Source organism: Medicago truncatula, chromosome 6, assembly GCF_003473485.1.
Source record: "Medicago truncatula cultivar Jemalong A17 chromosome 6, MtrunA17r5.0-ANR, whole genome shotgun sequence".
Lineage (NCBI taxonomy): Eukaryota > Viridiplantae > Streptophyta > Magnoliopsida > Fabales > Fabaceae > Medicago > Medicago truncatula.
The window spans coordinates 3,647,678-3,708,625 of NC_053047.1; the positions used below are offsets into that span (position 1 = coordinate 3,647,678).

General features: G+C 31.6%; 5 protein-coding genes and 1 long non-coding RNA gene across 9 annotated transcripts; 3 read left to right on the forward strand and 3 right to left on the reverse strand.

Annotated features, from left to right (window-relative positions):
* Nucleotides 1-18,330: 18,330 nt before the first annotated feature.
* On the forward strand, nucleotides 18,331-21,804 carry LOC11417485 (gibberellin-regulated protein 4). The gene is made up of 4 exons (XM_003618450.3): nucleotides 18,331-18,617; nucleotides 18,750-18,794; nucleotides 19,281-19,314; nucleotides 21,425-21,804. The coding sequence occupies exons 1-4, from the start codon at nucleotides 18,555-18,557 to the stop codon at nucleotides 21,604-21,606; spliced, it is 324 nt and encodes a 107-aa protein (XP_003618498.1). The 5' UTR covers nucleotides 18,331-18,554; the 3' UTR covers nucleotides 21,607-21,804.
* A 5,762-nt stretch (nucleotides 21,805-27,566) lies between these two features.
* On the forward strand, nucleotides 27,567-34,525 carry LOC11427675 (granule-bound starch synthase 2, chloroplastic/amyloplastic). Its single transcript, XM_003618452.4, has 8 exons — nucleotides 27,567-28,080; nucleotides 29,994-30,561; nucleotides 30,796-30,860; nucleotides 30,993-31,070; nucleotides 31,173-31,283; nucleotides 31,744-31,788; nucleotides 31,873-32,046; nucleotides 33,165-34,525. Exons 1-8 carry the CDS (start codon nucleotides 27,802-27,804, stop codon nucleotides 34,119-34,121), a joined length of 2,277 nt encoding a protein of 758 aa, XP_003618500.2. The 5' UTR covers nucleotides 27,567-27,801; the 3' UTR covers nucleotides 34,122-34,525.
* Nucleotides 34,526-42,002: 7,477 nt separating this feature from the next.
* Nucleotides 42,003-43,380, reverse strand: LOC11417486 (uncharacterized protein At5g19025). Its single transcript, XM_003618453.4, has one exon. The coding sequence runs from the start codon at nucleotides 42,976-42,978 to the stop codon at nucleotides 42,265-42,267; it is 714 nt and encodes a 237-aa protein (XP_003618501.3). The 5' UTR covers nucleotides 42,979-43,380; the 3' UTR covers nucleotides 42,003-42,264.
* Nucleotides 43,381-47,091: 3,711 nt separating this feature from the next.
* On the reverse strand, nucleotides 47,092-56,038 carry LOC112422855 (nuclear intron maturase 3, mitochondrial). Of its 4 annotated transcripts, XM_039835029.1 has the most exons (9): nucleotides 55,784-56,038; nucleotides 55,571-55,627; nucleotides 54,042-54,622; nucleotides 50,535-52,863; nucleotides 49,871-49,945; nucleotides 49,618-49,760; nucleotides 49,298-49,348; nucleotides 47,843-48,002; nucleotides 47,092-47,523 (listed from the first exon to the last, which is right to left on the reverse strand). In XM_039835029.1, the coding sequence occupies exon 4, from the start codon at nucleotides 52,786-52,788 to the stop codon at nucleotides 50,551-50,553; it is 2,238 nt and encodes a 745-aa protein (XP_039690963.1). In that variant the 5' UTR covers nucleotides 52,789-52,863; nucleotides 54,042-54,622; nucleotides 55,571-55,627; nucleotides 55,784-56,038; the 3' UTR covers nucleotides 47,092-47,523; nucleotides 47,843-48,002; nucleotides 49,298-49,348; nucleotides 49,618-49,760; nucleotides 49,871-49,945; nucleotides 50,535-50,550. The 4 variants fall into 4 exon arrangements, with proteins under 4 accessions (XP_039690963.1, XP_039690965.1, XP_039690964.1 ...); XM_039835031.1 differs by lacking the exons at nucleotides 55,571-55,627; nucleotides 55,784-56,038 and adding an exon at nucleotides 54,997-55,504; XM_039835030.1 differs by lacking the exons at nucleotides 55,571-55,627; nucleotides 55,784-56,038 and adding an exon at nucleotides 54,951-55,504.
* On the reverse strand, nucleotides 47,799-50,228 carry LOC112422675 (uncharacterized). The gene is made up of 5 exons (XM_024786011.2): nucleotides 50,212-50,228; nucleotides 49,871-50,040; nucleotides 49,618-49,760; nucleotides 49,298-49,348; nucleotides 47,799-48,002 (listed from the first exon to the last, which is right to left on the reverse strand). The coding sequence occupies exons 1-5, from the start codon at nucleotides 50,226-50,228 to the stop codon at nucleotides 47,799-47,801; spliced, it is 585 nt and encodes a 194-aa protein (XP_024641779.2).
* Nucleotides 54,508-55,157, forward strand: LOC112422856 (uncharacterized). Its single transcript, XR_005646626.1, has 2 exons — nucleotides 54,508-54,629; nucleotides 54,770-55,157. It is a non-coding gene; the product is annotated as an uncharacterized lncRNA (long non-coding RNA).
* Nucleotides 56,039-60,948: the final 4,910 nt, after the last annotated feature.

Consider the following 60,948-nt stretch of genomic DNA (forward strand, 5'->3'; position numbering starts at 1 on the left):
TTAATGTATTGTACAATTATGTAAGATATGAAAGTTTAATTATGATATAACTGATGTGCTATTGATATAATGATATCATCCTGTTATGTGACTTGATTATGCTGCTGCTGTTATTTAACTAAGTGCATAATGTATATGTGTATGATGAAATGATGATGTTTAGCTCCAAATTATTGGATGCATATTGATATGTTGATTACGGTGATTTGTTCATAAGAGTCCATGCATAGCATTTCATTGAGCTTAGTCCTCACCACGATTATTAGGAGCTTTGTCCTCCGCACGATTTATCGGAGCTTTGTCCTCCGCACGATTAAAGTATATTAATACTTATGATGACGATTGGTACCACATGCATATAAGGAGTCTAAGAGCATTGTCGCATTGTCATGTCTATAATGCTATGTTGTTGATGACGATTGAATATGTGAATACGTGATACCTGTTTATTGAATACGCAGAGTTATTTAAGAATGATTATGATGTTAATGTTAATTATGATTTCGAATTGCTTGATTAACACTATTTTGTTATGAAATCTCACCCCTTCTGCTTGAAAATGTTGCCCTTCGTATGAGTAACTTGCAGGTGATCGTGCTTAGTGTGCAGTTTCCGTCGTGAGTGGTCTTGCCTTCACTGTGTCGTCTAGGTCGCTCTGATACGTAACGGGATGGGGTTATTTGCATGCTTCATTCTCTTACGTGACTATCATGTTTATGTTTTATGATGTTTTGTGAAATTGAATTAACTCATTTGAGATATTTCGATGGGGCCTACGTGCCAAAATGATTTATGGATTACGAACTAATTTTCGCTGCAACGTTTGAAATATTTGTTAAAGTTAAATTGTTATTTAACTAATTTTGGATTATGTCTTGTATGTGATATCCCGTTTATGCTGAAATACTCTGATAAATGTTTAGAAATTTTTATATTGGGAAAACGGGGTGTTACATTGACCGCCAACACAGTAACACAATCCAAGTGCCAACATACCGGTACCTGAGTGGAGGCAGACATGAAGCCTTGACATTTGCAGATCTCAACAAACCTGAAACATCAGACAATCAAAGAGTTCGTACCACCAAACATAACAGTTGTCAAACAACGCGTAAGAACTCATATTGTGGGATGAGTCCAATACGTTAGTAGCATGTAAGTATGTTAGGTTTTTGTAAACGTGAACACATGCAAGTATGTTATGTATGAACATGGTAGAATGCATGGACATCAAAAAATTGTAGAACATGAGTTCGCCTAAGCATGGAATATATGATATCATATGTGGACCGATGGATAATTTGATAAGTGTACCAAATCACATGAGTAATAAAGTGATAAGTAAAAATCTTCTTCACATTGATTGTTGTTTTCTACACAACAGTTGAAATATACTAAAATATACATAGTTTGTCTCCGTGAGCTTAACTCAGTTTGTAGAGACAAATGCATATTATATGCAAGGGGTGGGGTTCGAACCCCAGACACCCCACTTCTCCACATTTAAAATGTGAGAGCTCCAGCCACTAGGCTACCTGACCAAGGAAAAAAAAAACAATAAATGGGTGGTGTGCGTAAGAGTTGTTTGCAAAGAAAATAAAAGAGAAATTAATTCTAATGAAAATGATTAAGGTTCCTAATTGAATAATAATTTGAGGTTTATGTTCACATTTAACAAAGTAGACATATCTTAGTTTTGAATAATGGTCTTGTTTACCTAATATAGAACTCTAATCTTAAAAAAAACTCATGTCATCAAAAGCTTGGAAGAATGTTAAACTATGTCATACTAATTAATTCCCTATCTCTAGGAAAATTACCTTAGCAAATAATATATCTAGATTATGTCACGTGGTCCATTTTAAAACTCATTTTTTCGTCTTTCAATATGTGCGGGGATCGTGATTGCATTCATGGGGTGCATTGGAGAATGGCTATTTTCCTCATTTCCTTCATTATTTATGTGCTTTTCGCCTTTGATTTGTGTTTGGGACAAAAATTTCCCATGTCGTCTAGACTGCAAATCTTCATTTTCCTTTGTCTTCATGCTATCGTAACTTTTATGAAGTGCATTTCGATCGAATCAATCCACTAACCTATAGAATTGACTGGTTAGAAAATTAAAAGACAAACAATGACTTTACAAAACATTACAAACTCCTTATCAAAATCATGAGTAACTCACTCTAATTCCTCTAAACAAATCCTAAAATAAATGATAAAAAAGTCGATAAAACACTAAAACATTAAATTATGAGGAGTCATCACGTACAAGACTTATGAGTTATGATAACTCTACATATACATAGACACATTCTTGCAATTAGACATATAACATGGTAAGCATGAGACATTCTTCTATGGTTACAAGCCTAAAAGAATAGTGTTAGGGCACATACATAAAGATATTTTTCTAATAATAAAAAAAATGGATAATAAGATATTTAATACTTTAAAAAAAATCTTTTTATATGTGTGTACCTAAACACTTTTCATTTATGTTTATGATCATAGTAGAATCTTCGGCTAATCAGATAAACACATAGAAACATCCAGGGATCTATAGAGTGCATAGCTAGGCATCTACATGTCATGTTACGTACCGAGGTTAGGTATGTCGTTTAGAAGTATATGAGATATGTCGTTTAGAAGTATATGAGAAAAACACATAACATATTAACATGACATCTAGATGCAAAACATAAAGGACTGATCCTACACTAGCATGTTATTATGCTATTTTGGTGTAATGTAATAGTCATTTTTGTCCCTAAATAAGCAACGAGTAGTAGAAGAATTCCTCAAAGTATCAAATTTCAAAATAGTCTTTAATAACACACTTTAAAAATTAAAATGGTCCTTGACGTTAAAATGTTTCGTTAATATTGTCATATTAGTTCCTCAATATATTTATTTAATGTTATATCAGTCCTTATAAATACTTATTTACTTAATTTTTTTTTTTGGAGAAAATTATTTACTTAGGGTGTGTTTGGTTTGGAAGAGAAGTTGTGAAGAGAGAAAGAGGTGAGAGAGAGTATGGGAAGAGAGAAATATGAAAGAAATAAAGTAGATTTGATGTATTGTTTGATATAAGAGAGATATAAGAGAAATTGAAAAGAGAGAAGTTGGATGATTTTATGAGTTGACAAAAATGTCCCTATCTAAAAAATCATATTTGTACCCATTTTTTTAAAACAAAGTCAAAAAGTTGTTTCTTAATTGATTTTAAATTTTCTATTAAAATTAAAATAATTACTTAAATTACCATCTAATTATGTTACGTGTTTGTGACAATGTTTTTTAAAAGGATATTTTGAGGGAAAGATATTTGGCATGTTTTTCTTAGCAGTTTATTCATCGTCACATAAATACTACAATATACTATTATTTTTCATCAAAAATTGTACTTGTGCGTAAAACAAAATTACCATTATTGTGTTAGTCTTATTTAAACTTTTTGTTGCAATTCATACTTTTATTTTTTCTTTCTCAGAGACGATTTTCATATACCAGTGGCTTAATTATGTTGTTAATTTACAAAAAGTGGACAAATGGTATACATGGAAATACAACAAAATAGCAGCCATCCATCCCATTTCTTCCCACAAGAGAGAAGATTGCAAAAAGCAGTGGGATCCGCAATATTTGGATCTCTCTCTCCTATTTCTTTGCACACCAAACAAGAGAAATACAACATCTCTCTTCAACTTCTCTCTTTGCTAACTCTCTCTTCACAATTTCTTTCCAACCAAACAAAGTGTAAATGTTATATAAGTCCCTATATGAAAATAGTTATTGCGAGCGTTAATGGATTATTTTAGTGTCAGAGACTATTTTGACTGACGGAATGCATAATCAATGACTATTTTAGAATTTCAATACATTCAAAAATTATTATAACTATTCGTTACACATTCAGAAACAAAATTGACTATTACTCATTTTGGTTTAAAAAAAAAATGCAATTTTGCCAATAAAATATTTATATGTTTTTATTTTGCTGGCATGGCTAGCAATTTTCATTTCCTGGATTTTCTTCCAAGGCGTGGATGTTAAGTTTAAGAGTTGTGATATTTGTACAACCATATCTAACAATTTTAATGACAACTTTTATTTACTCTCTTCCTATTCGTTCAAAATAATAGAGAGAGAAAAATGAAGAGAGAAATTAAGAATATAATGTGAGTATGAGAGAGAAAGGTGCTAAAAAGTTGTCAAAAAATAGATATATATATATATATATATCATTTCTCTAAGTTTAGAGACTAACTTATCAATCATTTTGTGTTTATTCAAAAACATCAATCATTTTGTATTTCAAAAACTCAATCATTTTGTGAAGAATATTTATTGTGAGATATCATTTTGTATCTCCGTTGAACTTTTTTGCGTCGACGGCAAAACAATGTCTAATTAATTTGTTAATATTTTGATCATAAAATTACTGAAATAAATATTTTTTTATGGATAGAAATAAATAATGATATTTCCCTTAAACCTTTTTTATACTTCAATATTGTTTTGATTTAATCATTTTTTTTTATCTTTTTGTGTTAAGAATCGCACATCGGATTGGTAATGATCTGACAATGTGTTTAAAAGTGCGGGCAAATCTCACCTCAAAAGTCGGTTTTATAAGGAAAAGTTGGACCCCAAATTTCAACAAGGTATCAGAGCTTGTCGAATTCAAGGACCACCTACCGATTCTCACACCAAGCCCAAAGAGTGATGGGCGTGAGAGGATGTATTGGAAAAAATCCAAGTGCACATCGGAAAGATAAGACTTTTGATAGGAGTTTATATAGAGGAGGCAATCCTCACCTTACAAACCGGTTTTGTGGGATTGTGTTAGGTCTAACCACATTTCCAAAGACCTACATCAGATAGGTGATGACCTGACAATGTGTTTATAAGTTGAGGCAATCCTCACATCAAAAGCCGATTTTGTAAGGTTGTGTTAGGCACAACCACAATTTCTAAGATGATACGAGAGCCTCTCCAAGACACATTGGACCACCTGGTATCAAGTTTCCGCTATCATGTATTTATAAGTGAGAGTAATCTTCACATCAAAATCTAGTTTTGTAAGGATGAGTTAGGCCACAAATTTCAACATCTTAAACTATAACTTTAGTAGAAATTATAAATAAAAAACAGTAGATGCAACATAAGAATTTATTTATACAACAAAGAAATTATAAATCAAAGGCAGAAAAACTAAATAGATTCAACAAAAATGATCATCAACTTTACATAACGCTCATCCAAATATAACCAACACACAATATCTTAACAAAAAAATCTAGCTATCACAAATAGATTCAACAAACAATTATAATATATAGAAGTAGTGAACAAAAACCATTGTAATATTAGCCAACAAAGTAATATTTGTCAGGAAATTTCCAATACAACAACAATGCAAACAGGATCAAACAAAGTTTTTATAGAACAAAACAATCACATTCATACAAGTTCAACAATAACTTTCCAACAAAGCAGCAAAAAACAATATAACAAAGTAAAGAACTAAATTTTGAGAGAGTGATAAGTTTATTTAGTTAACAAAATTAATTTTTAACTCAAGTTTAACTCATTTACTTCATGAACTAAATTTAATAAATTAATTATCGAGCTGAGTCTCAAATTATGTTTAAGTTGACTCGATTCCTTACCAATATGAGGTGTAGTTAAAACGTTTAATGATTAAGACTTGATCGAGTGTTCCATATCCACTCCCATTATAATACTAAAAATAGTAAGATTTGTTTAAAAAAACTTTATGTTCCATATTTAGATATTTTTTGTAGATTGAAATACTAGAAATACACTTTATTTAATTCTAATAGAAAGAGTAAGTTTCAAGTAACAACAACATGTACCATTTTTTCAACAAAAGTTTGATCTTAATTTCTTGCAGCCCTACCAGGATTTAGTGGGTAGGATAATCTGAATCTCAATGCAAAAAAACGATAATTTTCAATCCACTTCATAGTGTACATGACCCAGTGATCACACGAAAGAGAAAGGACTATCTATTGTTTGGGTGATGGACCTGGTTGTTGTTATGCCTCTTTCTCTACAAATTTTATGTTTCTTTGTGGAAAAAAAAATTGACATATTTCATTATTTCAAAATATTATTTGATAAAGTTTGATAATAATTAGATTTATTTAATATTGTTAGAGCTTTAGATAATAACTTAACAATCATAATTAGAATTAGAAGTTGAAGTTATTTCTGGCATGGTTTGGTTTTGTACTAGTTTCAATTTCACTATGTTAATCGTAACTGGCTAACAGAGTATGATAGTAATATTCTTTATATCAAAGATTAATTACACATAAATAAAAGATAAGTAGATAATAAGCTGTGCTGTTAGGTCTTTGTGAATGGTAAAATCAATCCTTGCAAACACAACATTCATGGATTTATGAGACATGACATTGTTGTGCATGATTCTTTAAACTCTATGTAGAAGATCAAGAGTCTTTGGTGCTAAGAAGTCAAAAGTGTCAAAAACAGATGATATAAAAACATGTTAATTGTGAGAACACGTTTTCTCATGTTTAACCATTTTGTTTGACACAACTTTTATGATTGTATGTCTTATCGTAAAAGTTCCGACTTGACATAAGTGGTGAAACCCCGATCAAGTCCGCATATGCATGATGATCGATAATTTGATCGTCGAGAAATGAGGTTAGGGGTTCATATATGCGTTAACATTTTAATATACTTTGCATGACTATGAACATGTTTGAATTGACTTATTTAAATATATCTATTGAACAAGCTATTTAAGATCGTTTAGGAGAACTTATAAAAATAACTTATAACATTATTACTGATATAGGATCTCAATAGCCTATACCCTTCTGAAACTAACAGTATGAAAACTAAAGAGTAAAACGTGTATCAATTTACTCTATTATGCATTATTACTGATTTAGGATCTAACAATAATTCTAAAGGAAGCAATTTTCATTTCAATAAATGAAAAATTAACCCATTTTGGTTGGGCTAGTGGTATTGACTTGAGATCTGGGAGTATGCTTCTCGTCGAGGTCTCAAGTTCGATTCTCTCCAGTGTCAATTTAGGTGGGCTGATTTAGCTTCTTAAATAAAAATGAAAAATTGCAATTTGAATCAAGGGTGAGTAAAGTGGGGGGTAATTGAAAGGTATGAGTAGTCCTAGATTTGGTGTCCCATTAGTTCAAATTAAGTGGTCCATAAACAGGTAGATTGGGCTCTAGAACATAATCAACAGTAAATATCCTTAGCCTATTATTTATGGGATCTGACATATACACCTACTAGTACCATTCAATTATACAAGTTATAGAAAGATGGATTTAAGATCCTCCCAAAATGATAATTGTTATCCAAAATTCACAGATATATACCATTGGAAATGAATGGTTAGGGTTCAAAGTCTATATCAAAAGTGTATCAATCAACAAAGCTAGTGCATACTAACTTCTAATGTTTTAGTTTTATTTCAAGATTAAAGATTTTTAATTTATCACAAACTGTTCTGATTAGCTATCATTTACTGTTTTTAAGGGCATTATTCAATTATAGATAGATATACTATCTCATTATTGTATATTAGAATGAATACTAGGGTTAACCAGCATTGGGTTGGTTTATGTGGCAAGTAGCCTAGATCCTTAGTGAGAAGAACATATTGGAGTTTTAGGAGGGACCATCTTGGGATGCTAAATAGGGTTGATACTCTCACTACATTGGTTGAACCAATGATTAGTCTCATAGTCGGGAGAACGTACTCAAGCGCGTGGGTTAGACATGTGTACGAATAAGGATAAGAGATTTGGACAACTTTAAATAAGTAACGAAATGTTAGAACTTTGATTCTTGTGTATAGAGAAACCTACTTAAAAAGAAGAATTTATTTTGTGTGCCCGACAAATTTTCGATGGAGATTAGTTGCTACTAGATAGATGGCTGTATATATTTCATACATATAGCATAGTTTGAAAATTAATCATTTACGTTGATTATATATTTATAAGACAAGTGTATTTATTAAAATAATACATAGATATTCTAAAATTTATATAAAAGAGAATGAAAAAGAAATTAACTATACACTAGTTAATACTAAATTGATGTATTTGGTTCAAAATATATCAAGTACAGTTTGTGGGGGTGTGGGTAATATCTGGTTATTTTTTTCATTGTTGTTTTATGTGTGCTAGGTATTGGTACAAGTGGTTCGGCCCTTTTTTTTTTTTTTTTTTTTGTCTTATGTATTTTTTTTTAAGGACTATTATTTCTTTCATTCTATGACCTTCTCCCGTGCGCTGTAATTTTTTCAAAAATGTCCTTGTACATTCCTGATTGTAAAATTCAGATTCATGTTTATTATTTCGAATTTTATAATTCGGACAATTCTTATGTATAATCAGCCATCAGACTCTTTCACATTTTAACAATTTTGAGTTTTGCTTTTAAAAACAACAAAAAAACTAAGTAAAAAATGCTTAAAACCTGTCAAATAAAATCATAAAAATAGCACCAAAAAATTCTAAAAATTAAATAAAACTAATACAAATTTTTTCTGAGAATATAAAAAATTAAGCAAAATGAAAAATGGGTCTAAACAGTGGAATTTTGGATTTTGAGGGGCGGAGTCCCGTAAGAAGTCTCTTCTAGGGGAGCCATGGTCCTTGAATTTTTTCTGATTTTTTGGGGATGTTTCGGAGCAATCCGATCAAGTAGTCTGAAAACCCGATTTTTGACTAAGAACATGTAACAATGACCCAAAAACAGAAGGATGAGAGTTAGAAAAATTAATATTGTCCCTAAAATGACTATCCATGTTACAGACATGTTTAGAATTTGTGATGATACAGTTCGGATTATATAATCCGAACTGTTTTACCTTGAAAAATTGTGTTTAGGAGGTTTCCAGATTATATAATCCGGAAACATCATGTAACGCGCCCTAATTTTTGAAGTTTCCGGATTACAAAATTCGGAAAAGCCCATTACTCATTTTTTCACCCTTTAACAAAAGAAAACACCATTCAAGATTATAAAATCCGGAAACTCAAGGGCATTTTTGGAAAAAAAAAATAGAGCGCGCGAGGAAACCCAAAGGGTGGGAAAAGTAATAGTCTTTTTTAAGGAAGGAATTGTCTTATGGGAAAAGTAATAGTCTTTTTTAAGGAAGGAATTGTCTTATGTATCCTACTAGCTAGATTCCTTAAAATAATGTTTGATTTTGTTTTGAGAATTTCTTTTTTCATCTTATCCATTTCTCACCTTATTCATTTTGGTTGACTATTTGATCTAACGAGAAAGTCATTGTGTAAATAGGAACAAAAAATATTAGAGTGAAGGCATACAAATATTTTTGTCCTTTTCAATTATACTTTTTTTTTTCTTACTTTGTACAAATCATTCATCATCATGATTTCTAAGGACAAATTCTCTAACACTCTATTAAACTCTCTCTCAACTAAATTTTATGGATTGATTTGATAGTGTAGACTTAAGATTAGGAGTGTGTTCTTTTCTAGATCTCATTCCTATAATTGAATCCTCCATGTACCAACAATTCTTTTGTTGGATCGTTCTAATTGGACAACCTTAATGGAAGGCGAAAATTGGTTCTTCGGATTAATAGGTTTTTGGGTCGGATACAGAACTTTAAAAAAATTAATGCATTCATCAACATACCTTTGTCTATGATAATTTTCTCACAATATTAAATAATTAATGTAAAGATGTGAATCAATAGTGTTTTATGTGAAAAGATTTTCAATGAAACAATAATATAGAATTGAAATAATACTTTAAGATTTTCAACTTAAAGATATACATAACTATATATTAAAATAAAATAAAATAACCCTTTAAGCTATGTTTGGATGGTGAGAGGAAAGAAAGTAAAAGGAAAGAATGATTATGGAATGAAAGTGAATAGAAAGTAAAAGGAAAGTAAGATGATTTTTAAGTTGTTGGGAATAAGTGAAAAAAGTGAAAGGAAAGAAAGATATATATTTAACAAATGACATAAATATCCTCATATAAAAATGGTAATTTACATGCATATCAACATGTAGAAATATATGTTTATTTAATAAAATTAAATATAAAATTAGTTACTTTGAAGAATAACTATGACGGCACGTAAATTGCATAAGACATGTTTGTCATTTTCAGAAAAATAATGGTGTATATATTAGAAAAAATAACATGGAACTATACATGATAAAATGAGGGCTATATTGTCTTTTTGGGCTAAAAATTTGTCCACTCCCACTTTCTGCACAAGTTTGCGCGGAAAGAATATTTTTGTAGGGCCCATGTATCAGTTTCTTTTCATTGTTCCAAACCAGCGAAACTCTTTCTTTCTCTCAACTTTCCCACCCCCTTCACTTTCTTTCCTTAGAAACAAACATCCCGTTAGAGTTTCTTAGTGTCGATTGTCAATTCAACACACTTATTTTATTTTGTTTGAACGTGTTGTTTTCTGTAATACACATTGTTTATCTATTTTCAACCGTTTTTTAGCATTTAGTCACTTTTTTATGTTTTTAACACGTTTTCACTTTTTTCTTATCTATACTTCTTACAAAGCAGAAGTGCAAAATTTCACTGTTCTGTCAACTACCAGCCAAATACGCTCTTCTCCTTATTTTGCTTGTCTTTTCAATGGTTATCTTAAGAAGAAAAAATAAAGGCAGAGCAGGTGCCAGTGCAGTGCTGCAGATGCGAGTGCAATGGTGCAGGAGCCAGTGGTGCAGTGCAGTGCAACGCAGGGTCTTTCTTTCTCTCCAAGGCTCTTTCTCTCTCTCACGCTCCAAGGCCCTTTCTCTTCCCACAAGTAGTATTTAAAGGCAAGAGCCTTTCCTTGCCATCACATTTTGCAAGCAAATCTATGCTTCTTTTTACTTCATGTTGTGCTGTATTATGCATATGCATTTTCATACTCTACAATTGATGATGCAGGTCTAATATTATGATACAACTAACAACTTATCTCATTGGTATGCACTCTTTTTTTATTCTTCTTTACCGTATAAATACAAGTACATGAACATCTTTATGTCATTCTCCATTATGCAACGTTTTGCCTCTTCTATGTCTCCAACCATAGGTTTCCACAGCCAACTCTAGGAATTCTTGAAGGAGGAACCACGCCAGCAGTAAGCAGCATGAAGGCAAGTCAAAAGAACACAATAATTAGAATATTTCACCAAGTTAGTGTGGGGAAGAAAAATTGAATTTTAGTTCACAAAACTCATGGTGAGATTGTTTACTACTGCCAACTGCATATTTAACATCTTTTTAATAATTTCACATATTCATGGGTATTTATCAAATTTCAGGGATACATCTTTTCATGGTGCTCATAAAATTTCTATTATCCTCTTCATTTTTTCAGTTGGAATCCCTTAATATGAAATCAAATCATGCTTAGGGAAACAACATGGTGGTTTGATTTTTCGCTCATGCATATGAAAAAAAATTGGTTGGACGTGGAGAATTTACATTGTGTCTCTTATAAGTTTGTCGACGAAGATTCACTGTTAAGCACCGGTGTGAACTTATAAGGTAATTAAAAAACTACCTTAATTAATGATTTGGTCCCTTAAGTTATTTTTTTTATTACATTTTGGTCCCATAATTTATTAGCATTACGTGTTGGTCCCTTAACTTTTAATTCGTTAGCCAATTAAATCCTATTTGTGAACTTTTGTCAAAAAAATGTTACTCCGACCGTCTCACAATATTAGTCGTTTAAGGTTTGTGCACGATTATTAATGAAATGATTAATTGTGTTGATTTCAATTATAAAATTTGTAGTATTTACAAAAACACTCTTATTAATTGTAGTTAGTGGAATAGTTAAGTTGAATGAAATTCAGTAAATAAGAGTATAATAGTGGGGGGGAAAAATAAATGATGCATTGGCATTGTAAATTGACAATTATTTTGAGAAAAAGAAAAAATGATAAAGAGACAATAATTGTGAGACGGAGGGAGTAATATTCATCATCAATCCAGAAATTCATTGCATTCATCATTAAATCCAGAATATTTATCATCTTCCTTCATGATACGTGTTAAAACCTATTTGATATCTCCAAGCATATACGAATTATAATCTTGGCTTAAATAGGTTACCAATCCCTGCAAATATAAGTCATTAAGTTTTCGTCCCTGAAGTTATTAATTTTTCTAAACTGCCATTGCAAATACAAAAAACCTTTTATTTTTGTGGAGTTGTAATACGTGCAATTTCCCTTTTTTGTTTCTCTTTGAAACTGCGAAGCAGGTTGAAAAATATTTGATATTCAAAATGTGTGGTATTGAATTGAGTGATTTTGTTTGCGTTGATAAACCTAAATTGTTTTTTTTTTCTTTCAAAAGATTCATATTTCATTGGAGTTTTCGTTCATCCGTGGTTGTTGATATGTAGTGGTTGTTTTTCGTTCGTCATGTGTAAAAATTGATTATTATTTTTTCTGCAATATTGTTTGGTTAATTGATGAACATCTCAATTAATTGTGACCCCGTAGCATCGACACGGATATCTCGATTGGAATAACTATTCATATTGCAACGCAATATTGATATTGATTAGTTGATTGAAAAACATCACAATTAATCATATCTCCGTGCAAGGGCACGGGTAAAACACTAGTTATATTTACATCCCTACTATCGAAATGCATTATCACATGTTCAAATTAACAAGTCGTCCCCGGAGTGGTGTTTTCAGCATTTCCTGAATAAACCACACACCCTTGCTTTTCTTGTTATTTGATTGTGGTGTTTAATACTTTCAATATTTTAGAAATTTCAATAAAATAAAACAATTCAACACACTTATATTAATTTATTTTAATAACTCTGTGTCATTCTTGCTCATAGCAACAATATACTCTAATTAACATTGTCGGAAGGATTATAACTTTACTTGTAGATTTGATGCTTCAATGGTCACAAATAATGATCCAACAAAAGGTATGTGGGAGATGTTATACCTAACAAATATATACCACCGAGTTCTCTATATGTGATCATTGAACAAGTCAAGTTATAAGTCATGCGATCATGGTCATCAAGGCACACTTGAGGGATATTGTAACTTTGAACAATACTTACGCAAAAACATTAAAACAAAGGCTAAAGTGCACTTTTCCCCCTCTAACTTTCAAAAACTTGCAATTTTGACCCCCTAAGTACCAAAACCATAATTTAGACCCCTTAAGATTTAGCCCCATTGCAACTTTGGTCCTTTTGACCAATTTTGACCTAGTCAACGCTGATATGGCATGCCACATGTGTATTTTTTAATTTTCTTTTTTTTTAAAAGCCACATAATCATTTATTAAATTAAAAAAATTGAAAAATTTAAAAAAAAAATCAGAAATTGAAGAATTTTTTTTAAATCAGAATTTTTTTTTTAATTTTCTTTTCTACTTTTTTTTAAAAGCCACATAATCATTTATTAAATTAAAAAAATAAAAAAAATAAAAATCAGAAATTGAAGAATTTTTTTTAATTTTCTTTTCTACTTTTTTTTAATTTCTGATTTTTTAAAAGCCACATAATCATTTATTAAATTAAAAAAATTAAAAAAGAAATTGAAAAATTAAAAAAAAAATCAGAAATTGAAGAATTTTTTTTAATTTTCTTTTCTATTTTTTTATTTCTGATAATTAGATAAATGAAAAAAGAAATTGAAAAATTAAAAATCATAAATTAAAAAAAAATAGAAAAGAAAATTAAAAAAGTTCTTCAATTTCTGATTTTTTTTTATTTTTCAATTTCTTTTTTCATTTTTCTAATTTAATAAATGATTATGTGGCTTTTAAAAAAAAGAAAATTAAAAAATCAGAAATTAAAAAAAATAGAAAAGAAAAGTAAAAAAAATTCTTCAATTTTTGATTTTTTTTAAAAATTCTGATTTTTTTTTTAATTTAATAAATGATTATGTGGCTTTTAAAAAAAAAAAAATTTAAAAAATACACATGTGGCATGCCAAATCAGCGTTGACTTGGTCAAAATTGGTCAAAAGGACCAAAGTTGCAATGGGGCTAAATTGTGGTTTTGGTACTTAGAGGGTCAAAATTGCAAGTTTTTGAAAGTTAGGGAGGGAAAAGTGCACTTTAGCCTAAAACAAATTAAATTAAACATTATTAATTAAAATGCTTTGGTTTAAAGGACTTTCCAAAGTATTGGAAAGAAAAAAAAATTCATATATAATGTAGAATTCAAACACTAAAATCAAATAAGAGAAAAACAAGAATATGAATGTTGTTCTAAAAATGTTGGAACGATTTTTGAGTTGCGAGACCCATGAATACCCCAAAACCAAGAAGTTTTGAAATTGAGTGCAGTGAGAGTTTTTAATACATCACAGTTGTTAAAAATGTGTCGTACAAGGATAAATTCATTATTCTCAAAAACATGCTCAGACATTTTAATAGTAGAGTTGTAAATAAAATAAGAAAAATAGAAAGTGCGTATAAAGAATAGAAAAGTGGAGAAATAGTAAAAATGATTGAAAACAGATTAAAATGCTTGAGCGTGTTTTTGGAAAAAAAAATGCATATAATGAAAACAGATTAAAACAGACAACTAAATGCATTTATTCCTTCCAAACTTAATCACAATTAATACTATTAATTTATCTTAAAATATGAAAAAGTATTTATCACGAAGTTTAAATGTGAGAGCATGTAACACCCGTCTAAATTTGTCGAATTTCAACATTTAATATTGGTTTTTACTAGCAATTCCGGTGTTAAATATTGTTATGTATTGCATTTACATCTGCCTCTACACATTTAACACTGGTGTTAAATCGATTTACTATACTGATTATAAAACCATATTTAAATGTCTTATTTAAAATACAAGTTGTTGTAACATTGGCAAAAAAAATTAAATGTTCAAAAAACCTGATGTAATATCCTCTTCTTGTGTCATACACATCTATACACAAAGGAGAGATCCCAAAGAGAAGGTGTTCATCTTACACCATTCGTTTAAAAACAATTACCTATAATCAATTTCAATAATGATAACCAGACACACAAATAACAAGCCACAAATACGACATCGTATTTACTGTTCACTTATACAATCATTTTTTTAATTTTTTTTCTTCTTCTCTCAAACAGCACTACATCTCTCCTCCTTTGCTATTAATCTCTCCTCCTGCAACTCTCCCTCTCTCTCACCGGTGACTGTTGTCTCGTCGGCGATCGCTCTCTTGATCTCACCGGCGACCATTCTCCCTCTCCCTCTCGTTGTGCTCTCGCAATGATCTAAATGGCGAAGAAGAAAAGATTTGAACGTGTTGTTCTCCAGGTTTGAAATGCATTGTACATCGACGACGACAGTGGCGAGAAGTGGTGGTGACTGATGATGACGACGGTGGTTATGTGAACAGAGGATCCGGTGGTGAGAAGGACAGTGGTGTTGTTGGATGCTCAGACAGACACTAAGAGAGAGAAGAACAATCAATTAAAAAATGCCCCTCATTTTCAGTTGGAATTTCTATTATGCCATTAGTTTTTTAAGGAAATTACACAATTACCCTTGATGTCGTATTTGTGTCTGTATTTTTGTGTTCATTTATCATTTCTCAATCAATTTTAAAAATTTTATTTTATAAGATATCTATTCTCCTTAGTAAGTACATTTCGAATGAATTTTTATTTATTTATTTTTTTGACAAAATGATTTTTTTATTTTTTATGTTTATGATTTTTTGATATGTTATGTTGAAGTAAAGAATAAAATTTTCAAAATTTATTTCTTGTGTTTGGCAAAAGTGGTTCCTTACTTCTATTTATATGGTGGAGAATCCAAAGCTAAGTTGTTCTTTGTAGAAAATGACAATGTATTGGTTGATTTTAAATATTTGTTGTATAAGTGAGTTTGAGAACGGTCAAATTATACAACTTGTATTTTTTTTTTTTTTTGAAGGGAACTTGTATCTTGGTGACTCAAGAATTAAAAAATATCACATCTAAAATTAAACCATTTAAAATTTCCTTTTTTGATTAATATTTTTTTATCAGTGAGTTTTAGAACTACTAGGTTGGTTATAACTTTTGTTGTAAAAACATATGGAATAAAAGGTTGTCACTAGTTAATCCTTTTAATGAAAATTATGTAAAACGAGTTTTCTAAACTACCAAGATTCAATAAGTTTCATAACAACTCAAGGAAAATAAATAAATAAGGAAAAAAAACGAAAAGAAGAACGGTTCCATTCTCTCATGTAGAAATGGAAGAAAGAAATAAAAAGAATAGTAGTTTAGAGATAGAGGTAGTATATGACGTCCCTCTTGTGTGGTAGCGGCATAGCGACGGTTGTGTCACTTTCCGGCGGTGCATGTTTAGTATGTTCATTGAAGATAAATGTTTCCTCACATTTGATGTTTCTCCAATTTTTCTCTCTTTTTTTTTTTTTTTTTTTTTTATCTTTATGGTTATGAGAGTGATGTGGTTTGATTTAAGGAAGAAGATGAATGATGTTTTTTTTTTTTATGAACATGATAGCGTAGTGTTGTTTGAAAAATAAAAGTTATATGCTTCTATTTTTCTTCTACATTTTTCATATGTTTTTTCCGTTTCTCCCCCTTCGAATGCCTTGGCTCTTATTTCTTTGTTCTTATTTATACCAAAAAGCTAGGTTAAGGTATGAGAAAAAATACGTAACTTTGTTATGCATGGTGGCAGGGTTGTATCACATGCATGGAAATTAAGGGAAAAGTGAGAAGAGAAAGATAAAGTTGTTGTGTCCCGTACTCTATAAGGGAATCAACTTGTCTTTTCCAATTGTACTCTTTTGACTTAGTATTCTATGTTTGAAAAAGGAACAATTCTAGTTGTAATTTGTATTTAGGAGATGATTATTGTCAAGAACGGTAAATTTTCAAGAAAGTCTCCTAGTAAAAAAAAAAATTACACACTCCCCATGGAGGACTTTCTTTAAACTTATTGTTCTTGTAGATCAGAGGACTTGCAAGTTATTGGAAGTAAAAAAAAAAATTACGGCCTAAACTTGATACGTATTTTGTGATAGACTTAATTTAAGCTCGAGCACAACCTTCTACAATATTAAAACATATTTCATATTAACGTATTTAATTATATAATTTAGTACATATTAATAAACTAATGAGGTTGGTCCTCGTGAGGACAACACATAATATATGTAAGGTCCGAAGTTCAATTCAAACCCCAGCCACCGCCAAAAAAAGTAACGAGGTTAAGCAAGTTATTTTTGTTCATGGTCAGTTTTTTCTTTAGCATCTTCCTGCATGTTTTTTTTTTCTTCATAAATATTAAGTATGGCTTGCAAGTCTAGCTTTCCTGCACTACTCTAACGACGCCATGCATCATAGACACAAAAGGTAGATAACAGACACACTTTAGAAGAAGAAAAAATAGAAAGCAAGATTTTTCATGAAACAAGAAATTTGTTACGGCTTGTTTTCGGTACAAAAGATGCCTTGAGTATGTAACTATTGAGCATAAGGCGGAGTTGGATAGTTCAACCGAATTGAACTAAAAGATTAAATGATTGAAGAGTTAAAAACTTACATCAAATTTCATTGGTTCAATTAGATGGATCGTAGTTATAATTAAAGTTAAAGCAAAACAATTAACGGTTCAATAAAATCATAAAATGACCTAAAATATTGGAAATGACATTTTTTTGTGTGAAGGAAATGACATGTTATCGAGACTTTTTACTTTGAACAATTTTTTAAAGGATACTTTGAACAAATTATACTCTCTCCCTAAAAAAATAGAAATAAATTTTAATTAAAGACCAACTCTTATATAATCACAAATACATAAAAGATAAAATTTAAAAGAAAATATTATTAAGAGATGTGACTAAATTATTTGTTTTAGGAAAGAGTGATTAAATTATTTTTCTTTTATATTTTATGATATATGTGTCCAAGTCGTGTGACTATGTAAAAATAACTCTTAACTAAGTAAAATAGGAGAACAAACTCTTACATAGTCATAACTCTAAATAAAATTTGTTTGGACACAAATACATAAAAGATAAAATTTTAAAAAAAAAAAATATGTTATTAAATGATATAACTATTAAATTATGTGACTAAATTATCTTTCTTATAAATTTTATAATATGTGTCCAAACCATGTGCGTATGTAAAAAGAACTCTTAACTAAGATAAAATAGGAGGACCAACAAATAAATTTAACCAATATTTTATTTTCACCACCGTCAATCTATATATCAATGATAATATTAATGCTAGCACATGCATCATACTCCTTGTTGTGGCATCTCACAAAACTCTATGCAAGTTTTCACATATCAAATCCAATAATAAATATTGATGATAAATGTGGTAGTTCTCCCACCCTCATCAAAATTCTATAAATGCTCCCACTTTCACTTTATGTATTGTTCCATTATCACTTTACTCCCCTCTCTTTAATCCTCTTGTGGTCCATTTTTGTGCTACACACATTTTCCTCTTCTTGAAACATTGACATTGGCCATGGCTAGATTAGTTGTTGTTTTCATCTTGGTCCTCATTGCAATTTCCATGCTTCAAACGGTGGTAAGTTTTTCAATATTGTGAAAGTAGAAACACATACACACACATAATGTACAAATAAGACACATTCTTTTGATATGTTCTATATTTTGAGGTTTTGAAAGGTTCTAGCATACTTTTGGCTTGATTTTGTAGGTCATGGCTTCTCATGGACATGGAGGCCATCACTACAATGACAAGGTATGTGGTTTATTTTCCCATTCTTTCTTTGAGATTTTTTTTTTTTTTAGAAAGGATAATTCTCAACTAAAAGTGTTCATAATAAAACACTCTTATTTGGTTGTGTAAGTGGATCTCACGTGTATATATCCCTCATTGTATAATTTGTAATGTCATTATTTAATTAATAAGGGCATCCAGAGTAATGGATGCTTCACTTATTTAAGTGTTCAGTTGCCTAAGTGAATCTCACATGTATACGCTTGTATCTTCTAGTTTATTCTAGAAGATAATCTTTTAGACATACTCTGGTAGCATTGTTTTTGTGTGGTTGATGTGTTTATCTTACCATGTGTGTGCATCAACTTATATAAGCATTGTATAGTCTTGTGATTAGGGCAACCAAAAGATGAATGGAAAAAAAAAAAAATTAGGTTTGATTTTTGCTGTGTTTTTATGAATTCTGAATTAATTGCTGACTTATGGTTGATGTTTATGTGTTTTCAGAAAAAATATGGACCTGGAAGTCTTAAGAGTTACCGTAAGTGAAGTTCCTACTATATACCATTCATTCCTTTGGTTGTTTTTCTTCTTGAATTTTATACAAAACAACATGAAAATCTCTCCAACTTAACATGAAAAAATGGTACCAACTAAAACAAAGAAACAAATAAGGAAAAATTCAATTTCACATATCAAAGCTGTGTTTGCTTAAGATTAAAATTTTGCATGAAATGGTTTATTTTTATGTGATATTTGTTTAAAAATTATTCATCATAATTTTATTTTTATTTAAAGATAAAATTCAATTAGTTTGAGATTTTAGAAAAATTGACCCCACACATCTCAAATTCGATATTAGATTCTCTCATTTATGTTGTTAGAGTTTGGCTTTGGATTGACTTAGCACAATTGAAAGATAATAGATCTTTCAATTGTTAGGTCAATTCAACGACCAACCTTTAACTTCATATGTATGACTTAATCTACATCTTAAAATTATCACTTGATTCATCTTTTTTTTTTAAAAGATCCTCTTGGTCATTAGATGAATTCAAATCGTTGATTTTATACACATGAGAGAATTTAAATGAGTAAGAAAAATCGAAAATTATATTATATATTTTTTAAATAGTTTTTTTTCCCTAAAACATGTTTTATGCAAACAACATATGTTGCCTTTTCTTCTTAAAAAAAAAAAAAAAAAAAAAAAAACATATGTTGGCTTTCACATACCATTATACATATATGTTTTGTTTCCTGACGCATTATTTTATTTTATCTTATTTTTATTTATCAATCAAATAACAAATTTATCACTATGTTACACCGCTCTATTTATCACATTCTCTCGTGCATGTCTCTATGGATGTCCACTCAAGGTTTCTCTTAGAATAAACCATCAAATTGATTCTTATCTTTGTAAGTAGGGTTTGGAATAGGTCAGGCCGGCCTACAGGGGTCTATGGCCTGGCCTGTTTAAGTCTGGCCTGGCCTGTCCTGTTTATTAAAAAGGCTAGGCTTAGGCTTTTGAAAAAGCTTATTTAAGTAAATAGGCCAGACTTAGGCTATCAAAAAAGCCTACGAAGCCTAATATGCCGGTCTGTTTATGCATGTTAGGCTTCATAGTGGACTTTTTAAATAGGCTTTAAAGCTTTATAGTGAAATTGGCTTTTAAGGCCTTATAGTAGTGATAGACAAGTCTTACATTGAAATAGTCTTTAAGTCCTATTAAGCCTATTTAAAAGTAGATAAAATGGAATGTTTAATGACTTTAATAGTAAGTAGGTCTGTAAATAGGCTTTCAGGCCAGACCAGACTTTTAAATAGGCCAAGCCAGGCCAAAAAAATAGGCCTATGAAATGCCGTAGGCCAGGCTCAGGCCTGCAAATTTTTTCGTAGGCCAGGCTCAGGCCTATCAAAGCCTGGCCTGGCCTGGCCTATTCCCAACCCTATTTGTAAGTCAATATCAAATTAGTTCATGAATATATTAATATTTCAAACTAGTATATGTTTTTGTCAAAAGTTTTTCAATTAGGTCACTCGTTTAACATAGACCTAATAATTAAGAAACTTTCGACAAAACCAAAGATTAATTTAAAATATTAATAGAATTAGAAACTACTGCTCCTTCCGTCCTTATATATAAACCCTCTTTGCCTTTTTTTTACATTTCTTAAGAAAAATTGTTGGTGTAATTAATGTGTCTATTTTGTGTGTTAATATTACCAAATTGTTCTTTGTTTGTATGTGTATTAAATTTAAATTGTCATTTGTTTGTATGTGTATTAAATTTAACTTTACATATTTCAAGACAAGTTAGTAATATTAATTAGGAGTATGTTTAGAAAAAAATAATAAATGCATCTAATAATTTAAAAAGAAGATTACATATAAAGATAAAAATAAAATCAAATGGGTGATCACATATAACGAACGGAGGTTAGTTTGAAATCGCTTGGAAAGTTAGAAACCAATGTGATGGTTGACCATTGACCATGGTCTCCTAGTTAATGCATTGGATCCATTTCAACATTAATTATTAGTCCTCTTGCTTTTACGGTGGTCAATTTTATTCTTGGAAATAAAGCTGCACTGCACCTTTATGTGTGATTGACTTTAATCTCCCTTTTTTATGTGTGATATATCAGAATGCCCATCTCAATGCTCAAGGAGATGCAAAAATACTCAATATCACAAGCCATGCATGTTCTTTTGTCAAAAGTGTTGTAACAAATGCTTGTGTGTGCCCCCGGGGTATTATGGGAACAAAGCTGTATGCCCTTGCTACAACAATTGGAAGACTCAACAAGGAGGACCAAAATGCCCTTAAGCTTGTTCTTCATCAAATTAAATTAACAAATACTATAACTAAACTACATGTCTTTCTTATAATATGTGTTTCACTTGTTTTTTTTTCTTAACAACATTACACGATCTTATTAGTTCTCTATGTAACACTATCTTGTTGAATTGAGGATGTCCTGGAACATTCGTTAATATTTCTCTTATATTATATGGTTTTAAAAGAGATGTGTATAATACTCTTTATTGCTTCCATGTATGATATATGAAACTAATAATTAGGGGTGTCTAGAAGATCAAATAGCATTTCTAACCAATAATAAAATGAAGATGATGAAGAACACAAAGAACAAACAAAATTATAATTTTTAAAGAATGACTCGAATGATTTTCTTTTAAACCAATGGTTTAAGTTAGAAACTCACTTCTTGAAGCTTCAATGATCGGACTCTAGCCTAAAATTAAGTTTTCTTGGTGTTATTCTTGATCAAAAGATAAATATTTTTTGTTACTCAAAAAACAAAGTTTGAAAAGAATTAGAAGACACGAAGTTAAAATAAATTTTCAAGATGAAAGAAATGTTGTTCACAATTATGAAAAATTGATAAGTCATGAGAATTATATCAATAATAAGAATGTTGTTGATAAGAACCAAGAATGTGGTTCTAATCCGAGAACCCAGAGGCTAGAGCCTATTGTGGATAAATCCAACTATGTTTGTTGGTCAATGACTTGTAGAGCAAGTAACTCCACTTAGCTTATAAGTACTTGGTTTGGAATCAATTGATATATATATATATATATATATATATATATATATATATATCTTGTATCATAACCACGATTCAATATAATTTCATAGTTTATAATTCACCATAAACAAAACTCTCTTCATCCTCTTCGATCTCACAAAACAGAACGTTCTAAATTCTCTCTTTTCTCTCATCATTGAATGTAAGCATCAAGCTTTTTTTTTTTGGTACGAGCATCAAGCTTTTTACACCAACAGAACCATGTTCACTTGATATTATCATGAGAGAGAAAATCATAAAAATTTAAAATTGTTTACATAAATACTTATAAAAAGTTCTCATAATCCTAATGTGAACTCTAAGTGGCACCTAATTTAACACATGCTTCCAACAATAAACTATTACAAATCATGGAACAAAATATGATAATCAAATTAAACACATTTAACCTAACAATTAGCCTAAGATCATGAATTGGATTATCCTTACTATTAGTCCCACGATATACAAATATAATTTGAAGAGGTTCACTTTTTTCAGATTGCTTTTTTTTTTTTTTTAACAAACCAAAATGAATTATATTAACACTGACAACGCAATTGCTTCAGCACAAGACGTACCGAAACGACCACGAAATATACAAAGAGTCGGTCAAAATACCACAAAAATACTAGCCGATACCCAAACACATAAGAGTCTTTTGGATTGGTTTATTTCATACATACCAAATTATGCATATAACTTTCCCACATACTTAAGAGAGATTTAAGGGATATACGTCTCCAATGTAAATGAGTGGTACAATCGTAAAAATGAATTTCTTTCAAAAAAAAAATCTTGCATGCCTTCCAACGAACATGCAAGAAATTTGATCTAGGTGAAGTTTATTCAAAATACATTCTAGGTGAATCGTATTCAATTATAATATTAGCATGCCTTCCACGTTCTAGTTATCATTGTCAATGGTAATGCAACATGGACAAACCTCTTTATAGAAAATTCAATGATGATGAACAGACTTGTTTGTGAAATTTGTGGTTAGATTTTATCAAAAAATAAATAGAATAATTGTGGTCAAATAATAAAGTTAATAATACAAACAAATATAAATTATTTTCTTGCATTAGAGACACTTTAAAAATAAAAAATTTGTTCTCAACGAACTCTTTGAGGGTCCAAAATCCCACATAAAAGTTCAAGAACTCTCTCCAACATGTGCTAAATGTGTCACATTATTTTGATTTTAAAATCTTTGGTCCTAAAGAAATTTGATCTAGGTGAAGTTTATTTAAAAACAATTTTAAATTATAATATTAGCATGCCTTCCACATGCTAGTTGGCATTGACAACTTTTCAAAATGATGAATAGACTAATTTGTAAAATTTTGTCTTTTAGATTGTTAACGTTAATGTCTTTTCACACCACTTATGGGACCCTTTTGTGTTAATAAAATTTGTGGTTACCTTAATTTTTCAATCCAAAAAAACTTCATGAAACCATCTTCTTTCTCTTCCATGATTTTCCATTTTTTCTCTTCTATAAACTATACGCAACACCTAAGAAACTCTCTTCAATTGTACTATTGAAGTCCATATTAATAAATCTACACCCTTACACTCTCCTATCCTCCTATCAAATAAGTGCATAACCAAATATAAGACACATCTAAGAGTAATGAAATAATTTGTGACATAAGAAAATTGGTTATTAGGCCTAGCAAAATTTTATGGCCCCTGGTAATTTAACATTGTTTTTTTAAGAGAACTGAGAATAAAGTTGAAGAACATGTGTGGTCTTTTAAGTGTTTCCTTTTATTTTTTGGTTTATTTGATTTAAGCTTAATCAAGTTGTTTGTGAGGTTAAATCAAGTTGAATTTCAATTATAAAAAGCATTTTGCGATGAATTTGAGTCAAATTTAAAGTTAATCAATTCATATCGAGTCTAACTGAATAAAAATAAATTTGGCAAAACACAACTCTCATTTTTCCACCTTAATTAATTTTTAATAAGAGATATGCTAAAGAGCATGACACAGATGTCGTGCAAACTCACCGAATTAATATTCAAATCCTTTGTTACCAAAAAACAATCACATCCTTCATCTAAGTCGCAACTGTTATGATCACCTTCCTTCCGTACTTGCAGCTATCTCGCTGGAAAGTAAGAGTCACCGATGACGACGACGACAACGCTAGCATGAAATTAGGAGTTGTCTAACTAGCATAGAATCTTAACCGTCTGATCTCAAATCAATGTCAGAGATTACCTACATGGTGTAACTGTACTATTTCTCCACAACAGTGGATTCAAGAATCTCTCAACCTTAGTCATTTATTTTCGCGCTGTATTTCTCATCTTTTTGAATGATTTCTCTAATTCAGCTCTTTTTTTTTTTTTTTTTCATTTGCAGCATTGAAATTCAACAGCAGCACATGTTAGTGTCATCATTGCCAAACTCAATTATCGATAATTTTTCAGGTTTCAACTTCGATCTTGTAATTTTTTTGTACATATCTCTTCACACTGTCATGATACCATTCATTTCCTTGTTGTCATCGCCATTTTGTGATGTATTAGTTATCGGCTAGAACTTTTGATCATTAGGTAAATCTAGTAATAAAAATACCAAATGTTTGCAATCCTTCACACCCTTTTATCGATTTTGTGTACACTTATTAAATCACTCATTCAATAGTATGTGTAAATGTTATATCTTGATTAGCTTTCAATGTAAGTTGTTGTTTTGTGTTTGTACCATCAATATATACAAAAGAGCAAGCTTGTTTCTTTTACCTTCTATATTTTTGTGATCAAACTCAAAACATATCTAGTATAGAAGTAGAGAATCAAAAGTCCATGGCAAATGGGTATTTCCTTGATCGCCTCGAAGCTGAAACTTTTACTGAGTTTCATGGAAACGGTGGCTGCCTTGTTGAGGATCGTTTTGATAGTGCTGATCATGTCAAAGGTAAACAAAAATCTGTGTTTTCTCAATTTTTTAGGGTTTACCTAAAGGAAAATTGTAGTAAGGGCAATGTGAGGCTTGTGCCAATGATACTAGGTGATGGTAAATTGCTTGATTTATATCAATTATTCTCCCTTGTGAAGGAAAAAGGTTGGTATGATGCGATATCTAGAATAGGGTTGTGGGATTTCGTGATAGATGAACTGGGTTTGGACATTCGTATTTTGGCTTTGGTGAAATTAGTTTATGAAAAATACACGAGTGATTTCCTTCACAAGGGAGAATAATTGATATAAATCAAGCAATTGACCATCACTAAGTATCACCAGCACATGCCTCACATTGCCGTTACTTCAATTCTCCTTTAGGTCAACCCAAAAAAATTGAGAAAACAAATATTTTTGTTTACCTTTGACATGATCATCACTATCAACAAGACAACCACCGTTTCCATGACACTCGGTAAAAGTTTCAGCTTCAAGGCGATCAAGGAAAGACCCATTTTCCAAGGACTTTTGACTCTCTACTTCTATACTAGATATGTTTTGAGTTTGATCACAAAAATATAGGAGGCAAAAAAAAAACGAGCTTCCTCTTTTGTATATATTGATGGTACAAACAGAACAACAACTTACAGTGAAAGCTAATCAAGATATAACATTTACATATACTGATGAATGAGTAATGTAATAAGTGTACACAAAAAATCAATAAAAGGGTGTGAAGGATTGCGACCATTTGGTATTTTTATTACTAGATTTACCTAATGATCAAAAGTTCTATCCGGAAAATTAATACATCACAAAATGGCGGTGACAACAAGGAAATGAAGGGTTTCCTGGCAGTGTGAAGAGATAGGTACAATAAAATTACAAGATCAAAGTTGAAACCTGAAAAATTATCGATAATTGAGTTTGGCAATGATGGCACAAACATGTGTTGCTGTTGAATTTCAATGCTGCAAATGAAAAAAATAGCTGAATTAGAGAAATCATTCAAAAGGATGAGAAATACAGCGCGAAAATAAATGACTAAGGTTGAGAGATTACGAGAATAAAACCCTCCTCTTCTCTCATGGTATTTCTCTTACCTTCATATAATTTCCCCTTCTTTGAACTCCCTACAACAAAATATTTTTGACATAAAAAACATCAAACATTTGTTGTTGTTCTTTTATAATGCTAAATACTAGGGTTGTTAATTGGGTGGGCCAGACCCATTTTACCCCGGTCCGCTAAAGCCCAGATTGATTAGGTCAAATCAAACCCACAATAAAAGAAAGGACTTGAATCCACTGATGTGGAGAAACCATCCAGTTGCACAACTGTTCAATCCTCTCTCATTTACCATCATTCGTATAAATGATACATCTCATATAGTTTGTCACATGTATCCTAATTTTATATTTTAGATATATATAGTATCATTGAAGTATTCAATAAAATATTTTGTGAAAGTAAAATATTTAATTCTAATACTTCTAAAATACATATCCACAAATCATCGATATTGATACGTATCCAACACAAATAATTAGATACGTCCTTAATTTTAGAGTATTGGGTCTTATAAGTTCTTACTTAAGAACTATCCTCCATTTTGGTTGCTAAGTCAAATACTTCAAAAGGTTAAGAATCATTCTTATGTATTTTTAAAAAGTAAATAGACACTAGTAAAGGGTGATATTCTAAGCAAGATTTCTCCTTTCACTAAATCATGACTGAGTCATTTCTACTAAATACAAGTTTCTTTTTTAATTGTCTATGGCATCCCTTTGCAAAAAGCCATATAATAATCTCTCCAAGGTATAAAAATTTCATTCAAATTATCTATGGATAGAGGTTTTTTTTTTTAAGGAATATATGCATAGAGCTATGACCACATATATAAAAGACTCGCATGTATGATATATGTTTCACATTATCTTGATTTTAAAATCTATTTTAACTAAAAGAGATCAAATGACGAATCTCTTAGTAGAACTCGAATTTGAACCATAAAATATGTTTTTTCATTGGACTCTAAATTATTAGGGTTTTTCTCTTGAAAATCGACAAAGAATTAACACAAATAAAAAAACAATTTTCAAAGCAACTTGGATCTAGTTGAATTTTATTCAATTAATAATATATTAGCATGCCTTCCACATGCTAGTTATAGACACCTCAAAAAAAAATGATGAAATAGACTCTTGTGTAAAATTTCTACCTTTTAAAATTGTTGATTGGATAATAACATTAATGTCTTTTCACACCACTTATGAGACAAACTTTTTTCTGTCACAACAAAATTTGTGGTTCCCTTAATTTCTCAAAAAAAAAAAAAAAAAACCCATTAAAACCCTGTTCTTTTTCACTTCCAAAGAAAGAAGAAGAAAAACAAACCTAACCTTTGATCAATTTTCTCCAATTGGGTCGAACCCAATTGCAAAAAACCATTCAATTCTTGTTCATAACTCAATTTCACCATCTGGGTCATCACCATTTTTCATCAATTCATTGATCATGTTATCACTTGGTTCTGACACTACTGTGTTACTTTTTCACACTAAGAATCTCAAATTCACACCAAAAATCAACACTTTGAATGCTGATTCAGGTTTTAGTAGGAGTAGGGGTAGATTGAACTATGGTAGTGTTGGATTGAAGTATAAGCATATTAGAGCTGTTGGTAAGAGTATTGGGAATGATGAGAATGAGGATGAAGATGAAGATGATGTTTTGAATGCTACAATTGAAAAGAGTAAAAAGGTTCTTGCTTTGCAAAAGGAGCTAATTCAACAGGTATTGTGAAAGTTTGATTGAAAATAGAAGATGCACTGACAGTGTAAATTAATTTTACACTGACATCCAATTAGCATTTTGTATTCCGTCAAATCAATCACAAAGATATTTTGAAATAAGTTGTATATGATATGATAGATTGATGGTTTCTTATTGGACGACAGTGTAAAATTATTTTACACTTTCAGTGCATGATCATTAAACACTTTAAGCTATTGAGTGTTTGTTTATCTTTTTTTGATAGTTTCTGCTTTTTGGTCATACATTGATTTGTTGAAATTAAAAAACTAGGACTTTGTTAGAGAGAAAGAGAGTAATAATTGCTTTTCTTTTTGAAAGGTAAGTACAAGTAGAGTAAAGCAATGTGTAATATGTATAGTTGCATGCTCCTCCTTTACTTGATTGTGGCAAAGCTCCCAATGTAGCAATGACAATTTTATACCAATATTGTCAAATTAGCGGAATTTGAACAAATTGTTATTGTTCTGCGATATGCTATTCAGTACAAACTATTATCATATAGCGGTTGTAGCACTGCTGCTTAGCGGAATTTGAACAAATCCCTATTATCGGTGATCTACGATTGACAACAATGCTTTTTACAGACTCTTTTTTTCTCTTTTTTCTACATAATGTAATCTTATTGGCTACTGTATTGAACTATTGAAGATTTTAGAGCTGAATGCACTACTATATTATTACATTGCACATATTGCTCTATAAGATCCTTCTGGGAATGTCTTTCTTTTAGAATTGCTATATCAGTGCCTAGTTATGAGGTCCTGCGGCTATGTTGGCAACCACATATATCAGAATTTTCTATCACTATCATTCCCGTGTTTGGTTACCCTAATGTTATCTTAATAGCTGTAGCATTTCAATGTCGGATCATAATTCATATTACTAAAGACTACTGAGTATCAGAGATTCACTTGTGAAAGTTAATGAGCACAGTTTCAATTGGATACCATATAATAAACTCAGGGTCTAAATAGACTTTTGGTAGAACTACACCAAGGGTCCTTTAACTTTTCAAACCGATCCTTTATCTTTTCTTTTAGATCAAGAAGGTCCTTTATCTTTCTAAACAACTATGTTGACCCTTTACTCCTTTAGTGATTTTTTGTCCAAAACCGTGAAAAAATTGGTATAGAATGTTGTGCCTTTACAGTAGCACATTTATGTTTGCTTTTGCTAGTTTGTTGCAATGGTAAATTCATGCGGACCTAGACGAAATACATTTATGCGTGTGAGTAGGCTATTGGGAAATAATTTCTTTTGAAATAGGTGCATACTATATGTATACTATTCATGTGTAAACCCCTGGCATGCAATTAAACAAGTTTCTGCATTTTGATAGTGGAGTTGGTTATACAAGTTACACTTATATTTGCGTAGGATACATCATTTAGGCTCTGTTTGGAAAGAAAAAAAACTTAATTAAGCGCTTATAGCGTAAACACTTATCGTATGAGTGCTTATGTATAAGCTATTTCTATATCAAAAATTAAAATAATGTGTAATTGGTTATACATAAGCTATAAACTGCTTTCATCAGTTACCATAGGCAGCTTATTGAAATAAGTTGAAAGCAGCTTATGGACATGTCATAAGCTGTTTCCACAAGATCTTTCAAACAGTCTCACAAGGGCTTATGCTAGTAGATAAACAGTCTCACAAGTGCTTATGCTAGTAGATAAACTCAAATAAGTCAATCCGACGATTTTCCGGCACGGCGAGGGGATGTGAGATCGTGAACTCGGACGATCCTACGAGTTGGATCGCGAGTTTGTCTACCTTGATCCAAACCAGCCCTTAGTCTCTCTGACTCTCCCTACATTCGTTGTTAACCCTAAATGTTATTATGAGCATTCATGCGGTGATTTTATTTAATTTTGTTTTTGTTATTGTAGATTGCTGAAAGAAAGAAACTAGTTTCTTCTATAGATAGTGACAGCATTCCTGGATTGGAAGGAAACGGTATTTCTTATGAAAGCAGTGAAAAGTCTGCGTCAAGTGACTCAAATCCACAGAAAGGTTCTACCAGGAGTGGCAGCGGCAGTGCTGTTGAAAACCAAAATGGCGGCACTGTTTTAAGAAGCTCTGTCCATTCTAGAGAAAAGGAGACACAGGACGTTTCATCTGCAGGCATTAATCAAGATTTTGTTGAACAAAAAAAGAGAAATGATGCTGAAATGGCTTCGTCTAGGCAACGTTTTGATGAACAATTTAAAAACAAGAGGTATGAGGGAAAGAAGTCAATTAGACCTGATACCGTGCCGAAAGACCTTTCAAGTAACATCAAAACTTATAGCCAAAAGTTTGAAAATCTGAAACGTGAGAGTGAATCAAGTTCAAAGGAGGTCACTAATGAACCTGAAAATATTGAGAGTGAAGGTGAAAACCCCCCACCATTGGCTGGGCCCAATGTTATGAACATTATATTGGTTGCGGCAGAATGTGCTCCTTGGTCGAAAACAGGTAATTTAACATTATTTCTATGGAAGATTTTCCTCATTTAATACATGTTGCCGAGCTCGTTTATGACAAACCGAGAAGTGCATCAGTGTTGAGAGAACAAGCTCAAATATTCGCACTCGTGGCATTAATGTGATGCAGCTCTCTTTTTTTGGAAGACAAAGTTTTCGATCTTTTCCATTCTTGCGTTTATGCTACATTGTTTTTCTATAATTTACAGTTAATATGAACTAATAGGTGGGCTTGGAGATGTTGCTGGAGCATTACCGAAAGCTTTGGCTCGGCGTGGACATAGAGTTATGGTAAAATGCTATTCCCTTCATGAACTGATGATATATTACATATGTGGGGAGAGAATTTTATCAATAAACTTTCAATTTCCCTTTTTATGAAATATTTAAATTTTTATTTCTTTATTTTCATTTTCTTCTTAGGTTGTTGCACCTCACTATGGTAATTATGCTGAAGCACAAGATATAGGAGTACGAAAGAGATACAAAGTAGCTGGTCAGGTGTGCAGCGAGTACACTCGATTCCTAATAATTTATGATTCCTTGAAACAATTATTTTCTACCACCTTGGTGTAGTAATGCTTCAACATTTTCACTTTATAGGATATGGAAGTGACATATTTCCAGACTTATATTGATGGCGTCGACTTCGTTTTTATTGACAGTCCAATATTTCAACATCTAGAGAGTAACATATACGGTGGAAACCGAGTGGTAATTTCCTATTTATGTTTAGTTGAGAACCAGCTTAAGTACTTAAGTTGTCATTAACTGTAAAATTATTGAACTCCTTTTCAAGGGGAAAAACAGATGAATTTTTTTTTATCTTATTATGTGAATTACTGTTTTTCTCCATTAGAAAATGATTATGAGAGGAATGGCCAAAATACCGTACTGTTTTGGTTCAAAGTATTTTGGAACCCATCTTGCATTAGCATCGGTTACTTGTAACCTACCTAGCACCGACACTTCAAATTGAAGGCTTGTACGAGTATCCAACACGTACCGCTGTCCGACAGTGACACTTGTTATGACATACAATCACTTCTATTTTCTCAAATTATTAGCGATGTTTACATGTTGTGTCGGGTGTCGGTGCTTCGTAGCCTGTAACTAGGTTACTAAACTTATTATTTCCTAGCCTTTTGACTCTTGTTTTCCTTTAATCGAGCAGGATATTTTAAGGCGCATGGCGTTGTTTTGCAAGGCAGCAGTTGAGGTACATGAACTAAATGATTTTATGAAATCCTTATATTTGCCTTAATTAAATAAGTTATTAATAATGAAGTTGACGATTCCTCAGGTTCCTTGGCATGTTCCATGTGGCGGCGTTTGCTATGGAGATGGAAATCTGGTCTTCATAGCAAATGATTGGCATACTGCATTGCTGCCGGTGTATCTAAAAGCATATTATCGTGACCATGGTTTGATGAATTATACAAGATCTGTTCTCGTGATTCATAACATAGCTCACCAGGTTCGTTCTGAATCTAGTTATATTGTCAAGTCATGGTTCATCGTGGTGAAGAAAGAAGCTTTTGTATGTGTGCGTGTGTCTATATATATCACTATAACAATGATGCATTCGTAGGTCAACTCTTATCTTGGTCAGATAGAAGGCTTTTAAATGAAAAAGATAACGAGCAAAAGTATATAGGCCTTTTGGATTAGTATCTCTATGTGTGTGTGTAAGAACTTTGGCTGGTTCATCTTGGCTCCTATATTTGCACTCCTACTTCAAATTGTTCATATATTATGTTTACATTATATGTGTCATAAGTAAAAATCCTTGAAAAATAAGATTGTATTGTCTTGTTAACGATAGAGACAAAACTACATCAGAGGTCTTTTAACTCAATTTAAAGTTTCAAACAGGTCCTTTATTTATTTATTGTCAAATCAGTCCTTTATCTTTAAAAATGTTTATACCATAGAATCAACTTTCATTCTTAGTCCACTTATATTGCTAATTTGAGTACATGATCATTGAATGCTTCACCACTCAGCGCCACATCTAGATTCTCATTGACAACAACGAGGTCACAATCTTAGATAAAAACTAAAAAATATCATGTTAATTTTGATGGATTAGATATTGTAGCAGTCGTTGATATAATTATGTTATCTTGATGAATTAAAGATGTAATTGAAATTTACCCTTTTGAATGGTCAAGTAAGATTGTTGGTGGCATATATAGATGAAAAATGAAGTTTGGTCAAAACATTGTTGACGTTTTTAAACATAAAAGACTAACTTGACACGAAAAAAAGATAAAGAATCTGTTTGAAACCAGAAATTGATAATGATCATGAAAAGGGCTCAATGATATTTTTTTCTGTAAAATCTTTGATATTTCTTTTCAGAAGAAAATTTGTTATAGTGACGAATCAAGAACATGTTCCCTCATCAGATTCTAAGTTTGCATTGCTTGCATCTTGTAACCTGTGTCGAAAAGCAAGTCTTTTTTATGTGATTAAAGAGACACTAGAGACATTACTGTGATTAAAAGGCAGATCATTGAAGTATATTTCATTTTCTTATATGGTTGGGGTTTATATTCTTTTTCCTTATACACTCTGAATTTAATTACGCAGGGTCGGGGCCCGCTGGATGATTTCAACATTGTGGATCTACCTGGAAACTACATAGACCTTTTCAGAATGTACGACCCCGTTGGAGGCGAGCACTTCAACATCTTTGCAGCCGGTCTAAAAACAGCAGACAGGATTGTCACTGTTAGTCACGGATACGCGTGGGAGCTTAAAACTTCAGAAGGTGGTTGGGGTTTGAATGGCATCATAAACGAGAATGATTGGAAATTTAGAGGAATTGTGAATGGTGTTGACACAAAAGATTGGAACCCTCAATTCGACGTTCACTTGAAGTCAGAGGGTTACACTAACTACACCCTCGAAACCCTACAAACCGGAAAGCGTCAATGTAAAGCAGCCTTACAAAAGGAGCTTGGTTTACCTGTTCGTGAGGATGTTCCGATAATCGCCTTCATCGGAAGATTAGATCAACAGAAAGGTGTTGATCTCATAGGCGAAGCGATTCCTTGGATGATGAGCCACGATGTGCAACTAATCATGTTGGGAACCGGAAGACCTGATTTAGAAGAAATGCTAAGGCAATTCGAATGGCAACATCACGACAAAATTCGAGGCTGGGTTGGTTTTTCAGTTAAGATGGCTCATAGGATAACAGCAGGTGCAGATATATTGCTCATGCCATCAAGATTTGAGCCGTGTGGATTGAATCAACTCTATGCGATGAACTATGGAACGGTTCCTGTTGTACACGCGGTTGGCGGTCTCAGAGATACAGTGCAGCCTTTTAATCCGTTCGATGAATCGGGTGTTGGTTGGACGTTTGACAGAGCAGAAGCTAACAAGTTAAAGGCGGCATTATGGAATTGCATATTGACTTATAGGGATTATAAGAAGAGTTGGGAAGGGATTCAACGAAGAGGGATGTCACAGGATCTTAGTTGGGACAATGCTGCTGAACAATACGAGGAAGTTCTTGTTGCTGCCAAATACCAATGGTGAAATTCTTGGCATGTACTCCACCTTTGTAGTTTGATCAACATGTTTCATGCTGAATTGTTTCAAGGTTTATGAAACGGAGCAGCTGCGCGGTGCAGCAGCTATAAGGACCGTTTGATCTAGGAAGATAAATTTTCTCAAACTATACAACGGTTTTCATAGCTGTTGCGCTGTGCAAGGTGCTATAGGGATTCAAATCCAGGTCCTTAGGAACATTTTTGTCATGTGAACTAAGGATTGTGTAATGCAATTGGTACATATGTTTCTGCCACATACTAATGTAAACTTGAGTCTTACTGACTGAAGATAAATTGAGCCTAAACCTTCTCTAAGGTATTGTTTGGTTTAGTGAAAAATGCAAGGATGGAAAAGAGAGGAAAAATCAACCTTTTTCATTGTTTGATTGACATGAGAAATAGAAAGGAGTAAAAATAATGTAGATCTCACATGCAAGTTATTTTCTACGATTGAGAATATAGTAGGAGGAAAGAAACTTATTGGCTAAAATATATTTTGTCTTTTATCTTTTCCAAAAATTGGTGCTTTATCTTTCTTTAAACCATTTTAGTCCTTACTTTTTTAAAAGGGTGATGTTTTAGTCCTTATTTTCATTCATTTTGGTCTGTCAAAAGTACTAAAACATTGTCTTTTAAAATTTTATAAAGATAAAGGACGGAAAACATTAAATCCCTTATCGAAATAGCCAAGAATTTGAATTCTCAATCTAGTACTTAACTGCATTTTCTTTGTACACAAATAATTTTCACTTTAGTTATAATCTAAGTACTTTTTTTTTTAAACGAAAAATATTACTTACTACGTCCATAATTATAAGAAGATTTGGATGTCCTTAATAATAAGATCCCTATCAAAATTTCTAGATGTATTGAGTAAATTAATAAGCACTTCAACATGATATGAAGTACCAAATAAGTAATAAAATCATTCAACTTTCTTCAACATGTTCCAAAACTTGAATCTTTTGGAACTTTGCTTTAATGGGTTTGACGTGTATATTCACTTAATCCAGTTTCTAACTGCATCATGTGTATTCTCCATGGTTTGTGGGCAGTAGTCATCATTGCTTGAACCACTATTTGTTGAATAGAGAAATGAGAATAGCTTGAACCATCATCTGCATCAGAGAAACATAAACTTCTTTCACCACTCACATTACTTCCATGATGATGATGATGATGATTTTCTTGCTCTAAATCAACATGGGCCATTTGCAGGTTTTCTCACAAACAGTACCTTAGATGTTCTCAATGATGAAGTGATAGTTGCACCAACAAGAATGGTATGACACACTTACGTGATTTAATGTTTGGTTAGTAAATGCATTTTGAGATTTCACCTAATTATCTTTCTTTTGGTTTCAAGCAATTCATTGAAGAATTTTGTATTTTTTTTTTAAATTATTGTCGGTATTAATGTCGTATCCGATTCTGTATTTATGTAGTGTATTTGATAGAATCGATACTAAGTAAAACAGTAACAAAAGAGGGGTGATGTGGCATTGTGTAGGAGCGTGTGTTCAAATTAAAGGAGTTTAAGAGAGAGTTTGATAATTGCATTTCTTTTAGTTTTAGGTTTTATGAGGAGATTAAAAGTGATGGCAAACTAATACATGCAAAAATAAAAGACTATAGCATGACTCCTCCCGAAGAAAAAATGCACCTTCGAATCTTGTTATTAGTCAAATTAAAAGTGATCATGAAAGAAATTCATCAATTCAGAGGACAAATACCACAGTGTATTCATATGGATTACCACTAGAATACGTTCCTCTCACTTTGGGATGTAATCTTCCACGATCTTTTCCAATAAGGGACATTGAAACTCGATTAGACCATGAAAGAACTAGTCATGATGGTTATGTACATAAGTATATGGCAAATCATATGAATCCTTCTATTACTAAGAGCGTTCTGCATTCCCTAGACAACAAATGGATGGTAGTAATCATGAAACGATGAATATGATTGTCTCTTATCAGACATTGACCAAACAAATAGGTTGTCTTTTAAAAACATAACGGATTAAAATCGTTTAAAAAAAAGATAAAAAACTAAAACAAATTTTGGCTAAAAGATAAAAGACGGAAAATATAATTTAGCCAAAACCACATTTTCACATGTCAAAAAAGGATAGTCCAATACTACACTAAATCATCTTAAAGAACACGCACTGTGATTGGTAGATATATCAAAAGTTTTGAAGTTTGATTGATTCTATTTCTTTTTTATTCACATTTTTTAGTTTGAAATCACATCTTTTAGGTTAGGTGAGATCGCCGTCTAATCATTGGCATTCATTTATATTTAAATTAAGTGTTAAGGTTTCATATGAGTTACTATTTTTTACTTTTTTTTGAAAGGTCATCATCAATGAGTTATACTCTTGAAGGCAATTTTATTTTTATATGGTCTATAATGATTTTCACCAAAAAAAATAGTCAAAAGAATAATTTGCATTTACTATACCACCTTTGTGGTCTAGACAAAAAAGTCACCTTTGACGATATATAACAAGGAGCAGATCATATGTTCCATTATTCACTCTAATGTGCAAGTATGATGGTTTCTGTCTCCAAAATTGTATTCATAATTTCAATATGTTACTAACTATTCTTGTTGCTTTGCAGTTAGCAGATGGTAAAACTGATTCTTACTACACTATATATGAACACATTGTCAACAACATGACAGATACTGTACTTGGTGTTTGTTGTAAAGACAAAAATCATGATGCTGGATTTCGAAGAATAAATTTTCAAGAAGTTTACACTTTCGATTTTACGCCTAATCCTATTCTTAGAGTAACCTTATGGTTTTTTCAATTTACATGGAATAATGATTTCCAATACTTTGATATTTATATACAAAAACGAGATTACAGATCTTGCACAAAAGACTGTGCTTGGTTTATAAATCGGTCTGGACCATGTAAGCTTAAGGGGACATCTTTAGATTGTTTTCCATGGAATCCAAAAGTTGCTATAGTTTATGAACATATGCAACTTGGTCATGACAATAATACTCTTGATATGTAATTTTATCGTCAAATGTCTCCTTGAAATTTATGTAGTTGGAATAACAAAAATAATAAAATAATTTATTATAAGTTTTGCTATAGTTTCTTTTGACTCGTATGAGTTTTGATATAGTTAATCGTCAAATATTGAGCATTATGATTTATGAGTTTGATCTTCTTTTCTTTCTCAATTTTTTTACTTCATTTAAAAGTGAATATTTCTTCTATTATTTCGTTTAAAAGTGAATATGTTTTTGCTTCCCTTTCCTTTGTTTTTTCTTTTGTTTTTAAGACCATCTTAAGCTTTGTTTGCGACTTTGGAGGAGAGGAAAAGCCCTTTGTCTTGTTTGGGTGTTTAAAAAATCAGCCCTTGTAAGTTACATATTAACTTTTTAAATCAAATTTACACGTTTGATTTTTTGAATTCTTCATATTTTAATATAATTGATTCTTTAAAATTTTATCATAATTTTTGCATTTTTGCAATTAGGGATCAATCAAATGAAATATTGACTTGATGAATGTAGATTTTTGCTCTGATTTTAAATGGGTCCTCCCGTTAGTCGTAAAATCAATTAGTGGTTCATTTCATTTTTTTAAAGTAATTGCATTCCCTTAGTTACCATAACTGAACAATGAATAAATTATTAAAAACTAAAATCTAAATTAAATATCAACATAGTGTAGCACAAGAGGTAGATAAGCCCTTGACTATTTGGTTCAAGGTTTGATTCTTAACCGGTTGTGTATGAAAAAATATTTGTTGAGAGAGGTCAACCCTTTAAATAAATCTCAGTACCTCGAAGTGATTAGTCGGGAGTTGCGTACAGAAGATACCTTTGGTTTACACACAAAAAATAAAATAAAATTGGATTTGAGTGGTTAATGAGCTCCATAAAAACATGAATTGTTCTCGGTCGAACTCCAAATTACCATGACCCCCTTCCCCTCAGAACTAAAGGGTTAACACCAAAAGAAAAATCCAAATTAAATTAAATAACAGAATATTGAAGAATGATATTATCAAATAATACAAGTTAAATTTACTCAAATATCGTTATTGATATTTAGAGAGTAATGAAGTGTTCACTCAAGTATCCACATTTAATAATTCAAAAGTTTTTTTTTTTGTGTTAGCTTCCTGATTTTAGACATTTAATAATCTGGAATGCGGCCGAAAGAGAAGTAAAGTCTAACAAAAAATTATTTCCATTAAAAATTGAATTCGGTATTAATCACTAGATTAATTCAAAAGTAGTTAACTTTTGCTTTAGAATAGTGATCAAAATTAAGACATTTTTTTTTTGTTTATAATAGTGACTAGATTAAGTAATTTAATAGATTAATATTTTGGACCACAAAACACATTATTTTATTTGAAATGGGTGCTTAATACACCATGTAGTCCATGCATTCAAAAGATCATACAGTCTTTAAATCAAGAATAGACAATCTGCATTTTTTATTTGGTAGTGGTTGAAATTCGAACCCCGAATCTTGCATATATCATGCATTGCTCAATCTGCATTTTGAATTTTATTTAAAATGTTTAATTTGCTAAAGTCGAAAGATGGACCGACAATCTACCGACTATTGTGACTGCATGGTGCTTTCAGTGAAATCAATTCTTTTTTTTCTTTTCTTAAATTATGAGGAAGTATATATAATTATATTTTTCAATTATTAGACATTTATTCATCTCTCATCCGAACTTCAGATTATCAGAACTTCGAATTATCAGGATCTGCATTCCTTAAAACCAGAGGGCTAACATTTCCCTACTGAAGTCTGAAAGTCAATTGTTTAAACAACCATAAGGAAAAATAAAGTATAATTCTATATTCTCATTTCTCTATCCAATTGAAATTGGTTATACTATAAGAAGCTACTTAACAGTGTTTAGAATAATTTCAACTACCTATAACTAGAGTTTTACGTGTACTAGTTGTCTTTTAATTTCCATTTTAGGGGTATAAAATAGGGAAGGAGAAAAAGACAAAAGTTTGGGATTCCTCCTTATTTTGGAATGTCCTTCTCAGCACATGAAATGTCAATAGCAAAATATAACTAAGCTACAAGGCTAGGTTCTTAGATTTAATTGAGCTTTCTGTCAGAAACAAGATAACTTATGAAATATCTCTCAAAAAAAAAAAAAAAAGTCATATGAGATAACTCAAAAAACATGTAATACTTACCCATGACTTATAAGCAAAAATCATCAAATTATGCATATTAGTAAAAGTAATTGATCACACAAATTTATTTTTTTATTTTCTAAAAAAAAATTGATCACATTTAATCTATACAATCTCAATAAATAATAAATAAATTTATTGCCTGAATTACCCTCCATGACTTATAAAATGTTAGATGAGGGGTAGTTTATGAAATAAGTTATTCAACCAAGGAGATATGAAAGAAATATTGTGAACTTCACTAAAAAAAGATCATAAACTAGTAACCTTAGCCATAAATATAACCTCATTACTGATCAGTGCTCAATTTTTAGCATGTTGTGGCATCTACCAAGTTTTCAAGGAAATTGAAAAACAGGTGAATATTGCAGAAATGTTTTCAAGGAATAACTTGTGTAAGAAGGTAAGACTATACAACAAGTTTCACACTAAAAATTGCAATCAACATAACGGTTGATTTGAAATTTGATCAGTGTTGTAAATCACAAATCACGGAAAATAGGACTTTGATCAAATTCTGCTGCACTTCTTATGAAATAGGAGGCTCGGTTCTATTTTTAAAATAGGTCCGAGTAAAATAAAAATGCATTTTTTTTGTGTGTAGCTAAGCTTCATTAAAAAGTCAAAATCAGAAGAACTTTTAAATATGAAATAAAACAAAATAAAATTAAGTGAAAGAGATGTGAAATTTACCTAACGGTGTCATTTGGAATGTCACTCCTACGTCGCATGAAAGGGGAAAACGAATAGTTTATGTGACAAAGAAATAATTGTTGTGATTCTTTCAATGAAATAGCTTTTCAAATTGATTGATTAAGTGATTATACAAATTGATGGCGGTTTGATAGCATCAAATTTATGTCCAAAAAGTAGAACTAGAATCTAAAAAAAAAACTCATATTTGTATTGAAGAAAAAGAAAGTAACATGTAATTTTTAATTTAAGTGGGGGTGGATATTATAATTTTCTTGAGGCCCATAGTATTTGGAGGCTCGGTTATGTAGAACCTCTTGCACTCCCCAGGATCCCGGCCCTGGCCCTGGCTACACTACATTTTTACAGTGTTGTTATAGCCGTAATTTGACAACCCGTTGTACTAAATCACATATCAGGGAACAATTAACAGCTAGCTTTATAACTGCTATTTTGACAACACTGAAATTCATGATTATTTCAATAAATGAGACAGATTTATAGCATCTTAAATTGATAATAAACTAACTATCAAGTCTGTGCATATTGTCATAAAACACAATTTAAGACAATAAAATGGATGAAACACTTCTTATGTCATAAAACACAATTTTAAAAATGGATAAAACACTTCGTATTAAAGTCATAATCTTAACAACCATGCTCTTCAAATCATGAAAGCATGTAGAAGAGATTCATTTGTGCAATAACCTCGACTTCAATAACTACCATTTCAACACATTTTCATGCAGGAGATGGATTGGTTTGAACACAAAAACATGAACATTTATTTGCAAACGCCTCGTTCATATTAAAAGAACAACAAAATCAAGCTTACAAATTTGTAGTCATGTCAATCTAAGCAAGTTCCAGCGTTCACTAGACAAGCTAGAAAAATAAACTAAGTGGTTTTCTAAGTTTTCTAAAATCGGTCCTCGACAGCAATCTGAACTGCGACAACAATGTCTTTGCAACCACAAAGCGACAACAGTTAAAGCTGCATTAGTTGCAATTGTGATTCTCTACGGTATCAAGGATCGCGACAACAAGGTCTTTACGACCACAATTAAAGTTGCATCAGCTGCAATTGATTGCGATTCTCTGCAATATCAAGAATCGCGACACGACTACTGTGACAGTGATTTATAACCTTGGAATTCATGGAGAAAATATGTTGTATTATTACGAGCTGATAAATGAGACATATAGAATGTACATGACTTTAGAAGCAACACGACAAACAGAAGTCCAATAAACACGGAGCAGATAAACAACACGACAAACTACAGATGCCGACAACAATAATCATCAAAGTTATCACCGAATCATTGTCTCCACGGGAGAATTCAATTTTCAGACAAAAAAAGTTAAATAGAAAACTAGAGTTTACACTTATCTGCAAAAAGGATGTCCTGTATTTGCGCAATCCACTCCATGGTTAACAGCACAGACAACATCTTCTATGAGAATCTGCCTACAACGAAATCATACTGACTAAAGAAGAGAAAGTGTACGGGTTTCATGCTATACCAGACAGCTTATGAAGTTAAGCTGAAAACAACTTATGGACACGACAAAGGTTATTTACATAAATTCTTTCAAACAGATTCACAAGTGTTTATGTCAGTAGATAAGCTCAGATAAGCAAAACCAAACTAATCTATTTCAAACCTGCAGCTTATGTCAAAATTGGGAACTTAAATCCTACTCCCTCCGTTTCAAAATACAAGCAAAATTCACTTTTTAGGTTCATTCATTTAATGGTGTATGTAGTCCATATTATGAACCACATACATCATTAAATGAATGAATCTAAAAAGTCAATTTTGCTTATATTTTGATACGGAGGGAGTATGTAATTGTCACAAAAAGCATGACAAAAGTACAAAACAACAACAATCAGAGACAATAGAATTCAAAACCACAACCAGAAATTTTTAAGAATTGTAAACCTTGAATATAAAGAAGTAAATCCAAATAACTGTTTTTATGTATATTCTCAAGTATAACCAACTAAATTTTGTATGAAACATGGTTCCTTACAACTTTATTACCAAAAGGCTTATTTAAAAACATCCTATAGTTCCTCATAGAATGAGAAAACTTCAGATCCAAAAGGACAAATTACGCATTCTATAAAGATCCAATTATCCTTTTCCTTCCTTTTCTTCAATCCTCCTCTCTATAAATCAGAAGGATATTATTGTTTTGTGTTCTGTCACCTACTTCTTGATCTTCCGAAGTTTCTTCGCTGGTCCCGGAACTTCTAACCTACCAACAGAACAACCACACCTAGCTCTCAGCACAAGCACAGCTCTTCCATTAATCGGTGCCATCTTCTTAAGCTCCGCTTCAAGTTCCTTATGATGATCACGCGGCAATTCAAACAAACCCTTCTTACAAACACCGCCGTCTTTCACAAAAGACGGCGAATTCTTCACGCAATCTTCAGTCTCTAACTGAATATCAAATTCTGCAGCTTTCTTCAAACCCTTACAATTCGGATTACCACATTTGTTACTTGTGCAAACAATAACACCCCATGTAGCCAATGCAGCACAAACAACACTTATTCCAATAGATATATAAATATAAGGTGCATAAGAAACTTCTTCCATAATCAAAAAACACATCATACTCATAATCTGAAATGACTTAATCACTAAAAGTTCAACATAAGGGAAAAACAAAAATCCACAAGCAATAACAACAGCAATGAACATAACAACATCAATCATAGCTGATCTAGATCGATCACAAGGTGGAATCTTAACAGAATTTGATAAACTATGGTTCCTCCTATTCCTTTGAAATTGATTAGTTTGCTTAGATTTTGAATATTTCGATCCCAATTCGATCGAATTCGCCATGGATGATTGAACTGGAGGTTGATCAACTGACTTACAAAGAGAGATTGAGCTATGGAAATAGACCATTTCAATCAAAAACACCAAAAACCATAAAATTCAAATCTCAAAAATCAATTTTTTAGATCAAACCCATCAAAATTTAACCAAATTTGAATCGACCCATTAATCAAAAACTTGTAAAGATTGTAACTTTGAACTGATCTGAGCACAGAAAAGATTAAATTTTGTCGGTGCCCAGATGGATCAAAATTCACAAAAAGGGATTTTTTTATTTTTTTTGTGTCCCTTTTTTTGAATTTTCAATTCAATTTGTGATGATCCAATTCAATTGATTGAAATAAGATTGAAAAATGAAAAGGGGTGAAAATTGAAAAATGAGTGTTTGAAAATGGGTTTTAGGTGTTGAAAAGTGAGTTGATGAGGAAGCTAAGAAGACAAAGAAGGGTCATCATTCACTGATTTATTATCATCATATATATCATATGAATATGATAATAATATTAATACAATTAATATAAGATCCCCTAAAAAAAACAAAATAATTAATAGTATATTACACTCCCCTCCCCTCAAAGATGTTTGAATTACACTCTCCTCCCTTGAAAAGAAAAATTTATACTCCCCTCCCCTATAAGATGCTTGAATTACAACTCATTCCCTTAATAATTAAATATGCACTACACTTTAATCTATAAATAAATATTTTTATCATATTCAAAAAAATTTTAACCACTATTTAAGAAAAATAAATTCATTTCTTTATAATTTAAATGTCAATGATAATTAAGTTTAAATACTTTCCTATTAAATTTTATAATTTAGAGTATAAAATTAATCTTTAAATAACCATATTTTATCGTCTTTAGTAATTTTCCCCCATATTTTAACTTTATTTTGGGTTGTTTCATATTTTATAATAGGGTTTAAAGTTATATGTTAGTGCAATTGCGAATAAAAAATAGGGAAAAATATGTATTCAAATTTTGATTATATTAAAATATATCCACAATACTATTTTTTTTAAGTGTGTTAGATTATTAATTTTTTTGATAGATTATTGGAAATAAAAAAAAAATATTGGGGTTAGTAGTATGAGTTGATGAATAGTGAAGAAGATTAATCATGAGACTTTTAGAGATGAAATTGAAAGGGATTGTAATTTAAAGTGGTGGTTTGTCATTCATACCGTGAAACAAATTTTTGTGATGATGGCTTAACTAATATTAGTTGTCATAGTGGTCATGTTTTGATTTTTCATGAGTACGTTTCTGCTTAGTTAGGTAAGGTGAAGTATAACGACATGAGTTAACTCACGTCGGGATATAACCTACGTGAATTAGTTCACGTGGGATATATCAATGTAGCGAAGATAATTTAAGTTACGCGGATTTTTTTTCCTTCCGGAAGTTTAGTTGAAAGTAAGCCATTTCTATTATGAGAAGAGCAATTTCCATACTCTTTGTTCGATTTCATCATACTTAAGTTGTGAATTTCTTACCAACTTAAATTGGTTCATTTAATCCGATTTAAATTTGAAATAGTTATTTCAATTATAAGGGGTATTGCATTGAGATTTCTTTAAGAACATTATAACCACCATTTGAAAACAAGATATTTATAATACTTATAATAAGATCAGTATAGCTATTTATTTTAGTAGCTAAAATATCATATCAATGTTTGAAAATGTTGTAAAGGAAATTTTAACTGGTGCCTCTCCGAGGTATTAGTTAATGATATAAAATAGTAACATTTTATAAAAGTTTGTGTAACCATTTGAATTGAAAATTGAAAACTTTTAAATTTTGAAAGAATAATTACTTTATTTATCATGCTTAAAGAGTGGCACAGGGGCACTTGTTAACAAGTACCTAAATAAAATTAAAAAATGTAAAATTAAAAAAAAAAAAAAGGAATAAAATAATAATAGTAAAAGAAAATACTTAAAACTGTCCCTTCAGAACTAAAATGAGGTATTTTAAAATACATCTCTGCCGAAATTTCGTCTGAAACGAGGAAAATCCTCGGCTTTAAAAGATGAGTAAATTTTTTTTAAAACGGTCAAAAAATGGAGTATGACAGATATTATATTCGATATTCCCAACTTTGAACTCATGTTCTATAAGTGACTCTTCTACACGTACGGTGTGAAACTTGTATTATCAATATTCTTTGCGGTATTAAAGTCAAAAACATCCTAAATAATTTCAAGATCTTCTTGAGCAACGCTGCTGAAAAATTGTATGTGTTGGTGATACTTTCAGCGGTGTCTCATAAACAAATTCTTCATTATCATTAGACTGCTGTTTTAGTTGTCTCTCACAAGAGTTTCAACCCAAAGTAATAAAAGAAGTATCTTTGGCCGAAATAGCTACTGTGTTGTCAAGCATGTATGTTGGGTACGCAGATTCAGAAGGAATAGCGACTCCATCAACCATTGATGTCATATACTTGTTGTGAACAGATGCATAACCATTGGTGAAGGTGACGTTTTCAATTGTTGACATGTAAGTAGAAGGATTTGTGACATCATTCTAGACAGGCACCAAGATGGTTTGGATTGGAAGATTAATGCTAGGTCAAACAATCTCATTAGTGACGCCTTGTAACGCCATATGAAAGGTGGTAAATGACTTGTCTGGTTATGTGTGTTGGAAGTAACTCTTTATTTGTGAAGTCTATTATAGAGTCATAGTTAAGTTACATACACATGGCAAAAGAAGAGAGAGAAAATGAAGAAAATGAATAGCTACAATCTCTTGTCAAAATACATAAATAAATAAAAAAATATGAAATGGATTGTCTATAGTCTAAATCGGTTTGAGCGGATATTTGCATAATTGTTTTTTGAAATATTATTGATTGATCGTATCTAATCAGAATGTGATTGTCGGTGCTCTTTAATGCAGTGGTTGTAAGATGGTGGAATGTGTCAGCTTGAATATTGAAACGGTGGGGTTGTGTACCTGCAGACATTTCGACGCTCAAGTCAGTAAGAGATTAGAATGTGGTTTAGAGAGAATATAGATTCTACCTTGGGGACTGCGAATAATATCTTTTATATAGAGATGTGTTTTTGCAGAGCCATTGTAAGACACACGTGTGCTCTGCGGTTACGAATTTGTAGGAAGTGTAACCGCCGAGGAGAGATTCGCGGGAACGTAGGCAGAGACATTACAGTTCGTTTGAAAATGGGTGTGTTGCGAGTAATAATACCAAATGAGGAATTTGGGCCGCAGGGCCTAAAGGCTTTAGTCGATCTAGAACATTGATCTTTGATCATTTGTTGGAGAAATTAGTTAAATTGTAAGGATCTGTTCGTTTTGATTAGTTAAATTGTAAGGATCTGTTCGTTTTGATAACGACATCGTATCTCATACAGTAATATTTACATATGTATCAACGTATCGTTAGCGTTAATAGTGATCTCAAAATGAGAATGAGAAATGTTCTAACTCATGACTATCATATTAATTTGTGATTTATCCTAATTTTAGTTTTTGAATTAATCAAACTTATTTTGCTCTCGAAAAATAAAAGAGAAAAATTAAAAGGTACTACCACAAAGATTGTTTTGGGAAGGAATTTGAAGTGGGTTGTATGATGTTCTTAGAATGGGCTTGGATTCATCTTTTTTAAATCATTCTTTAAAAAAAATAAAAAATCTTTTTTAAATCATAGTGGGAATGATTTGGTGGGACATTCCTATGGGCTTGGCACACTTCCTCTTTTGGGAAAATTGGATTTTGGTTGCTATATATGTTCTTAATTCTTATTAAATATTATTATTATGAACAACAAAAAAGATGATGCGATTATATGTTTAATACAATGATTATTGAACCAAGGAAAAAAAAATCTTAAAGTGAACCAAGGAAAATGTTATTGAATTTGTGATGAGAAGATGCCCTTATTTTATTTGAGATAATGACGTATGTTTGAATGTGCATCATGTTTGTGAAAACCATCGCGGAAGAAGGTTAATAAGATTAAATTATTATCCAAAAAAATTGAGAGATTAAATATGTTTAGAAGGGAAACAAAATTTTGTGGCTCCCGCCACGACGTTGATCATTTGAGTTGGTTTAATAAGATACGAGGCATAAACTTGTCTATACTTTGGATAAATTCAGAAAGAAGGTTTATAAGATTAACTAGGAACATATGAAACAGCACCAATTAGAGAAAAATGATCAAATTGAAAACAGACACGATTTAGAGTTTCTCGATTGGTTGCATACAGTTTTCCACCTGATTAGATGGTATTCTACAAACAGGATAATTATTCTAACCACTGCATGATGTGTTTCACAATCAATCACTCTCTAAACAATGTTATATTAGGAGGTATTCTTCTACGATCACAAGATCAAATATATACTACCAATACATGTAACTAAAAAAGCTGATCAAAGTTATTTTTGGGGGGTGCACAATGTATATATTCTTTACAAAGAAGAATAAATCGGTACACCAGGTAAGGTTGCTCCACAATCAACAATAAAATTGTTACCCGTGACATATTCGGAAGAATCATGAATTAGGTAACGAGCCAGAGATGTCAATGCAGGATCTGAAGCGGCAATTGCAGAAAAGCTTGAGAAGAAACAACTGATACAGACCGCAATTGCAAGAAAAGTATTAATATCGAGAGCCACAAAATCCATGATACATAAGAAATACCAGTTGCTAACCAGAATTTAAAGCTGTTATTTAAGTTGCAAAATTGGTTATACTTGATAAAAATAAATGATAACAGTAACAACTCTCATAGGCAGGAATTCCTACTAAACAATCAGAGAAAATATTTAATTGAAGTATTAATCTTAATCAAGAGTATAGTTGTTATGCTTATTTTTATGTTAGAAACATATAGCAAATGAAACTCATAAATGATCAAATGCAACAGCAGGATATGTAAGTGATGAACCTGTTGTTTCGTCCAATGCCTCCACCCAACTTTTTGGAAGACCCAAACATGGTGTTGATTGCTCAGTTAAGGATGCTTCACAGGGCTTTTCCCATTGACTCTTCCTGGTACTTTCATCATAATAATAGAATGCACCACTTCCTGGATCTTTTGCTTCCACCTACATGACATATTAGTGATTAATATGTGATAGTAAACAGTAGGGTACGAATAAAATATAAAATCCTCAAGAGTTAGAAAATGATAAAAGTCTTGTAATTTAAGCTTGGAATGGGAGATGAATTGTCAGCAGTTATATACCTTTACCTATTCATGAACTTCAATCTTAAAATGCAGAATTTCATTATCAGAGTGGAAACTGACATCTGACTCATCCTCTTTCAAATATAAGATGGGGTTATATTCATCTTAATCCATCCATATATACCAAATTTTCATAGTCAATAAGAATTTGAGGGATGCTAAATATCGCGAGAGATATTTCCCAAAAACCTCGCGAACGCTTTATATTTCTTATACCGCTTCAACTTTTTCATTTTCTAACTGCAGATGTTAATATCTAATTTGTCCACACATCATTCAACACATGTATGTTAAACCACGCTTACAAGTTATTATATGTACAATTAGCAAGTTTTATATACACTCAACGTGTCAACTTTTAAACCACCTCACCGTTCCATACTTGGCTCAGGCATAAGATAAATCCTCTTCCATAATTTGGATTAATATTTATTGTAGAGTTCAATGAAGTGCCTTCTAGAGATACAATTAGCATACTAGTAGTATAATGAAGTGCCTTATTTGTATAATTTGCCAATTTTTAGACCGTGCTTCCTAATTTGTTATAGCTTCGCGAAATATTTTTCGCTGTATTTAGCATTTTTCTAAGAATTTATATACCTTTTTGGTTTTTCAAACAATTAGTATACAAGATTACAGTGATTACTAAACATGGGGCTGCGACGATACCCTAATTATTATAAAAGTTCATACTAATTAGATTTAGGATAGCTGTTTACAAGACATGATGATAAGAACCAGAAAAGAAAATTAAGTCACTAATGGATAAAACAGCGAATAAAGGGGAATGCATCAGTATTATTCATGGAAATGGAAAATCGTGCTTGTGGAATAATAACAATCACACTTCTGTCGGCTAAGATCCTACCAATAAGAATACTCTCTCTGCTCTAACTCACCAATGACTTCCAAGATACCCTCTCACTCTCCTTCACTCTCAATATAAAGGATTCATGACTCAACTAATCCATCCCACTTGCACATCGGCATTCTCCCTTTTCCTCTTCTTTTTATTAACATAAATTCCCCACCCTATGGGCTTGGGCAGCTGATATGGTATCAGCCCATTTGAGCCCACATTCACATTTCAGTCCTAACACATGAAGAGAAATTTTACACCTAAGGAAAATGTTTATAATAAGTGATACATACCCATCCTGGAGGCAACTTTTCATTTCCCATAAATTCACCTGAAGTACCTTTCTGAAATTAAAAATCAGGTAAATCGTAAGTTAAATGATCAGGTTGAAAATAACATACCGTAAAATATCTATAAAACATGAGAACTGAACATCAAATTCTAATTAAAAATGCAGCATAAATATAATATTTTTAAAGGTTTGAACATCACTCCAACCCCCAAAGAAGGCAAAAATATATCAATTAACTAGAAATAACAAAACTAAAAGCTGGTGGATAAGATGGGAAAAAGAATCATGGTAACAAAGGTAAGCTAAAACCAATATTCTTACAAGATCTGCGGTATGTCTATCATCTTTAAGAATACCCCAAGCTTTTAACTTCTGCTTGAGGTACTCTGGCAGTTCTTTAGCTGCAGGTTTCTGCTCTGAACATCTATCAAGTGTAGATTCAGGCTGACCAGATGCATCTTTACCTACTCCACAGTTTCGGAAGCAACAAAGTTAGTGTAAACTCACTAGTTCAGTTACTGCAATGTCCAAAGGATGCAGCGGATGACTAAAATAATTTTGGAATCAAATTTACCAGCATCATCATCGTTAAGCTTGGGAACATCATTATAGGCACCTCCGCCAGGTACACCATATCCATTACCGATTTCTGTGTTGCGTGATATAGAAATGAAGGCATATAAATCACATGGACTCTTTACATGTGTAATAAAATTATAGAAGAAATTAATCAATAACAGTGAACTAGTAAGAATTATGGGAAAAAATATAAAACAAATTGTGGTCTAGTCTAAAGCCATAGAATAATATTTGTAACCCGTAAGAGTCAAGACATATTAGTCGAATTTCTTGCTTTATCCTTTAAAAACCTATAAACCCCAAAGTGGAAAGGTTCACTTTGAGGAGAGAGTTCACAAGGCTCGTCTATACATAGCTTCCTTTATTTTCTTCGTTTGATTCAAATGTTTTCTCCCCTTGTTTTTTTACATTATATTTCAGTCCTACGTTTATTATTGCATTGTTTATGTTCTCTTCCAACTTGTTGCTCAAACAGCAAAAACAAGTTTACAAATATGGAGACTGCCTGACTTTTCAATTAGTGATGATTGACAAAATTGGAATCAGTTACATATTCTATAAGAAAGAAATGAATATGAGAATTGTCTAGGGATGAGTAATGAAACAAAAATTAGCAGAATTTTGGTAATGTATGAAAAACTCAGTTCTTTGATTCTAACCAAGCTAAAAAATGAGTTAGCAGCAGCAGTCGTCGGTCAGTCTACATCCACACAAGTCAATGTCTTGAAAAGTGATTCTCCCCAAGTAAAAATCATGTATATGATTTGTACAGAGTGGGAGGCACTTCTGGTTCAGGCTTTCATGAATTACTCCCATCCCTTGCACCCATTTTTCGAATGGGTTCACATTCAAACTGTTTTGTAGCAATCGGACCCGATAAAAAACTGTAGTTGTCTTGTCACAGAAATGAGCAATACAATGTGTGGGAGGCTCGTCAGATGCCAGTCTTACTGTTGCCAACGATAAAACCCCATCCACAGGTTTTGGATCTGAAAGATTTCTATCTCCCATCATCTTAACCTCCTTCTCTGTGGGAAAATGTATTTCATCAATTCCATTCATATCATAGACTTTCAAATCTTTGCTAAAATGCTTTATAGCTTCACGCTTAGTGGATTCGTGCTTTTCTGCTAATGTCAAGATACAAGAGAACCTCAGGTGATAACTTACAATAGTTTTGACCACCTTGAAGTTGTGGCAACAGCAGAAGAAGTCAAGCCACCTTCTTGCTATGCCGGCATACCATTTGATAATATCAGCATCCTCAAGAGCAACGAGGAAATCAATAGGCCTTGGACGACCCATATGATTTGTAAAAGCAACCAACCTCACAGCTTTTCTTATGAGTCCTACTGGTGCATCTACTTTTATACAGAACCTAGTCAAATCCTCAACTGTTCCTTTTGAATATTTTTGTTCTTCCTCTTGGTTTTCTTTCCTTTCTTTGTCCTCAATTACTTTCCTAAGTTTTACAGGATTCAAATGTTTATCTACCTGTTCTTCGAACTTATCATAAGCAACAACAAGGTCAGGCGGTAACTGATCTCGAATGTGTCTCAAGGAAAGGAAATCACCGGCTGTTAAACTCCGATGCCATTCTTGACACTCGTCCACACTCCCCAAGAACTCTTGCACTACTTCATCTGCCCAAGATTTAAAAATTTCCCGGACTTCGTTTTCAATACTAAAATCAAACTTAAACCCATCACTCTGCTTCATCTTCTTATAAGCATGATTAAATATCTTCAACCCCAATATCCTCCTATTCCTCGCCCTGGCATTTCTGAACTCAATAGCTCTAACTTCCTTTTGTCTAAGGTACTTCTTCCGTGCTCGGATCGCTTTCTCTGACATAGGTGGGTGTAAAACCGAGGGCAGAACAGCCTGCAATTCCATCCCAAGAAACTCAATCTTCTCTGACACCGCGCTATGAATAGCCGTGTTCAATTTATCAACCCGCAAACTCAAACCAAGCTCCAAACTTTTAACAACCTTCATCTTCAAGTCCATAGCCAACAACTTGGATCCCCCCGAAGTAGCAACGAGTATCTCATCCAAATACCTAACCGCATACACCTTAACCGGCTTATAAAACACATCAGATCCCAAACCAGAACCAACCATCTTCATATCCAATTCACGATTCTCTTGATTTTCTCGAAGTCGCGTCTCTTGAATCTCTTTATCAAACACATCAAAATAAACATTCATCAAAATAGAACACAAACCACATTCCTGAGGAAGCCCTTTTCCTAACCAATTACCACCCAATTCAATCACCAAAACCTTACATTCAAACAACCTCTTAATAAAATCAATAAAAACGCAATCCTTGATCTTACGTTCAACGAAAAAACACAACTTTTCAACATGGGCATGTTCAAATCTATGAGGCTTAAACCTAACAGTAAACCACCAAGTAGGATTCTGAAGAGTGTTCTTCAAATACCTTATAGCAGTGTGTCTTCCCATCCCAACACGTCCACCATAGCAAAAAGTGACGAATCTTTCGTCGTAAACAGCTTCCAGTACCATCCTAACGGCTTCAATAACAACCTTGAGTTTCAAATTGGGTAAAACCAAGGAAGAACCGTTTTGGGTGATTGTAAAGCAGCATGCAGCCACATCGAACCGGTTTTCGCGAAGCTCTTGAACAAGGGAGTATGGATGAAACGGTGCGTTTTGGGTTGTGGAGATGTTGTGGGAGGCGGTGAAAAGGACGGAGGGTGAAGCAACGACGTTTTGGAAGAGGTTAGTGAAGTTGGTGGCATTGGTGTAATTGTTTAGAACAAGGGTTTTGAGTTGGGTTCTTGTGAGAGGTTGTTGTTGTTCAAGTTTGGGAGAGGAGTGAAAGAAGGTTAATTTGTGTGTGTTTGAAGTGATGATTCGTCTCATACACAGTGATGTCAGCATGAAAGGCAATGAGTGGTGGAACCAGGACCTTGGGTCAGGAGGTTTAAATTTTTAAACTTGAATTCTCCATAACTCCTACAACAACAACACAATAACAAACTTTAAGATTCAACTTAGGTATGTATGATTATGAAATAAAAAACAAGATTCTTTCAACACAAGTTGCAAGTTGGAGAGCATGTTTGGGTAAAAATGTTGTCATGAAAAATATACTAACTATTAACTATGGGAGTATGAACAAAAGGTTCAAAACAATGTCACAAAAACTGTAAAATTAGAAGCTTATTCAATGAGTAAAATTAGAGTAAAACAATGTCACATAAACTATTAAAACACTGTCCCGTAATCATAAACTGTACATTCATATAACACTTCAGTTTAACAAATAAGCCTACTGGTTTACACGGCAATATTGAGTTTTACAAATTCATATAACACTTGAGTTTTATAAATTCAGATCAAAGTTGGATTCATAATTTCTGGACATTATATTCATATAACCCCAAACGCTTTGCTTAGCTGTTCTGAATAGTATTGACCCACAATTTTCGGTGCTCCTGATAATAGGTTCATAAATTCAGATGCTGATATGTAAAAGCATGTAATGAATTAAATTAAACATGGTGAGTTAGATTTAAATCAGGTACTCCTAATCAAATAAGTGTATGCATACACAAAAGAAGTATATGAAGATACAAGACTTAGAAATAAAACAGTATTTTCATTAAAAGTATCTATAAGCAAATCAAAAGTATTTTGACTTGGTATCAAATAAACAATTTCTTTTAATGAGCCAAAGAAACTCATAATGTGTTGTAATGCATATAATTAAGTACAGAATTGCGATGCATTTTGTATGTATTTTCTTTTTCAATTACTGATTCTCGACTAATTCACTTATTAATGAATTAAACCTCATTATTTGAAGAATAACTAAGTGGTGAGATTATGGTATATTACAATCTAATATCTAAAAATCTAACAAGTAGTCATTTTTGAGTTCAAACAAGAAAAATTCATCAACTGAGAGAAGATCACAAAAAGAATAATAAACCCATGATGCATACAAAAAAGGTTTAAATATGCAAAATTTCCAATATGAAATCAAAAATATGAACCCTAAAATGCAAAATTTGCCTTCAAACAATCGTTATGCAAGTAATCACATATCACTTAGTAGAAAACTTGAAACTAATTTCATAACTCGAATTAGAAAAAGAATAATACGAGGAATTTCATAAAAAAAATCATACCCATGGAGGCGCCTTCGAGAGAGAGATGAATTCAGGTGCGGTGGTCGATGGGCATCTGATTCTAGATCTCGAAATAAACCAACTCAATCGACGATTCCAGTACTCAATAGATGACTGGAGGTTGTTGTCGGAGGATGAAGTTGGAAAACGGCTTTGTTTTTTAACAACAAATCAATCAAGTAGAAATATAGATTGAAAAGAATGTGATTAGTGCTCAAATTGTAATTGGTCCTCATAGTGGAGAATCAATAATCTTAACAACAGCCATCTCAATAATCCACTGTTCAAACGTGAATAAATTATAATATCCTTGTTTTTGTATTTTAAATGATATGGTAGGCTTCCCGCATTGGACATTCTTTAAATTAATTAACATCCACTTGTAATGATTGTCTTTTTTTCATCCACTTGCTGAATAAGTCTTCCCCATATAATACCTACAAAGCTACAATGTAGGTTACAAACCTACTATGGATATGAATATTTTATGTCAAAACAGGTAGTATTTAAACACAAGATTTCCTCTTCACTTGCCATTCACTTTCGTTCTCCATCCTGCTTGAACTCTTGCCATCTCCAACCTGCAAGGTAATTGAATCAACTCTAATGGTTATTCATTTATCTTGTCATTGAAGTTTTTTTTCAAGTTTTTTGATAAATTTGTCCTTCATGATTGAGAATTATGTTTTCATTAATTGTTTTCTTCATGCTCTAAATTGATGATGCAGGTGATATATTAGAGGAATAAAACACGTTTTCTTATTGGGTTGTGTCCTATTTTCTACAAGACATGTACAAATTCATGGATTGTTTTTCTCTCATTCTGCACAAGTATTCAATAGTTTATTCATGCAATTTCTTACCACTCTTTTGTCTCCAAACTAATAGTTTATTCATGCAATTTCTTACCACTCTTTTGTCTCCAAACTAATAGTTTATTCATGCAATTTCTTACCACTCCTTTGTCTCCAAACTACAGGTTTTCACAACAACTCATGGGACCATTAAAGGAATCACACCAGCAACATGAAGACACAACAAAAGAATACAACAATTAGAATATTTCCCAAAAATTTACATTTTCTTTTGAAACTTGTAAATATAGTTTAACATGCAGAATCATCCATCATAAAATTAAGGGTCAAAAACATAAAATGGAAATCTATTTAAACACCAATTTAAAAAAGAAAACTAACAAAATTTCTACCGGTGCTTGCATGCTATTTAAGAATGATTGATGACTTACAACACCAAAAATCCAAAAAGGTACATAAAAGCATGTAGAAACTTATTAAATAAATAGATCAATGAGGTGGTTTTTCTTTCCTTCTTACTATTTATACTGAAAAGCAAAAACAATTAAACCTTGATAAGAATATGACAATATGGAATATTGAGTAGAAGTAAATATGATAATCATACTTATGACAAAATTGAATACAATCTGTTTTCAAAATTTAGCTTATTGCATTTCATTCATTAGAAAGAGGGATGTAAAATTGTAAATAAGTAGAATGAGTGACACTCACCACAAACAAAAATCCAGCAGCCCTCAATTATGAGTTTGCATCTTCAAAACCTTTGTCCTATATTAACATTAACATAATAATAGTTATTTAACAAAGGAGAGTGACGAAATTTGTGCATTTAATTTGAGACAGTTTGTAATGTTTAATCAACAAAAGAAAACAGATTTAAAAAAATAAAAAAATGTTTTAAATCTTGAAGTAAAAGAAGCAAACCAAAGGTTGAAGACATGAAGGTAGCAGTCACAGTGGCTGAAGAGTTTCCAAAAACAATATTCCAATCGGTGTGATTTGTGGAGGTTGTTAGGGTGGACAAAAAATCACAGTCTTGAAAATTACCCATTTTTAATATTGACCACTTTGTACAAAAAAAATAATAAGATAGAAAGATATAAGAGAACGAGAGGATGAAGAATATGCAAAAAAAAAATTGGGATTAGGAGGCTGGGCGGAGTAGATGGCGGCCTGGAAAGTGAGATGCATGGGTTAGAGGAACTGAATTTAGTTTTAGGGTTTTAAGTTTGGGTTGGGCCATCGGGCCCAATTAACATTATTCTTTCAGAATTGCTACTCACCCATCTGTTTTTGCTCATTCCTATCCTACATGAGTTAACTCACGCTCGTTGAAAATACACATGTGCAAGTTAACTCACGCACGATTATTGCAAAAACATATGAGAGAAGAGCAATTATCTTTATTCTTTTTGTTTCTCATATACCCTTTTAATCCAATTAACTTTTATTCTTAATTTTTTTTTTAAAACTATTTGTAAAAAGAGGAAAAAAATTAATAAATTAAAATAAATATGAGAAATAAATATTTTTTTGACAAAAGAAAGAAATGTTTATAGGTATCTTTAGCATCATACAATATTATTTATTTTAATTTATTATATATGATTTTTAATATGTGATAATATTTGCTCCTTCAAAAAAATGTATCAATATTTGCATCGGAGCTGCTACAAGTAAATTGTATATGTGAGAGAAATTGTGAGTTAACAAAACAAAATATCAATTTTATGCTTTAAATTCATTACAAGTAAACCAATTTTTATTATTCGGCGTAAAGTTCAAGTTACAATTATTAATCTGTTTGAATGAATAATTGTATATGAATAATAATGTATTTTATCACATAAACCATCAAGCGAATAAAATAATAAGTCGTAATAAAACAGCTATAAGGGGTTCACTGAATGACTGACTACCCAACCAATGTCTAACTAATAATTAAATACTGACAAAAAAAAAAAAACATTCCAAAAATAAATGATCAATGTCAAACTCATGCAATCATCGCTTTGACACCATTTTGTCCTTAGCTTATGTAATTTGTTCTATTGTCTTGGGTAGTTTGAAGCTAATCATGTGTTGATGTATTGAGTTGTAAATCATCAACGATATCCACCCGTGCGTATGCGCACGGGTACTAGACTAGTTAGTGTACATCACTCGGATGGACCTGATTCCCTCATATGTCAATGTTTCAATCACCTTTCAGAGGCGTTAGTTCCCTTGGTTCTGTATTTTTCCATGACAATCAACAAAATTCAGGGGCAGACGCTTTCGAACATCGGACTTTATCTTCTGAGGCGTGTTTTCACCCATGGTCAGCTTTACGTTGCTGTTTCCCAGAATTTAATCTTTTCAAAGGAAAAACATGAATGCCGAGCCAAATGCTTGAGTCCTGGCCGTTTGGCAAGTTTGAATTACCCCATTTGAGAGGTAAGACAATTGTTGCAGTTGGAATGCACCTTACCCTAACTAATGATGATCTTCTGGTGGAATTTAAACTTTTGATGATATCTTCAGTTGATCTCAGCAACGTCACCCGCATATCGATCCAGAGTAAGACAATTGTTGTAATTGATTAATGTTGTTATACCGAAGGTGTTCCACCCTCCTTGTGTCTCTGGGGTTGACTCCTTGGTTGAATTCAGTCAGTTCATCCTTGAGACCTCTTAACGTTACACCAAGGCACCGAACCTTCAACCTCTGAGGTTCTCCGCCGTTGAATTGCGCATGAACGTCGATCCAACCGGCCATTGTTTCAAATCTACACAATAAGAAATTAAAAACTATCAATGAAAAACTCATTCAAACATTTCATCAAACACTTGATGTGCACATTATACATAGACTCTAAAATTCATAAAAATAACCCTAAAATTATAAATCATATACTCTTACTAAAATAAAAAAAATTAATCATATAATATAACATAACGGTCTTGTTAACGAGTGCCCCGGCACTCTTTAAGCATCCCAAATTTGGAAATTATTCTTTTAAAAAGTCAATTATTACAATTTATAATACATTCATTACATAACTTTTCATATAAAACTTATCATTTAAAGTGCTCCCGGGGTCTTGTTAACGAGTGCCCCGGGGCACTCTTTAAGTTCTCGTCTTTGTGTCTTCGTGAGCTTAACTCAGTTGTCAATGATAATTAATAATATATGCAAGGTTCGGAGTTCAAACCTCAGATACCACAAAAAAAAAATATCGGCTTTGTATATTAGAACTTGGATTTGCAAAGTTTCACGTTGTAGTCGATCTCAATCGGGTTAGAATCATCTCCATTTGATAAAATAAATGGAGAAAGAATGGAGAGAATCATGATAAAATAAATGGAGAAAGAAATGAAGAGAATCATAAATGAAAAGGATCTTAACTCATATCAATCATTTATTTGTATTCATTTTTACTCGTAAATTATCTCGGTCGTTGATTGAATATCAAATGATCTAGATCTATCAAGTGTTATGCCATAAATGCATCAAATACTTTTCGTATATATTTGACCGAATTGGAGAATCATCTAACGTACTACATGATTTCTTTTTTTAGGAACGGACTACATGATTTAAATTTACATTACAAATTGACCAAAAAAAAATACATTACAAGTGTATCAGTGGTTTAGGAAGGGAGAAATGATGACATGACAATATTGATGACGATTTACGTGTCTTTTAGTGAATTAAGTAATAGTAATAATTTAGTTTTAGAAGGGATGCACTTTATTTTTCTTTCAGTAAATTACATTCCCCTTTTTTCAAAGATGTTTGAATTACACTCTCATCCCCTCTTAAGTTAAAATATACACTTTACTCCATCAATATTTTTTTTATGTTAAAATTTATACTCTCCTCCCTTATAAGATACTTGAATTACAAACTCATCCCTTAATAATTAAATATGCAGTACACTTTAATCTATTTGAACATAAATACATATTCTTATAATATATATTAATTTTGAATCACCATTTTAAAAAAATTAATTCATTTCTTTATAGTTTAAATGTCAATGATAATTAAATTTAAATATATTGCTATTGATTTTATAAATTAGAGTATAAAATTAACTTTTAAATAATCATGCTTTAATGATTTTAGTAATTTTTCACATATTTTAATTTTGATTTGGGTTGTTTCATATTTTATAATAGGGTTTAAAACTACATGTTAATGAAATTGTGAATAAAAAATAGAGAAAAATATATATTTTAATTTTTTATTATATTAAAATAGACCCGCAATACTATTATTTTTTAAGTGTGTTAAATTATTATTTTTTGCTAGATTATTAGAAATAATAAAAAAGAATATTAAGGGAGTAAAGTGTAGATTTTAACATAAGAGGGGAGGGGGATGTAATTCAAGTTTCTCTTAGAGGAGGGGAGTGAAATTTTTTCAAATATATTTTGAATAAGAGGGGAGAGGAGTGTATATTTTAACTTAAGAGGGGAGATGAGTGTAATTCAAACATCTTTGAGGGGAGGAGAGTATAATTTACTCTTTTTCTTTTTACCATTATTTTATCATCATCGTCTTGACTCAACATTTGCATCAAAAGAAACGTACGAAGACCATTGTAAAAGAAAACTATCTTTCAACGTTTTGAAATTTATAAATTTTGACTAATCATTTAACTAGTACTTATAATTAATTAGCATCATTAATGGACTTTGGGTCTCATTTTAATTTTAAAGAAGGAATATGAGTTATTTTTAATTTGGGAATGGTTAACTTGTGCCCTTAAGGCACAAGTTTAGTAGTCAAGTGTAAAAACTTATTTTTGGAAATTGTGTATTCAATATCTTGAAAAGTTAAAAACTCATTTTTTTCAATACAAAGTTTATGCTTTAATTTTTTTTTAGATTCTTAACTTGAGCTCTTAGGGCACAAGTTAACACGACCCTTTTAATTTTCATAGAAGAACTTATTGGACTTGTTTAAAAGATAGATGTTTAACCTCTAACAACTTATTTAAGGTGAATCGCACAATTTATTTTGTTGAGAACACAAACAATTCTCTCTACTAGTTCATTCAACATGTATCATTTGGTCGTTGTCACTTGTCACCAATGTGGCCATGCCAGACTACAACGACAATATGTTAATTTCTCATACGTCCTATGAATTTCAGATTTTATAATTTGAATAACATAAACATTTTAATTCAGAGATTTTATAAAACCCTCCAAAACACATTAAAGCACCTCCGATTTTATAATCATAAACTATGAAGAGTGTTTGATGGGTTGCAACTAGCTCACGGTGGTTTTTTCTTCTTCTGCAATTAAGATTCTTGTTAATTCAGAGATGGTAGTTAGGCATTTACTTAGTAATTTATAGGTTAGTAGTATGAGTTGATGAATAGTGAAGAAGATTAATCATGAGACTTTTAGAGATGAAATTGAAAGGGATTGTAATTTAAAGTGGTGGTTTGTCATTCATACCGTGAAACAAATTTTTGTGATGATGGCTTAACTAATATTAGTTGTCATAGTGGTCATGTTTTGATTTTTCATGAGTACGTTTCTACTTAGTTAGGTAAGGTGAAGTATAACGACATGAGTTAACTCACGTCGGGATATAACCTACGTGAATTAGTTCACGTGGGATATATCAATGTAGCGAAGATAATTTAAGTTACGTGGATTTTTTTTCCTTCCGGAAGTTTAGTTGAAAGTAAGCCATTTCTATTATGAGAAGAGCAATTTCCATACTCTTTGTTCGATTTCATCATACTTAAGTTGTGAATTTCTTACCAACTTAAATTGGTTCATTTAATCCGATTTAAATTTGAAATAGTTATTTCAATTATAAGGGGTATTGCATTGAGATTTCTTTAAGAACATTATAACCACCATTTGAAAACAAGATATTTATAATACTTATAATAAGATCAGTATAGCTATTTATTTTAGTAGCTAAAATATCATATCAATGTTTGAAAATGTTGTAAAGGAAATTTTAACTGGTGCCTCTCCGAGGTATTAGTTAATGATATAAAATAGTAACATTTTATAAAAGTTTGTGTAATCATTTGAATTGAAAATTGAAAACTTTTAAATTTTGAAAGAATA

Bases quoted from the DNA above. Each gene is read 5' to 3' on its own strand.
- LOC112422855 (XM_039835029.1), bottom strand. From the start codon at position 52,788: ATGCTGACATCACTGTGTATGAGACGAATCATCACTTCAAACACACAC.
- LOC11427675 (XM_003618452.4), top strand. From the start codon at position 27,802: ATGTTATCACTTGGTTCTGACACTACTGTGTTACTTTTTCACACTAAG. The intron at 30,562-30,795 runs GTAATTTAACAT...ATGAACTAATAG, and splicing joins TGCTCCTTGGTCGAAAACAG to GTGGGCTTGGAGATGTTGCT. The intron at 32,047-33,164 runs GTTCGTTCTGAA...TTAATTACGCAG, and splicing joins TTCATAACATAGCTCACCAG to GGTCGGGGCCCGCTGGATGA.
- LOC112422675 (XM_024786011.2), bottom strand. The intron at 49,761-49,870 runs GTAAATTTGATT...ACTGTGGAGTAG, and splicing joins GCTTAACGATGATGATGCTG to GTAAAGATGCATCTGGTCAG. The intron at 48,003-49,297 runs GTATGTATCACT...TATGTCATGTAG, and splicing joins AAAAGTTGCCTCCAGGATGG to GTGGAAGCAAAAGATCCAGG.
- LOC11417485 (XM_003618450.3), top strand. From the start codon at position 18,555: ATGGCTAGATTAGTTGTTGTTTTCATCTTGGTCCTCATTGCAATTTCC. The intron at 18,795-19,280 runs GTATGTGGTTTA...ATGTGTTTTCAG, and splicing joins GCCATCACTACAATGACAAG to AAAAAATATGGACCTGGAAG. The intron at 19,315-21,424 runs GTAAGTGAAGTT...GTGATATATCAG, and splicing joins TGGAAGTCTTAAGAGTTACC to AATGCCCATCTCAATGCTCA.
- LOC11417486 (XM_003618453.4), bottom strand. From the start codon at position 42,978: ATGGTCTATTTCCATAGCTCAATCTCTCTTTGTAAGTCAGTTGATCAA.